Below are 51,067 nucleotides of genomic sequence, written 5' to 3'. Positions count from 1 at the left end.
TTAAAAAATAATAAAAAAAATATATATGTCACTAAAGTGACAACACAAGTCACATCACACTTTTATATCTTTAAAATATAATATAATTTTAATTAAAAGAAAATTAACAAAAAAAAAACCACTGCACACGTTTTTTACAGTTTATAATATATATATATATTTAAAGTTTGCAAAGGCAGTCTGCCAAAAAAAAAACAGTACAAAAGTAAATTCCACCGTGTCACAGTACAAACGAAAAAAAAAATAGAAAAAACAGTTTTAGGTGTAAATTTCCCAATAAATATAAGTTTTCCTTATTTAGATTATTTGATATTATCTTTGTTTTTTTTAAGGAAAATCTTTATTATATTTATTTTATTCCTATCTAATTTCTTAGTCAAGAAACAGTGTATAGATGTATGAATAAAAGTTGTCAAGGTTTTCTTATTTATATATGAAATTTTTGTTAAAAAACTGTCCAGGTTCAATGTATCTATTTGAACAGATTGACTGTCTGTTTAAACAGATTCTGACTTTCCTATTTGAAAATATTTTTTATTTATTGGCCTGATTGTTTCTTGATTCTTTCTTCATGACCTAGAAGGTTTCTAAAGTGTATAAAGACACTCCTAGGTCATTGATATTTTTTATATCTCTTTGTGTATCATTTCCCAAATTACTTTCAAAATTAGAGAAAGTTTATTTGTTATGTGAAGAACTTGAGTCCAACAAGTTCTTAGTATTTTATTATTGTATTATTCAGGATTCTTTCTTGTTGAAATTGTACAGGTTGAACACCTTGGATATCATTCATCAAGTTTCGGGAGAAGTCTTGATCATGAGACTCTTTTCGGGAGGAAAAGAGCAAGTTAAACACTCTTCGGGAGGAAGATTTTTTTTTTTATGAATCAGGAAGTTTTTTCCAAATTAACTATGATTTGTACAAACTATAAGTACCATAACCTTCATGTCATGGCCTGCATATTTCTATACAAGATTTTACAAAGAATGAAACCATTCCTCATCTTTTTGGCTAACTTTCTCTTTGCTTTACATTTTCTTTAATTCTATTGACTAACTGAGCCATATTTGGCTATTTTCCTTGCCATAAAATCTCATTTTTGGTTTTCCATAGGTTGTATACCATTCTAGTAAGACAGGCAGCCATCACTTTTTTAAAAAAATTTACTTACTTTAATCCTTTTGAATCCACCTGGTTAGTCGAGGCAATGTTGTATTAGTGACTCTCCATTGCATCCATGTTGCAATTTCAATAAGATATGCCATAGATCTGTTGCAGGAAAAAAACAAATGGTCATTTGTTTCCTCATGATTGTTGCACAGAACACAGTGGGAATCTCCAACAATGCCAAATCTATGTAGTCTTGCTTTGGTTCTCAGCTTCTCCTACATAGAAATTCATAGAATAAAACTATGTTTAGGAGTATTGAATCTTCCCCATATCTACTCACTCCACCTTTTTTTATCTTGAGCAGAGCAAAGTAATTTTTAATCTGCTGCAATTTGATATCTCTCTGCTAGGAATTATTGGGTATCAATCAGAGGCCATATCTACTTTTTTAGAGCTACTAGTTGTCTCCAATACCAGCTCCCTTGGCAAGGGATAAAGTAGCTCCACCAGTTCTCCTCTTTAAGGTAAACACTGTGTATCCATTTGACTGACAAGTTTTTTTTTTTTTTTACAATTGCCCACACGTATTTGATCATTGCAACTTGATTCCATTCCTTAACTCTCTTGAAGCCAATACCCCATGCTGCTTTAGTTTGGCAAACATTGTCCTAAGCTATAGCACCTGCCCCTTGAAACAAGTGTTGGCCTTTCCACAAGAATTCCCTACATATAGCTTCAATATCTTTGATTACTTTCTTTGGAAGGAGCATCACCTGACCCCAATATGCATGAATAGTTAGAAAAATAGAGTTAATCAAGACAACTCTGCCGGAAAATGACAAATGTCTTGAACTCCATGTTCTAATTCTTGCTGTCATCTTTTTTACTAAAGTGGCGCACTCTTTGCTCGAGATCTTCTCTGTACAAATCGGAACCCCTAGTTAGGTGAATGGTAGTTGCTGCTGAGTGAAACCAGAAGTTGCTAGTACTCGAGTTACATCTTGCCTTGGCATGTTGCTGCAATAAATTGTAGACTTAGATGCATTATGGAGAGCCTTGAAGTGTGAGAAAATAGTTTTAGGCCTTGAAGCAAGTATATCACACTTTTGTAGTCCCCATTATAGAACATTAACACATCATCAACAAAGCTGAGATGGTTTAGTTGAAGCTGATCACATCTATCATGGTAGAAAAAATCAAGTTTCATACCCACCTTCTTCATGATTCTTGTCAATTCTCCACCAGGCAGTAGGGTTCTAAAACCTTTATCATATTTATCACATGGCCTATCCAATTTACCAATTATTCTGGCTGCCACATATGAATGAGTGGCCCCAAAGTCAAAGAAAATAGAATAGTAAGAGTTATTGATTGAGAGCTGACCTGTAAAAACTGAGGGGCTAGCTTCTGTATCAGTCTGAGTAAGAGCAAACACCCTTGTTGGAGTGGGTTTTGCCTTAGACTTCTATTCTTCCTTCTTTAAATGTGGGAAGTCTCTTTTATAGTGTCTAGTTACACCGCATTGGAAACATCCTCGACCTTTACACTCACCTAGATGATGCTTCTTACAGTTAGGGCATTCTGGGCAAGTGTATCGGCTCTTAGACCCACCTTGACAGTTACCACAACCTTGGTTCCCTTGGAACCTTTTATTCTGATTCGAGCCACCAAACGTAGATGGGACTTTTCTCTTTTGATCAGTGGTTGAGTCATTACCACTCCTACCATAACTAAAGGTAGGTGGAGCAGTGGCTCCACCAACAATTTGAGTCACTCAAGACTCCAAAATGCACTTAGATGCACCCTCAGCTCGTAGTGCTTTCCCCACCATATCAGCATAAGTGGTATTTATTGTAATCATTAGGTCGTGTCTAATCTCAGGGTTCAACCCATCTAGATTCTTTTCTTTCTTACTAAAGTCAGTTGGCACTATTCTCGAGGTTAACCTAGGCAGTTTGTCAAACTGTGTCATATTTTGTAACTAACATAATTTCCTTCTGGGTCAACTGAGTGAATTCCTTTCTTTTTGCACTACGTACTGCTTGTTATAGTACTTCGCATTAAACAACTCCTAGATTTTATTCTCAAGTGATAGTGGTAACATCCTAGGTGAGAGCTACCATATCCCACCAAACTAGGGTATCTTCCTGGAACTGGAAGGTAGCACAAGTCACTTTGTCATTTCCAGTGACTCGCATAAAGTTCAGAATTTGATTGATAACAGTTAGCCACTGTTCGGCTTTTATAACATCTAGACCTCCCAGAAAAACTAGAGGCGCCTGCTTACGGAACCTTTCATGCAATGGTTCCATTCAGGTAGGAACAGGAATCGACCCCACCTACACAGCAGGGGCAGGAGCCACTTGCACCTCAAGAGCATGCATTGCAAGAGCACCCTGCTACCTGAAATGTCGAATCTCCTCATCTTCCTCATTAATTCTTGCTTACATTGCTATAAACCTATTCTCCCAATCTTGGGCAGCCTGTGGTGGGTTAATATCACCCTGACCGCGTGCCCTACCTCTTAGGCCTCTACCTCAGCCATGAATATTTGGGGGAAACTGAACTCCCTGACCACCACTAGATCCGATCGAATTACCCTAGCTTCTTGTGTTCCGCTGGCATCCATTCTAATAGAACAACTTGTGAAACAATGAGCTATCCTGGTCAGATTGCGATTAAGAACAATTTTAATTACCACTTACTTGAGATAATAAAGCATACACCTATTCAGCTATTAGGCTACTAACATGATTCCCTATAAGACTTTTCTTATAACATACTAATAAATAAACTAAGAAAGCAATAAAGGCTTACTAAATCGTGAGTCGAGCTTATCTCTGATGATGATTGTACATATTGTAACAATCTTTGGAAGACAACTTGGTGGCTCTAATATCAAATTGTAACACCCTACTAGGTCATGCGTGTTATCATGATTTAAAGCTATTTATGCCATCCAATGCTAATCAACGAGTTTGTTGAAAAATGTGTTAAATTAGAATTTTACTTAATTAACCTTTAATTGAAAATAAATAACCTTTACATAACTGGGATCCCGTAGTTAAAAATTTATAACCATATTACAAAATATTAGTTACAAAAATTTTCGCCTAGCGACTATTCAAAATACAGCCTACTATCTCGAAGATCGAACACTCCAGGTCTAACCGCCCCAATATGTACAATCTTTATCTGCTCGCACTCACTGCTACTCGGCCTTAGCTTTGCCCTTACCTACACATGAAAATAACAACTATGAGTCAACAAACTCAGTAAGAAAAGCACAATCATAACTTAAACTTAAACCAGATTATAACTAGGCGCCTATACACCCAATCATAATCCTATCATGCGTTCCACGCGTACGGAGTCTAGAACGTTTGTATGACAGTACTATTGACCATAATATCAGCCTATACTCGGTACTCTAGTCGTACTGATGTGATAATGTCAATCAATACTTATGTCAAACATACATTCATCGGTATCCAATATAAATCTATTTATATTGATACCGCTATTTCAATGTAATCTAGTAGACATTCATAAACATGGACGCTAAATATGTAATCACATATGCATATCATTATACTAATCTTACCTCGATTCAAATTTAGGTGTGCCACTCAACTTGAGTAGAACTACTGCTTGACGGTTTATAGGCCCCTAAGTCACAACATATGCAAAATTGATAAGTGATATGCTAAATCACTTTTTGAGGACTTACACTCAAAAATAAAAGTTTTCCTATCGATAAATAGCGTGACTAAAACCTAAATATCAAGAAAATTCTAAAAAATGAGGTTTCGAGAAAAGTTACCCAAAAAAAAGGTAGGCCTACCTGTAAAAACGATAGGTCATTTTTTTGGGTTTTCTTCCTGGAAAAATGGTAGGTCGTTTTCTCATAAACGGCATGTCGTTTCTATAGTAAGAAAAATTCAAAACCTCAAAACTCAACCAAATAGATTCCAAACTTTACCAAAAGCTCCAAAATACCTAATTGAGTCATAACAAGCATAATCCAAGTGAAAAATGCATCATCAACAAACTATAACAAGATCTATCATTAATGAGCAAAGCTTGAGTTCTAAAGCTCAAACTTTATCAAAACTCAACCACAAGCAACAATTCATGCTTAAAACAGCTTAAATAACTCTAAATTAACACCAAAAATTACTCTCTAACATAAACCCAACATGCAACAGCTGAAATAACAAAATAACCCCAAAACCTAGTTATATTCTTGAGAAAAAACAAAGAGAAAAGAGTGAATGAGCTTACCTCGAGATGATTTTTAAATTTCTAACTGAAATCCTTGCAAAATTGATAACCTAAGTCTGGAATTGGTGGGATTCTTCTTGGGGATTCTAGGGCCAAAAATGGGAGAGAGAGTTTGAAGAGAGAGAATGTTTTTGTTATGTAAAAATTTGATTTTCTTTTCATTATCTTATTAGTATTTAGAATATAATACATTCATAAAAGATAAAATATTGATTGATACTAGAAATCCAACTTATCCCTAAATTAATACTAAAACCAAAATGCCTTAAATAATCTTTACTTCTCTAAGAAGTAACCTTGAAACCTAGGGGTATTATGGTCCAAATCTATAACCACAAATACTCCCAATATTCTAAATATCTATCCAAAATGTCCCATTAAAACTAAGATACTAAACGTTGCCTAAGTGATTCTATAGGCCAACCGTCGTATTCCACTATTACCGGGCATAAAAATATGAAAAAAAAAACATCAAATTCATATATATTATAATTAACACACCTAGAATTCAAATATATCTTCACAATTGCATAAATAATAATTAAAAGTTTAATCTTGAATTAAACTCTAATTATTTGTTAATTCTCATACTAAAGCTAAGCGGTCATTACACATGGACTTTGAGGGTTCATGGAGTAAATACTTGCCTTTGATAGAATTTTCTTACAACAATAGCTATCAGAGTACAATAGGGATGGCTCCATATGAAATGATGTATGGTAGGAAATGTCATTCCCAAATTCATTGGGATGAGACCGAGAAAAGGAAGTATTTGGGTCTTGAGTTAGTTCAGAGAACCAACGAGGCAGTAGACGAGATCAAGGCTCAGATGCTTGCTTCACAGAGCAGGCAAAAAAGTTATTTTGATCCCAAGCGCATAGACATAGAATTTTAGGTAGGAAAACATGTTTCCTACAAGTTTCACCAATGAAAGGTATAAATTGCTATCAGAAAAGGGCAAGTTAAGCCCTATAGGTTCATAGGGCCATTCCAAATACTCAAGAAGGTTGGGCAGGTAGCATATCGGCTAGTCTTACTACCAGCACTGTCGGATATACATAATGTATTCCATATTTTAATATTGAGGAAATATGTGTCAGGCGCGACTCATATCTTGAGTTATGAAGCCCTAGAACTACAATAAGATTTGTCCTATGAGGAACAACCGGTTCAAATCCTCGATAGGAAGGAAAAGGTTCTTCAGAACAAGACCATAGCATTGGTCAAAGTACTTTGGAAGAATAGCATGGTAGAGGAAGCCACTTGGGAACTAGAGTCTGGCATGAGGACTCAATATCTGGAGTTATTCAAGTTAGATTTTGAGGATGAAATCTTTTTAACGGGGGGATAATTGTAATGATCACATGATTGAAATATGGATTAGTAAGGCAATTAGTATTGATAATTTGTATTTTATAATTTTATATGAATATATATGTTGTGGGCTATATTTATAAGAAATAGGCATTAGAGTTATAATTTCTCAATTTCTGAGATTTTAATAAACTCAAATTATATTATTTATGCTATATGTGAAATTTATAATTTTTATAATTTTTGCTTGATAACGATGGAAAATACGGCGGATAGCTATTAGAGTCACATGGGTGAGATTTGGACATTTTTTTAGTGGGACAAATATAAGTGATATTTGGAATATCAGGTTCAAGTGGGATTATGGGTTTGGACTATTTTACCCCTTAAACCTATAGATTACTAAAGTTGGAAGTAAAGGGGTAGTTATGGAATTTTTACCCTTGGTTTTAGATTTTCTTTTGTTGGTTATTATTAGACTTTTAACTCTTATTATTTTTATTATTATTATTATTAAGATAAGACTAAGTTTTAATTAATTAAGTCATTGGAAGAAAAAGTTAAGAAAAATAAATATTATCTTTTTCTCTCTCTCTCTTTTCGAACCCAAAGGAACAAGGAGGAACCAAGGGTTCCATTTCTAATTTTTCAAATGGTTTAGCTGGAATTCAAGGGGTAATTCTATAGCAATTGGAAGGAACTGACAAGGTAAACCCTAAAAATCCTATTCTTTGAGTTTTTGAAGCTTTTAGTTGGGTTATCGCATGTTATTTTTGGAATTTAGGTTCTGCATGTGTTAAGCTTTGTTTTGTTTTAATTTTTAGATTATATTTGAGTTGAATTTAACTTATTTGAGCTGGTTTTGCTAGTTTGAGGAGTGGTTGATCAAGTTGGAGTTTGAGAACTCAAACTTGGCTCAACAGTGTCACTTTTCATTTATGTGTGTGTCTGCTATTGTTATTGCTTGGAAATTATTGTTGGATGTCATTACAGGTATTTTAGAAAGTTTGGTTAAGTTTGGGAAAGTTTTGAGAGAGATTTGGGGTTTTTACAATTTTCTACAGAGTACTAATTGACCAATTTTGTAGAACCGATTAACTGTTTCTCCAGACAGGACCCTAGGAACCAGTTTGCCATTTAGAAATTCAGTTTACTGGTTTAGGGAATTTATAGAGCCTTAGTTTTTATGTTTCCTCGATATTTAGGGTTTTGCCATGCTATTTATCGATAGGAAAATTTCTAGTTTTGAGTTTAGATCCTCAAGAAAGTTTAGCGAGTTATTTACCCATTTATGTGATTGTGGCATAGGGCCTCCGTTCAGCGCTTGATTTTCCATTCAGGTCGACTGACACACTTAAATTTAGAAACGAGGTAAGATTAGTATAAAACATGTGTATGTATATGTGTATGTATGTAAATTTCATGTTGTGTATGTGATTCATATGCTACCAACACTAGTATGGTAGTGGTACTAAGTGCATTGGTACAATCTATGATGTTCGAAGGGTACGTTGCAGTGTTACCAACACTAGTATGGTTAAGTACGTAGTGCATGTGGTACAACACTCAGGGGTACTCGAGGTACGGTTCAAACCTCCCAACACTAGTGCAATAGTTGTACTTATTGCATATGGTACAGAGGTCATACTTTTATTAAGAACGTTCTTAATCATCTGTTAAGTCTTGTGGATAGATGTATGGATTGCCTAAATACAAGTCGGTCATATACTTTGTGTTATATGATTATTTTACTGAGTTTGTTGACTAACGAATATTGTTTACATGGGTAGGTAAAGGAAAGGCTAAGGCTGAGGAATAGTGAATCCAGAGCTCAGGGATGATTGTACATGTCAAGATGGTAAGACTTGGGCTTTATTTTATAGTCGTTGTGCGACATATTTATAAAATGTATTTTGAACATGAATATAAATTTTAAAAGCGAGATCTCGACCTTCTGTATGGATATATGTATATAGTTATAAAGGTTTACAGTTTAAATTTGACACGTTATTGAGAAACCCTTTGTTAGCAATGTGCACAGTAATTAGAATGTAACCGTAGCATGTCTAAGCAGTAGGGCGTTACAATTGCGGAGTGGGTTACGATTCTAGTTTCTTTGCAATCAAAATAGGGTGAGTTGTGAGATGGACTGCAACTTTGGTTTCTCTGCAACCAAAGTGGTGTGAGTTGCAGGGTGCATTGCAATTCTGGTTTCTCCACAACTAAGGCATTGTGAGTTACAAGGTACGATGCAATTATCATTTCTCACAACCAAAACGATGTGAGATTTAGGGTGGGCTACAATGCTCGTATCTCTGCAATCAATTTGGTGAGATGCGTTGACCGACGCAAAAAGTACTTTTTGTAGTAGTGTGAAGGGTAGATTATGACAATGGTCTCCCTAATGCTAGAGTCCTATGAGTTGTGAGATGGGTTGTAATTTTAAATTGTCAACATGGGAATAGTATGAGTTGTGGGGAGGGTTACGATTATGATTTCTCTTAAATGGTAGCAGTGACAATTGTGTGGTCTCGAACTCTCCAAGGTCGAGTGGTTGACGAAGAGAAAAGAATAGTAACAATCATGATTTGATGAATAAATTGTATATTATTAGAAATTTGAAAATAATAATAATAAAAAATCGTATAATAGAAAAAGACTATAAAATTGAAAAGATAAATTTAAATAATAATTTTTTTTTCCAAATTGTAGTATATGTGGTTATTTTATAAATATATAATTACAGCATCTCTAATAGAGTGTTAAATAAGTCATGTATTATATTTTTTAGAACTTTTCAATAAATTTTTTTCAAATAGTATACTATAAGCTATTTTAAATTTGACTCATGCGAAAAATTAAGTAAAATTTAATACAAAATATAGCATTATACCAAAATTTGACACACAATAAGTACTATTTTTATTTTTATATTTGTCTTTAATCATTAATGACATACTTTAATACACTAAGTTGATGTTACGTGCAAAATGCACGTATAATTAATTTTCTTTTTAATTAGGTTGAATAAGGTGATATTAAGTGCAATACATGTATGTTTAATTTTTTTTAATTAGGTATTGTATTTTTTTTTTTTAATTTTTGGAATAGAGCTTGAGATTTTGATCTTTAAGAATTTTTTTTTAGTTATTGCTACATTAGTGTGTCATTTGAATGTGATTATATATATATACGTATTTTTTAAATTTTAAATTTTTTTTAATTAGGTAATGTATCTGATAATGCATATATTGTAATTTACTTATTCTTAACCAAAACTTACATAATCAAATTTGAGTGTGTCTATATATAAATTGAATTCGTAAATTTGATATAAAGGTTTTTTATTTGCAAACTTTATGAAAAATATGGTGTGTGAAGTCAATTTAAAATATAAAATAAATAATAATATAGTTAAAAATATGGTTAAAAATATTTATAATATTTTAAATTTAAATTTTTTTATATAAAATATTTACGTAGTTTTTCATTTTAATTTAATTTAAAGTTAAATCAATAAATTTAAAAATAAGATTAAAAATATCAATAATATTTTAAGTATTTTAGATTAAAATAAAAATTAAAAATATCTATAATATTTTAATTATTTTAAATTAAAATATTTATATAATTTTTATTTTTAAATATATATAATAATATTATAAAATTAATAAAGAATATTTTGTTAAGTAAAAAGATATTCTGTTAAAGTTAGCTTAGAAACCAAAAAAATATCGTTAAATCAAAAATTCTGTTACATAGCCACACTTTATAAAGAATAGATATATTTCATTTAGAATATTGTCATTAATAATTTTTTAAATATTTAATTTATTAATTATTATTATTGATTATTTATTTTTATATCGATTTACCTTTTAAAATATTATGATGTCTTAGAATTCAATTATAAATGTTATGTTAAATATAATATTTATTTATTTTTTTACTAAATTTAATATATACTTAAATGTTCTTTCATCAAATGATTGAATTTCTTGGATACATCGATCTTCATCATAAAAGACACAATGTATACATGTTGAGTGTTACATTCAATGAATGAAAATACAAAGTGTCAAACAATATGTTGAAAAATATCATGCACATTTTTTTTAACCAAAGTCAAGCAACTACATGCAGTTCTTCAATATTCTTTTCTAATTAAATAAAATAAAATTTGAACTCTAGTACTTGAAACGAAATTAATGGAGAAAACATTTAAAACTTGAATTTTGTTTTTATAATGTTAAAACAACAAACATTTCACCAAAAATAATTAATTAATTATATAAATATGTGTAAAATTTCTGTGCTTATCCATATGGAAAATGATATAGGTGAGATTCTTGTAATAGTCTAACTTGACCGATGTGGAATTATTTTTTCTTTTTAAAGTTAATTAGGATTTTTTTTCCGAACTTTAATATGTACTAAATTATACTTTTGAATTTTTTTTACCGTTAAAAATTCTTCCTCAACTATTGAGATTGTTAGATTTAAGAATTTTTATCTAATTTCATTTAATTTTACTGTTTCAGTGATTGTTTATGTACTAAACCATGCTCCCCAGACTTTGATATCTACCAAATCATGTCCCTCAATTTGATATGTACTAAATCATGGCTCCTGAACTTTCATTCATGTTAGAATTTTTTTACTAAAATTGGACAAAAGTCCTTAACTCTAACAATCTCAATAGTTTAGAGAGAATTTTTAACATGTAAAAAAATTCAAGATGCATGACTTGGTACATGTCAAAATTCAGGAGGAAAAAATCTTAATTAGCTTTTTTTTATTATTTATTTATTTCTTATTCAGATTTCATTTCCTTGGCTGCTCTATATTTTATTTTTTATTTTATTTTTATTTGAAATTATATAAAATATGATTTTTTTTTTCTAACTTTATAAATTTTTTTATAGGGATTTAACTTTTCCTCTTTATTTATAGTTTTTTATACTTAAAAATTAATGATATATGATTATTTACTTATAAATTTATAAAAAGAAATATAATGATGCCATATTTTTAGTAATAGCTATAATATTTAGGGAATTTTAAGAGTTATTTTACAATTTTATTAACTTTTTCAAATTAGTTTATTATTTTAATTTTTTTAGTTGAGAAAATTACATATTTTCACATATATTTATAAATTTTATTATTACATAATTATTCTAATATATTGTCATCATTTATTATTATTTTTAATTATTTTATTTTTTTTTCAACGTATATGTTTTGTTCTACATTAAGAGTCTGTTTGAAAACAACTGTGTAATTACTATGCAGTGTAATTACTAGGGTAGTAATTTCACTGTATAGTAATTACATTGTATTTTAAAATACAAGGTGTGTTTCGATGTCAAGTGGTAATTACATGTGAATTCCTAATATCATGTTTGGCATGATAGTTAGTAATTACACAGTAAATTAATATTATAATATTTAAAAATAAATTTCATCAATTAATAATATATAAATAAATAATAATCTCTTCATAAAATAAAATCAAAACTATACCAATTTAGTAGTAAATATTTAAAATAATTTTTTTAAGACTATCTAATTGCTCTTGTGTTCCATATATTTTGAGCTACTATATCTTTAAAATTAAACATATATTGTTTGTCATCATCTGTTGGCCCGTCACCAAGTTCTTCATCTGAATCTGAATCAAAATCAATATTGTTCAAATTTTCACAATTTCCTATTTCATTTTCCATGTCCTCTTCGAAAAATTTATCATCCCAATTCCATTTGCGAATAAAGTTGTGAAGTACACAACATGCTAATACAATCCAACCTTGTTTTTTGATCATTCATAGAAAAAGGGAAAGTCAATACATTAAAAATAATTAAAATATCATATCAATTAATTAAAATAATTTGAATTTGTTTTTGGTATGTAATTACACAGTGTAATTACACCCAATTCTCATGGGGGGTATGAGAATTGGAGAGAGTAATTGAGGCCTCCCAATTACCTCTAATTACACAGTTACCATGTAATTACGTGGCCACACAAACACGTCAAACTGTGTAATTACCTCCAATTATATCCAATTCTAATTTCTAGGTGGCTTTCCAAATGCGCCCTAAGAAACCACTGTCATATTTATGTAATTTGGTTCAGCAAAAAGTACATAGACAACTATTCACCATCTTACACTTAAATATGTCATTTTTATGTTTATTTAATGATATTTTTTCTCAAACTAAAAGTTAGTGTACCATATATTCATATGCAAGAATAATATATATATATATATATACTAGCAAAAAGTTACATGCAAGGCACGTACACTAAATTTTATGCTAGTTTTTTTTCTATATTATTTGAAAGTGATACAATTAAAAATTAAAGAAAAAATATTATTAGTTATTAGGTAAGATTATTATTATGTGTATAAGAAGAAATCACAAATTGATTAATCTTATAATCTTAACTTTAATCAAATAGGGTTTTAGATATATGAACAATAAATAATCACGTAAAAATCAAAAATAATTATTTGAATAAAGAATTCAATATACACAGTTATATATATGAATCTTATTAATCAAAAATAATTATTCAATATATGAACAATAATTTGTTACGCTACATGTTTCCCAATAAAGAAATCTACCTCCTCATAGTCAAAAATAAATAATATATGTAATACAGATCTTTGTAATAGAGTACCTAAAAGAAACAAAACTTCAGTTACCATAATCGGAAAAGGTTTAAGTGAACTAAATAATGACTAAGAAGATCAAATTATAAAATGAAAATAACATATGTCTATATGAGTATGATTTTTTTGCTATATGAGCATGATTTATCTAAGAGAAAATAAATAAACCTATAAACATATAAATATACTTAATATTAATTTTGACAAAGAAACAATTCAATTATAAACAATTCTAAATATCAGCTTGACACTTTCAACACACTAATTACTCATTAAATAACCATAATGTATACATCATGATAATTTTATTTTATTTGATATCAAATGATAGAGATTATTGAGGTTTTCAGCCATGAAAAACACACTATGATCAAAAAGTAATGCTCAGTAATTGTATATTTCAAAGAAACCCAAATTTCCATGAATGTCCTTAATAAGATATAAACAATAAAGTTGTAAATTAAAAAAAAAAAAAGTAGCAAAATTTCAGTCAATATAAGAAATAGAACAAATTGAAGATTTATACAATACTGGAATTTGAACTCTTATAGGCCATTAGCGAAGGGGCGAAACTCGTTAGATTCCCTAGTAGAACACTACCTTAATGGTCTGAACACAAAAATTGTAGAAATCAAAATATGAATAAATTAGCATCATCAACAAAAGAAAAATGAAAGGGAAAAGACTTAATATTTACGTGACAAATAATTATTAATTGAATTAAAAAGTTAAGATTATAAGATTAATTCAAATTATTGTTCATATATTGAATTATTTTTTATTACTGGGATTAATCAATATATGAACAATAATTTGAATTAATCTTATAATCTTAACTTTCAAATAGGGTTTATAAAAGAGGCATAAATAATCAAATAGGGTTAGAAATACGGTAATTAAAGAAAATCTAGAACCTTTTTTTTTTTTGATTTGATGGGATTTATTTTATTTTTATCTTATTATATATAAATAAAAAGTGGCCCATGAATTTCTCATAAATCATTTTATTTTTAATATAAATAAAAAGTCACCCATAAGTTTCTCATAAATCAAGAATTATGTTATATAGGCACACTTTATATAGAATAATATAGAATAGATATATATATTTCTATTTTTTTTTTTTTTTGAGCAAATTACATCAAATATGGGATTTCAAAAAAAAAAAAAAATTGAAAAATATGGTTGTTTTTTATTAGGCCACATTTTATGGCATTTTTTGCTTTTTGAACTTTTTTATGGGAATGCCATTTTCATATATTTGCAAAAGAAAAACAGAAAGCCCATATTTCTATTTTTTTTTTTTTTGGTAGAAGAGGTATTGTATCGCTAATACAATCCCTCTAACCTTTGAACGAGAACCAGAGAAAGGTTAAGACGATGAGCATCATCTATGGTGAAACGATAGCGTTTGACAAGATTGATTGGAGGGTCACAACGACGCCATTCGATGGTGTGATTAATCACAGGCAATGAAGTTTGAGAGGGGATTCGATGGAAAAGGTGGTGGTGGGTTTAACTGTAATTGTTGATGTGAACCGTTATTGATTTGAATCTCGTAGTTGTTTTTTTGTTCGATTATCGTTTGTGCCAATCGTCTCTCTATATTGATTAGAATTTTTTTCATTGAAATGTATTTTGATTTTGCTTCCTATGTAATTTGTTTTCATTTTTAATTTTAGTACGCTTTTTCATTTCTTTGATTTCCAAGAATAGTTTATCATTTACAATTCTTTTTTACTTTAGTTACAGTTCTTTTGATCATTATGAGCATATTTCAAAGTCTTTTTATACTGCTTTGAATTTTTGTTTGTCTTGATGTATTCTTCTAAAATTAAAGACATTCTATTTTTATGTTATGATAGTTTTAACATTAAAATTTCTTTTAATTGAAGCAGAAAGGGAAGGAAAAAAAGTTGTAGCTTTGTTATTATGGTTTTAATTTTTACATTTCAAGCCAAAGCTTGATAAGGATATGAACGAGTGATGAACATGAAGATGAGATTCTTTTGTATTGAATTATAATGTGTGGATTTTAGCTCTCTCTTAATAAGTTTAGACTCTTTTCTTTCATGTTAGTTACTAGTAAATTTAGACTTAGGTTCTGTTATGTAAATTTTTTATTTTTCCTAATTATTGAGAACTTTCATTTGATAAGTTAATATTTAAAGGGTGTTAGAAATACTGTTTGTTAACTGGTTTTGGTTTCGGTATCTAATGGTTGGTTTTGTTGTTTTGGGTTCAAAGTTTACATTTTTGTTTTATTTATTTTTGTCAATTAATTTTTAATTTATTTGTTTTTTTATAACCGGTTTCGTTATATTAGATTTTTGCTCAATTATTTTGTTGTAATTATTTTTTGTGTTCCAATCAATCTTTTGATTGTTTTAGCTATTTTATGTATTTGTTTATTTTCTTAGTTAATTATAATAGTAAACTAGTTTTTGTGGTTAATTATTAGCTATGTTGTTTTACGTAATTGGATTCTAAATTTCAGCTTTTGATTTAGTTTTTCAAGTAATTGGTTTTTATTTGGTTGATTTTTGTCACTGGTTTCTTTATGTTAAATTTTGAAACATTATGTTAGAGAAAAAGTTTTATATTGTTTCAAGTAATTGGTTATCATGTGTAAGTTCTTAATTTGTTTATTTTATGAAACTAATTTTTTTATTTTAGATTTTTAATTAGTTGTTTAATGTAATGTAAGTTTTTACAATTTATTTTTATCCAACTGATTTTTAATTAGATTTTTAAAAGTTTTGTTATAATTGTGTATGAGTTCTACAAGTTTTGTTATGGTTACACAGATTTTGTTATTATTTTTCTATGATTTTTTATATGGTCGAAACATGTTTAATAGGTTTTATAGGTTTGAACTTGTTTCACAGGGTTTACAGGTTCAGAACTAGTTTCAAAGGTTAGATACTTGTTTCACAGGTTCAAAATTGGTTTCATAGGTTTTAAGGGTTTTGTCATGGGGCTGCTCCATTTTATGATGTTATTGTATATTCTTTATTTTAAGTTTCTTTTTTTTATTATTATTTTGTTTCTAAGTTCAAAACTGGTTTAGATTATATTTGTGATTAGTATTTTGTTATGCATTGTGTGTTGTTTTGATTATATTTGTGATTAGTATTTTTTTTTTGTATTTTTGTGTTTGTGTGTGTGCTTCTTTTTTTATTTGGTTGATTGATGAAACTAGTTTCAGCCAACTTTATTGTTCATCATTTCTATTTTGTTATGATTTTTATAGGGTCGAGAAACTGGTTTCACAATGTTCACATGTTTGAAACTGGTTTCACAGATTTGAGGGTTTTGTAATGGGGTTGCTCCATATTATGATATTAGTATATATTTTTTATTTTAAGTTTCTTTGTATTTTTTTTGTTTTTAAGTACGAAACAGGTTTTTATGTATTTTTAATTGGTCATTTAATATAGTTAGTCTCTATGATTTAATTTTAGGCTTATTAGTAATTTTTTCCCTTAAACTTTGACATGTAGTAAATCGTGCCCCCTGAAATTTTTTGGCCGTTAAAAATTCCCCCTGAACTATTGAGATTGTTAAATTTAAGGACTTTTGTCTAATTTCATTCAATTTACTGTTTCAGTGATTGTTTATGTACTAAACCATACTCCCCAGACTTTGATATCTACCAAATCATGCCCCTAAAACTTTGATATATACTAAATCATGCCCCTTAAAATTTCATGTATGTTAGAATTTTTTTACTAAAATTAGACAAAAGTCCTTAAATTTAACAATCTCAATAGTTCGGCGGGAATTTTTAACGGGCAAAAAAGTTCAGGAGGCACGATTTAGTACATGTCAAAGTTCAGGGGGAAAATTACTAATTAATCTTTATATTATTGAACCAACTACTCGCTGCTCTAGTCAGTGAGGTGGGGAATAAAATACAACATTAATTATTCGAGATATTACTGGCTCGCATTATGGTATTGAAATTGTTGAGGTGAGCAACTGGGTCCGAAGTCCCAATCGTATTGTGAGATGTGAGGGTTTTTAAATCCCTGGGGAAATTTAGAGTTCATAATGTCAGAATGGAAAGGCTCGGGTTCCTCATCCGAGTCATAACCAGTTTCTCATATTCCCCATCTTGGTATCTCCTAAATTTATCTTCCAACTCATTGATTCACAATTGGATTGGATCCTCTTCCTTTCGATTAGCATTGAGTTGTTGTCGTAAATCAGGTGCATTCTGATTTAAGCGCTCGCATAAATTGGAATGTCTTCGATTCAAACATTCACGAAAATCTGGCTGTCTTCGATCATAGTTGCTCGTGGACCTTGCAGCTGAGTAACTCTCAGATTGATAGCTCCCTGTAGTGCTCATACTTTCTCGATCATCATCACGGCGAGGTCTATCTCCTCCTCACGTGTGCCTTTCTGACTAATTGTGTTCTCAGGATCTCGAACGTCCCGAGCTAGAACTTGCCTCGTCATGCACAGGCCTTCTCCTTCGAGAAAGGTTAGATACATGCCCCTACTGGGGTATGTGTATGCCTCTTCCCTATCAGTTCGAGAAGGACGTTGAGGGTTTCTCGGTGGTAACCCACTTGTCCTAGGTTTAGTCCTAAGATTTCTCTCGTTATCACGAGGGATCTCCTATTCCCTAGTTTTGGGCTGCCTTATGTTCTCGTTTCTACGAGAAGACTCTGGCAAGTCATTATTTTCATTCCCTTGATTCGTAAATCCATGGGGTCTTTGAGGTACTTTTCGATGAGGCGCTTGATCGTTCTGTTGTTCGCTTTCTGGAGCATCCCTAGTTTCCCTAGGTTGCTCCTCCTGGGTGTTCTGGGGATTTTCCTGATTTGTCTCCTGCCTCCTGGTTCTCGAACCTCGAGGTCTACCTCGTGGCCTTCTTACTCCAGGTTCAAGTTAGTTATGTGCATTATTTTCTTGAGTTGCTCTGGCTGCGGCTACCTCTCTTTCCAACTCAGCGTTTTATTGGTTAAACTCGGCCAGATATTGCCAAAGTTGGCAATTTTCCAATTCAACTAACGGTACATACCTAGTGGGATCATAGGCATCCTCACTTCTAGGTACATAACTAGTGTTAGCATTGGCTTCCTCATTGCTAATTTTTGGGTTTTGATCATGACCACGTTGGTTTCTTCTTGAACGTGTTGTTCTTGAAGTGGGTGGTGTTACGAAAATTATAAACACTACGCAAGTATACGCAATCAAGTAGTAGCTCACGCAAGTGAGGTCGAACCACAGGGAATTGGATTAATTACTACTAAACTATACCTATAATTCTATTTGGCAAATCAAAAGTATTTATGATTTAAAAGAATTAAAGTAATTCAGAAAACTTATAACACAATTAAAGTTAAGCAAGATGAGATGATAGGGAGGAGAATCATGTTGTTGTTTACCCAAATCGTTAATGCCTAATTGCTATCCTATTCTTGAAGTGAATGACAGATTATAAAGTAACCTAGCTCTTTTCAGATCTTCTACGTTCTAAATCACATGTTATCTAATTAATTCCTTAATTAAACTAACATGAAATCAGCATTAGGTAATAATCTACTCGTCACATAAGTCATGTGAATACTCTTGTTTCACATAAAACATCGATTATCCAAATTTTAGCATTCTCAATTCTCACTTTTCAGATTTCGAATTGAGATCATAAAGCATGCACAAGGTGATCAATCTTAAACATGAAAGTAAGAACAAATTAAGATAATTTCACAAACAAGAATGAAGGAATGGCAATTAAACATTAACTAGGGAAAACATTAAACAACAATCATCATCCTCCCTAAATGGGAAATTTAGTTCAGAAATAAATCCATAACCGTTCCTATAACAATATTCAACATAAATAAATTAAAGAGGAATAAAGAAAGAAATTGTTGGTGGATGAATTCTGGATCTTCACTTGAATCACTATGCTCTTCCTGCCGCTCTCTGCTGTGTTTTAGGGTTCCCAATCGCCTCCCCTGACTTCCAATCGCAGTTTTCTATTTATAACTAATTTTTAGGGTTCGATGGACAAAAATACCCCTGGGCCGTACGGGATCTCGCCGCGGCTAAGTGTGGTCTCGCCGCGGCCAGATAAGTGCCTAAAATACACAGTTCTGTAAGTCTCAAATGGTCGCGGCGAGGGTGTATCTCGCCGCAGCGACTGTAGCCTCAAAACCCTTCTTCCCTGCTTCGTGATCTAGCCGCGGCCAAGCTGTATCTAGCCGCGGCCAGATATACATCTTTCCTCCAAAAAGTGTTTTTCTTGGCTCAGCTCGTCTTTCATTGGGCTTTTTCATCCCGAGACCTCGATTATTCCAAAGAGCCTGAAAACATAGAAAACAAGCGTAATTCTGTCCCAACACAGTGAAAAGCGCACATAAAATCGATCCAAAATATAGGCTAAAAATAGCCTAACAAACTCCCCCAAACTGAATCTTTACTCGCCCCCGAGTAAAACTAAGACTCAAACTAAAAACAAACAACACATTAGATAACCAAACTTTCCAACGATTGAACTGCTACCACCACCTGCACAACTTCAAGCCATCATTAAGTGGAATCTCAACTCGCTAACTCTAAGAACTAATTTGGATGTACAATTTAGAAGTAAGCAATTCATACAAACACAAAACATCGCATTTGACGTTCATATCACAACCATTCTACACTTCCCGACATTCCACTAACACATGATCAATAAGTTTGGATGACATACCTCTCTCCACTAATGTTGACAAATTTCTCTTTGGAATCAATAGGTCTTTTTCGGTTATCACAACGTGACTTAGGTACATGGGTAGGTGACAAGTCATTTAAGCTACGTTATACCATAAGCACAATTAACCAAGCAAGCACCCACATTTATCTTTTTTTCATATATATCCCAAAGAAAATAGTAAGAGATTGCATATTCTTTCCCTATGTGCCTACCTCATATTTTTTTCATAATTTTTTCAAGAAGACATTATCACATATTTTCTTTCTTTTTTTTTTCTTCTTCTATTTTTTTTTTCACTAGAGGCACAACACACAATACTTTATCATATATTTTCTCTTTTTCAATCTCTTACTAATACACTTTATTTCCCCCACTTACAACAATTTATTTCCCCCCCCCCCCCCCCAAACTTGCTTAAAGGCTCATGGCATAATAAGGTATGTTTAGAGTAAAGAATTAAAGATAATGAGTTCAGCTTAGGTAAGTGGTGAGAAATTTTTAGAATAGGTTAAGGCTCAACTTTGGGTATACTAGGGTAAAATTTTTGGGTAGGCTCGAAAGGCTCAATTGATCCAAAGAAAACTTGCCTAAATCATTTTCCAAACAAAAATCATCAAGGATTTCGCTTCAAGAGAGTATGTCAAACAAATTCTATTTCATGTCAAGTCAATCATTCCACAATCCAAATAGAACATAAGTGATATGCGTCAAAAACAAATATTTTATATCTACATGAACAACCTTCTAATACACATCCACCTTAATTCAAATAGTTGCAAGTCAAGCACACAGTTAAGATTCCAATCTATTGTACTAGTAAACAACAGTAGTTCAATCAATCTTCCAGCTCAGATATCAACACATGACACTAACAATAACAAAGACTAACTAAAAAACGAAAAAAATTGAACCAAAAAACTAAAAAATTTAAATCTCTCCCCCCAAACTAAAGATGCACATTGTCCCCAATGTGTTAAAATAAAATTGTGGTTGAGAGAGACTTACCTGAGCCCCATCAGCAGGGGTTTGGTGGACCCTTTTCATCCAAAAGAGCCCTCGTACTAAATGAAGAAAATTTACCACCAATAGTGTTAATTTTAGAGTTTTGAACAAGAGTAAGCTCACCTTCAGAACTACGACACATCAATCTTTTCCAACGATGCTGAATCGTTCGAAGTCGCTCTTTAGGCTTTGCTATCTTCTTCTCAGTTTTAACAAAAGAACCCTTCACCATCTCAATCTTGCAACAGGTAGGAATGTCGGTTGGGGCAAAAACATTAAAATTGACCTCTTCATCTTGGACTCGCAACTTTAACTTCCCCTTTTGAACATCTATTAATGCTCGACCCGTGGCTAAGAATGGTCTTCCCAAAATAATGGGAATAGTTGAATCTTCCTCCATATCAAGAATTAAGAAATCAGCAGGTAAGATAAACTTACCAACCTTCACCAGTACATCTTCAATTATCCCACGAGGATGATTCAGAGAACGATTCGCTAGTTGTAGAGTCACTGTTGTGGGCTTTGCTTTTCCCAATCCTAGCCTTTTGAAAACAGACAAAGGCATTAGGTTAATGCTTGCTCCTAAATCACGTAGAGCTTTAGTTTCCACCGAACCCCCTATAGAGCATGGAATATTGAAACTACCCGGATCTTTAAGCTTGGGCGGTAGTTTCTTTTGCAAAATGGCGCTACACTCCTCAGTTAATGCCACTGTTTCATAGTCCTCCATTTTTCTCTTCTTAGACAATATCTCCTTCATGAACTTCACATAACGGGGCATTTGTTCCAAGGCTTTAGCAAAAGGAATGTTGATGAGTAGTCTTTTGAAGACCTCTAGAAATTTTGTAAACTGCTTGTCTAGATTGGTCTTTCGGAGTCTCTGAGGATAAGGTATCTTCACATGATGATCAATACTGATTGGTGGAGATTGTTGTGGTGGTGCAGGGCTATCAGTAGCCTTCTTTTCCTTTGGTTCCTGTGTCTGTGCCTGTTGATCCTGAACCCCATCTTCAACTGGTTGCTTGCCACTAGGTCCTTCATAACTCTTTCCACTCCTCAAGGAAATTGCTTTACATTGCTCTTTTCCTTTTGCCTCACTAGTGCTAGGTGAATTTTCTTGAGCTTGTTTTGCCACTTGAGTAGCCAATTGTTCCATCTGAGTTTCTAGAGTTTTAATAGAGGCTCTAGTCTCCATCATGAATTGGAGCAATAAATCAGCTTGGATATTGGAGCCTCCACTAGGACTTTGTTGTTGGTTTTGTTGGGGCTGATTTCTCTGCTGGTAGAACCCCTATTGGTTGTGCCCATAATTATTATTTTGGGAGTAGTTCCCAATGGCTTTTGCTTGATCCATTGGCAAATTATCCACATCTGCCTGACACTCAGAAAAGTGATGGGGACCTTCACATATCTCACAAACAACTTGGGCTTGTTTAGCTTGCCCGCGATTAGCTTTGTTAAAGCCTCAACCTGAGTTGTCAGCTTTGTAATGGCATCAACCTCTAGCACACCAGCGACCTTCTTAGTTTGACTTCTTTCAGTTGGCCACTGCTGATTGTTTAGGGCCATCTCTTCCAACAGATCATAGGCCTCATTTGCACTCTTTCTCATAAATGCTCCACCAGCTGCGGCATCTATAAGAGTTCTAGTGTTACCAACCAGCCCGTTGTAGAAATTGTGAACCAGCATCCACTTCTCTATACCATGATGAGGGTATTTTCTGATCAGATCCTTAAACCTCTCCCAAGACTCATGGAGAGATTCATTATCTTGTTGACAGAAGTTGTTGATTTCCCCTCGCAGCTTAGCAGACTTTGCTGGAGGGAAGAATTTAGACAGAAATTTTGTTGCTAAGTCTGTCCATGTTGCTATAGAATTTGGTGGCAAGGAGATCAACCAACTCTTGGCTCGCTCTCTCAGTGAGAATGGAAACAGTCTCAAACGGATGGCGTCATCACTAACCCCATTGACTTTGAAAGTCTGACATAACTCCATGAAGTTCGATAGATGCAGATTGGGGTCTTCAGAAGGGAGTCCACCAAACTGGACTGAAGACTGCACCATTTGTAGTACGGCAGGCTCGATTTCGAAGTTGTTAGCATCCACTGCCGGTGGCCTAATGCATGACTGAACCCCCGTAAGAGTTGGGAGGATATAATCTCTCAAGCTGCGGCCATTAGCTTGATCTTCAACGACACCTCCATTATTACCGTTGTTGCCTCCATTATTCGCAGCATTAGTGTTGTCAGCCATGATTTCTGGTGTTTCAGCAGGTGCTGAAACTCTCTCTTGCCTTTTGTTCCTCCTGTTTCTCCACAAGTTTTCTCGATTTCAGGGTCGACGGGTAATACAACTGCTTGCCCTTGGCGGCGCATGCACTCAAGATACCTGAAATAGATAAAAGCAGCTTTGCAAGAGACAAGTTAGAAATTCAGCAAGAGAAATAAACCAAAGTAGAAGTTAGTATAATTTTGTGTAATATCAATCTTTATACAATTCCCCGGCAATGGCGCCAAAAACTTATTACGAAAATTATAAACACTACGCAAGTATACGCAATCAAGTAGTAGCTCACGCAAGTGAGGTCGAACCACAGGGAATTGGATTAATTACTACTACTAAACTATACCTATAATTCTATTTGGCAAATCAATAGTATTTATGATTTAAAAGAATTAAAGTAATTCAGAAAACTTATAACACAGTTAAAGTTAAGCAAGATGAGATGATAGGGAGGAGAATCCTGTTGTTGTTTACCCAAATCGTTAATGCCTAATTACTATCCTATTCTTGAAGTGAATGACAGATTATAATGTAACCTAGCTCTTTTCAGATCTTCTAGGTTCTAAATCGCATGTTATCTAATTAATTCCTTAATTAAACTAACATGAAATCAGCATTAGGTAAAAATCTACTCGTCACATAAGTCATGTGAATACTCTCGTTTCACATAGAACATCGATTATCCAAATTTTAGCATTATCAATTCTCACTTTTCAGATTTCGAATTGAGATCATAAAGCATGCACAAGGTGATCAATCTTAAACATGAAAGTAAGAACAAATTAAGATAATTTCACAAACAAGAATGAAGGAATGGCAATTAAACATTAACTAGGCAAAACATTAAACAACAATCATCATCCTCCCTAAATGGGAAATTTAGTTCAGAAATAAATCCATAACCATTCCTATAACAATATTCAACATAAATAAATTAAAGAGGAATAAAGAAAGAAACGGTTGGTGGATGAATTCTGGATCTTCACTTGAATCACTATGCTCTTCCTGTCGCTCTCTGTTGTGTTTTAGGGTTCCAAATCGCCTCCCCTGACTTCCAATCGCAGCTTTCTATTTATAACTAATTTTTAGGGTTCGATGGACAAAAATACCCCTGGGCCGTACGAGATCTTACCGCGGCCAAATAAGTGCCTAAAATACACGGTTCTGTAAGTCTCAAATGGCCGCGGCGAGGGTGTATCTCGCCGCAGCGACTGTAGCCTCAATAACCTGCTTCCCTGCTTCGTGATCTAGCCGCGGCCAAGCTATATCTAGCCGCGGCCAGATATGCATCTTTCCTCCAAAAAGTGTTTTTCTTGGCTCAGCTCGTCTTTTATTGGACTTTTTCATCTCGAGACCTCTATTATTCCAAAGAACCTGAAAACATAGAAAACAAGCGTAATTCTGTCCCAACACAGTGAAAAGTGCACATAAAATCGATCCAAAATATAAGCTTAAAATAGCCTAACAGGTGGCCTCGTGAACCCATGGGTTCTTTCCCACGACGATGATTAGTCTCTTTAGGACGACTGTTATCGTTTTGATCGTGATCAGCCATGGAGGAAATATTTGGTTGGTTAGGAGGGATTTTTTGAGTTTTGTTAGGCTCTTAATGAAAGCACCAAACTGTTAATGGAAATTTTTGTTAACGATTAATGAGCATATTTTGTAATAAATTCAACACAAATATAAGAAAATTAATAAAGATAATAATAACAACACCAACCTTTTTACGTGGTTTTGCAGTTAACTTTGCATAGTCCACGAGTCTATCTTATTCAAGATATTTTTGGATATTGAGTATTACAATTTGGGATCTCTCTCTCTAAGATTTTTTCGTTCCTTTTTCTGTATAAGTTGCTTCTATTTATAGTAACATACGTTGGCAGTTATTTACATTTAAATTTGAATTACATAACAGTTTTTCATAAATTCATGGGCTTTGATCACATCCCACGTAAACACGTGTAATTAATACTGAAAAATTGCATAACCGTTTATCCTTCTTATCTTCAAAGCGGTTGATGCTTACGTGAGTAGAGACATCTCGCTCTGTACATAGATTAGAGGTATCTCGCTTTATACATGGATGACCAATGTGACCTGCTTTTTTCATATGCCTTCCACCAATGGCATGAGCACTAGTTTACTGAGCAAACTTAAGAACTTCTCTTTGACCATAAGGCTTCGCAGACTGGACAATCATGTCCTTTATGTTCTCAAGTTGTTATACTTAGTTATTATAATGTGGAAAATACGCTAAGTGTTTCAAGGGCCGACCCACCTCGTCATCACTTCCTTATATGTAGCGAGGTGGATGTCTTGCTATACCCTATCCGTAGTCTCTTCGGAATTTTGCCCTCCGAGATTAGATGGTCTCTCGTCAATACAGAAATTGATAGTTTGTGTATCCTTGTCTCGCTTAAGACTTTACAGTCAGCGAGTTATGAATATAGTCTATTAATTCTATATTTAATGAGTTATTCCATTTTGCATTAACTGATATAATCATTATTATATCTGGTGGTTCATATTCCGCTTGTTTGACACATGTCACTCTCTGTAGTACAGCCAAATTTCGAGTATAACACCTATAAAGAACTTTTGGTATGCAACCAAATAGGTTATAAGGAATTTATGAAGAACAAAATACTATATGTTCACTTATCAGAAATTAGAAAACAAAAAAAATTTGGAGATCATTCAGAATTCTGATTCTGATCTTATAAAGATTTTAATTGTGAAATTTTTTATCACATATGACTATAAAATTAGGAATGGTATTAAAAACTATTAAAGATATATGTTGTGACAATAAATCAATCAGGTTATATTTTTAGTAACAACATGAGCTTTACAAGGTCAAATGCACATTGACTTCAAGCTAATTGTTATTAAAATAAAGTTCAAAATAATAAGGTCTCTATAGAATATATAAGGACAAACTTTATATTTTCTGATCTAGATCATTAAGGATATACCACTTAAGGCTTTTCAAGAGCTTGTTTCTCATATATGGATGTGATATTTTTAAAATTGTATTGGTTTAGTGGGAGTTTGTATTTGGAATGTTCTATCAAGTTGACACATATTTATGGTTTGATTCTGCAGATAAAGTATGGATTTAAGTTTTGAGTACTCTGAATGTATTCTTTCTATTGAGGTTTAATTATAAAGTTAGTAAGAATAAAGAATTGATCTCAATTAAGGAAGACCAATTGGAGATAGACATGCTAAGATCACATTTGCATGTAATTTCTATGCTATACATCCATGATTGATCTATGTCATTTGGTTGTATTGATATATGTGACCTTTGATGGGTTTAGCCACGCTAAATGTTGCGAAAGTCGTTTTGATCCTATGTTAGTATAATAATTGGATGAGATTGTTTTGAAATACCTATAATTATGATAGCAAAAGTTAGGCGCTTATAAGGTTCACACTATCTGAAAAATATATGTAGCCCAAGTGGGAGATTGTTGGATTAAAATCCTCAATATGAGCTCACATGTATATTAGTGTATTGATATTTGAAATTTGACCCAAAATAAAGTGATCATTTTAGTAATTGTGGGTTATTGGGTATTAAAGTGTTATGGGCTAAATGTGTAGATACCTTAAGAGATATTTTTAATTTATTGAGGGGCTAAATTAGAAATACTTAAAATTATAACCTATGGGGTAATATATTGGTAGTGGTCTCCAAGAAACAAGAGCCACTCTACTCTCATTTTCCCCCATCAAGAGTGAAAACTAAAGAACTTAACTAAGTCTTGTATTCTTGAAAGATCATTACCCAAAATCACAACAAAAATTATTTCTACAAGATGGATTAGATCATCAGTATTTATGGATTAAGGTACGCTTTCACTATTTGCGTTCTTCTCTTTGAATCAACAAAGATATTCTATAGATTATATTTATACACTTATAATAATATATAATATGTTTATCTATGGAAATAATTCTTGTTATTGCATATTTTATGAGTGATAAAAAATTCTAACATGTACTTATATTTTTGGGTAACTAGGTACATTTTTTTAAAAAAAATAACTAGGTACTATTTAGGATAACCAATTACTTATATTTTGAGTAACTGGGTATTTATACTTTGGGTAACTAGGTACTTATATTTTGGGCAACTAAGTACTTTTATTTTAGGTAACTAGGTACTCATAGTTTGGATAATAAAATACTTATATTTTGGATAATTATACTAACTTAAGTAACCAATTACTTATATTTTGGATAGCCATGTACTTATTGTTGGAAATATTTTATCAGGATCTTAGATTTACTAACAAGTATGTTGTTTAACATCCTAAATATAAACTTCTAAAACGATATGAAATAAACACATATAAAGTGTGAGAAACCTTACAGTGGTTGCAGCGGAATACAATGTCTCCTTCCACTCAGATCTCTAACCCTTGTATCCTTTCTGTCACAAAGTATCACCAAGATTTGAGCCCAAATGTCCTTCTCTTGAATCTGGATTCTTCACAATCTTCTACACTATGATTGAGGTACCACTTGATGTGTGTGGGAACTCACTCTATCACTCAAGGGTTCAGTTTTCAGAAGTGAAGAAGAGGAAGAGAGAGAGTGGCGGCTAGGTTTAGGAAGAAGGCACTCAGTTTTCTCTAAAAGGAATAAGATGCATCCTCTTTTTCCTGAAGCCATCACTACCTATTTATAGTCTACCACTTAGGGTTAGGTTAGATTTATTTGACATTAAAATAATAAAAAAAATAAATGATAAATACCTACATAAGTGGTCGGCCAAGGTATAGGATAATGGGCCCCACTTTTGCAATTTTGCTGTTTTATCATTTCTACATCTCATTTTCTCAAAAATGCCAATTTTCTAATTTAACCATTTAAATGTCAATTCCAATTATTTAATAACTAAAAATTAATTATTAAATAATATTGTCATTTAATATATTTATTAATTAGACTAACCAAAGTCTCTTAATTAACAAATGCACCCTAGAAACTCTTTCTTCACAATTTCGCCCTTGCTTAGTGAAAATTCACAAACTAGACATAGTCTTATTTTAGAATTATAATTGATTAATCAAAATCAATTAACTGAGTCTTACAAGTAGTATTGTCTCAACTAGTATGGGGACCATGGGCCTATATATCCGAGCTTCCAATAAGCAGACCAAGAACTTACCAAGTAAATTCACTGACTTATTAATTCCTTGTTGCATCCACGCATAGAACTTGGAATCGCACTCTCAGCTATATAGAACGCTCTATATGTTCCACCATATAGATACGCTATCAATTATCCATCGTTATAATCCCAATAATCAATGATCCTTGATAGATGATTTACATTGTGTAGGGATTAAATTACCGTTACACCCTTCAATGTATTTTATCCTTAAAACACTTAGCCCCGTATAAATGATATTTCAGCGAACTAAGATGAGTACTCAACCATTTATATATCTCTGTTTAGCCAAGCTCAAAGGAAATTATCATTTCACTTCTATTTGCTAGATAGAAGCTATAGATTCCATATCTATGTTTAGCGCTCCCACTCAAGTGCACTACCATGTTCCCAAAATGTAGGTATCACCCTGACCCAAAAGTAGGCTTAACTAACAAATCAAAGAACATGTGTAATACTCCCGAGATTGAACCTAACCATATCAGGATTAAGATCATTTGATCTAGGATCAACTAGGTGATATTGAATTGAATAGATATTACGGTAAGTTTAATATATCTGATTCAAAGTTCAATATCGGTCCCTTCCGATGCATACACCATGCATCCAACCCAAGCTTTACTTTAACCAATGCCCTGGAAAGAACATAGCACTTATTCAAGGTGCAAGTAAACTATGTTGTAGATTCACATATCAGTTAAACCATGTGTACTGATAAATCTATGAATATATATTTAATCACATAATCTTGATTACTTTCTACTGTGATGACAACACAATAAACAAGTATATAAATGTGAAATGAGTTTGGATGAATTTATAAATCAATTAAACATGATAACATGAACCAAATGACACACAAAATGATGAAAAATACTTTTATTTCATTATTGATATTTAAAGGATAAAGATTACATTGAAATTGGAGTTTTACTGGGTGCGTTTGGAAAGCCACATTGTAATTGGATTTGTGTGTAATTTGAGGTAATTACACAATTTGACATGTTTGTTTGACCATGTAATTACACTGTAACTGTGTAATTGGAAGTAATTGAGGGGTTCCAATTACACTCTCCAATTCTCATGGCCCCCCATGAGAATTGAATGTAATTACGCTGTGTAATTACTAAAAACTTTCCATATTAAACATTAGCTACTAAAAAAAAATATTATTTTCCCATGTAATTACTAACTATTTTGCCAAACAAGATATTAGGAATTCATATGTAATTACCACCTCATATCCAAACACACCTTGCATTTTAACATATAGTGTAATTACTAAACTCTGTAATTACCACCCTAGTAATTACCCTGCCTAGTAATTACACGGTTACTTCCAAATACACATAAAACCCAACACTAATATTTTAGGTAACTAGGTACTTATATTTTGGATAACAAGATACTTATATTTTAGGTGATTATAATATCTTAAGTAATTGATTACTTATATTTTGGGTAACCATCTACTTTTATTGGATAATGAAGCTCTCATGATGAATGGATCTTAAGAATAGTCACAAAGGCACTCCCAATTAAAATTGAGTAAAAATTAAAGAGGGTAGAAGATTAACAACAATAACAAAAAACTGAAAAATATAAAAGAAGAGAAAAAATAAAAGGAAAAGAATAAAAATTATGAAGCAACAATAAAAAAAAAATAGGGATAATTACACCACATACTGAAATTTCTAATTTTTTTACCTTTTTACTGAGGGGCAGAATTTTTTTCAAAAATACTGTGTACTGTATTAAGTTTTCACTTTTGTTTTTTAGTTATTCCACTATTATTTTTAGTTGTTCTGTTTTGTGTTCTGTTGTTTTATAACAACACAATATTTTTGAAAAGATTTCCGTGTGACAGTATTTTTGTAAAAGTTAATCCAAATTTCAGTATTTTTGTAAGTTTTCCAAAAAATAAATAAAAAAAAAATGAGAAAGTAAATGAGAGAAAAAAAAAATAACAAAGCAAAAAAATATATTAAAAATATATATGTATAAAAAAGAAAGATAAATAATAACTAGAAAAAAGAAAAAGAAAATAAGAAAGAAATATATAAAGAAAAAATAAAGTAAATATTGAGAAAAAAAAAGTAAATAAAAAAGAAACAAGAAACAAGAAAAAAAAAGATAGGAGAGAAATAAAAAATTAATATATAAAGAAATAATAAATAGAAGAAAAAATTAATTGAAATTAAATTACTTTTTTTTTTTTTTAAAAAAAAAAGAACTAAATTACTTCTAGGAAAAGAAAATTCCATAAAAAAAAAAATTAACTTTCAAATAAAAAAAACCATAGAAAAAAGAAAAAGTTAGAGGTTGTTTGGTTTTACAGTTTAAAAACTGTATTCTGTTTTTTTAAAATTGAAAACAGTTTTTAAAAACTAATAGGGGTCGTTTGGCAAAATTTCTAAAAAACAGAAAACATCAAAATATTGTTTTCAATTTTCAAAAATAATTTTTTTTTTGTCTAACATATTATATTTTGTATTTTGCTCACATACTCAAATCCTAGACCCGAAACCATACACAAACTTGGACCCAGTTGGTTTAGTGTCATGGTATGGTGTTAAAATATTGATTTTTTTTCCTAAGAAAAAAAGCTAAAAATAGTTTTTAAAAATTTATGCCAAACACTATTAAATTTTTAAAATGACAAAAAACTGTTTTCTATTCTCACTTTTAAAAACTGAAAACACAGCCAAACAAGCTTTTAAACTCCCAAATTTTTGTAAACTATTAGTATAAAAGTCATATTTTTAAAAAAAAATCTGGAAATGGTTTTTCAAAATGGATATTACGGTTGATGGACTTCTAGAAAATGAGTTTGTTCCAAAGCCCAACTTTTCAAAAACACCATGTTTTTCACTTAAATAGGAAAATAAGCATCTTTTGAGAGAATTAATGGATTGGGCCTAATTAAGCACATAAAATTGGGAAATTTACATAGGGTCTGTTCGGCAATCATTTTGCTTTTTGTTTTTTTTTTTTAAAAAAAAATTTTACTTAACAAAATCTTGTAGTTTCTTCGTGGTTTTTGATTAATTAATCAAAAAATTGATTTTTTTAATGATTACCGAACAATACTATAGTATACTAACTTTTGTCATTTTTTTACAAAAATACTGCCATGCAGTATTTTTTACTTTTTTACTGTATTTTTTATAAGTTTCATACTGCAGTATACTGTATTAAGTTTTCACTGTTGTTCTACTGGTATTTTTTAGTTGTTCTATTGTTGTTTTAAGTTGTTCTATTTTGTGTTTTACTGGTGTTTTATAAAAACACAGTATTTCTAAAAAGATTTTCGTGTGACAGTATTTTTATAAAAGTTAACCTAAATTCCAGTATTTTTGTAAGTTTCTCCATAAATTTTAGGGATAATTACATCACATATTGAAATTTCCAATTTTTTTACTTTTATACTATGGAGCGGAATTTATTCAAAACTACAATATTTTCTTTTCAAAAATACTGTATAAGTTTTATACTGTGTACTGTGGTAAGTTTTCACTATTGTTCTATAGTTAATTTTTAGTTGTTCCACTGTTGTTTTTAGCTGTTCTGTTTTGTGTTCTACTGTTATCTTAGAACATCAGTATTTTTGAAAAGATTTTTATGTGAGTATTTTTGTAAAAATTAATCTAAATTTCAGTATTTTTATAATTTTCCCAAATTTTATTAAGACCCTCAAGTCTTGGGCCTTGGGCCTTGGGCTAGTTTTTTGTTGTATTAAGAGGAAAGGAAGAACAAGGGTGTTATCTAGTAATTGTACTATCTGCTGCAATTTTGGATTCATTCCACTTCGAGATGAGCAAAACTCATTTCCTGACTTCATCCTACTCCTCTTCTTCTTCTTCTTCTGTAAGTTTTTGTAACTAATTATCTCATCTCAACCCTTTTTCCATTTCTTTCTCTCATTTTCTTTCCCTTTTCTTTATTTTTTTTCTTGCTGAGAAATAAGTGTTTATTATTGTTATTTCATTTAGTGAGCTGTGGATAGGAGGCAGCCATGGCGACTGAATCCCAGTCTCCTCCTCCTTCGACCCCTGCTGATCAAAGTTCCCAGAAACCAGGTTTTTTTTTTATTCCTTTGATTCTTTCGAATTTTGTTTTTGTTCTCCTTTTGCGTTTTTTATTTTTTTTAGTTTTCAATTTTATTTAACTCAATAGTTTATGTATGTGAAAATTTCTTAGAAATATGTGAATTATGGTCTATAAGTTGTCTTCAATCAAATGGGTATGCTGGCAATTATTTTTGAAAATTAGTTGCAATCCAACCTGATATTTTGTAGTACTTGCTAGCTCTGTAGCAATTCTTTATGTTATAATCGATCTTGAAGGTTTTGTATGTTCTTATGGATTCATGAGTGATTCTGTTTGGTTTGAATTTGATGCTTATGGGAAATATACACGATCATTATCTTTGGTACATTCAAGTTGTTCACTTTGCTAAGTATTAGTAATTAGTTCCTTTGTAGTTTTTCAATTGTGTGTAAAGATTTGTCTATTATTAGGCTTTACATGGCAGTTTCAAAATAATTTTATTGCGTATTAAATTACTATGGAGTCAAAGTTTTATTACCACGTAATTGTGGTTTCTACAAAGAAAAGAATCTGAAAAATAAGCTGATATGCACCATGTACTGTCCAGAACTGATCATTCAATAGTCATACATATTTTATGGTGTGTGTTCTCATTGTATGATATATTTTGTAAAGATTATGCTTTTGCATATATTGCTCGAGCCACCATTACTCTCTATGTTGAATATAACAGTGTTGTTTCTTCACTTAAACAGCTGGTGTCATGCAACCAAGTCTAACAACTGAGAATCAGCAAAATGTCCAGGCGGAAGCTGCTAAGGAAAATGCTTCAACATCGGTGTTTGTGAATTCGGAACCAATGCGAGAGGATCAAGTACAGAATGCAGTGAAATTCCTCTCACACCCTAAAGTTAGGGGCTCTCCAGTATTGTATAGGCGATCTTTTCTTGAGAAGAAGGGCCTCACAAAAGAGGAGATAGATGAAGCTTTTCGACGAGTCCCTGTAAGAAAGCTTTTATTTTGTAAAGTATACAATTTCCTACAAAGTATGTTATATTGCCTTATCATTTTCGAATATTCATGTTGTTAAGAGAAGCACTTTCACAAATTACAGGACCCACCTCCAAGTGTACAAACTGCTGGTGTGAATCAAGGTAGTTTTTTCATACGGGTTTATAGATTTGACCAAAGTTTCACTATTTATAACACAACTTATGTTTGCTGTTGTGGGGATTTTTTCTCCTTGACGCAGATGGACAGACCACATCATCTAGTGTTCAGCCACAAACATCTGCACCTGCTGCTCCTACAAATGCTGTTTCCCAAGTGGCTTCCATAACACGTTCACGGTTTCATTGGTCTCATGCTGTTCTTGCTGTAGGATTGTTGGCTGCTTCAGGAGCTGGAACAGCCATCATATTTAAGGTATTGAGATTTGACCTGCGTACTTAACCATCCAACAAGTGGGATATGTTAATGGTCATTATCTTGATTCTTGTCCTTAAGATCGAGTGCTATAATCTTGTTAGTACATACATTATAATGCTTCTTGTTCTGAAATTCAGTTTCAGCTGGCTAACCCTATTCTTATACTGTTTTACCTTGTAACACTTTTCCTGTTTTAGAATGCTGTTATTCCTAGATTAAAGTCATGGGTACGCAAGGTTATGTCAGAAGAAGAAAATAACTCTCTTGAGAAAAAAGATCCTAAACCAAGTGTAGCAGAAGAAGCTGCAGCTGCTGCAAAAGCTGCCGCAGCTGCAGCAGCTGATGTGGCAAAAGCAAGCCAGGAAATGATGAGTTCGAAAAATGATGGTGGGGTGTTTTATCCTACTTTATCTTGCATGATGATCTGTAATAAGTCTTCAATTTTAATTTGTTGTTTCCTTTTTCTTACCATTTGATGAGTGATTAACCTAACTTTATTTGTTTTTGCTTCAGAGAGGAAATACTTTGGGGAGCTTTTGAATGTGTTAGACATGCAAGTGCAAGAAATGAAGTCAATGGGTAATTCCATAAAAAGATTGGAAGGTACATAGAAATTACTTTACGATCAAAGTAGTAGATATGAATCAGAGGACCAGTGTTGTGCTCATGAATATTTGCTATTACGGCTGTACATAAATCTGAAGATATATTGGTTTCTGCTTTGGTGTAGGAATTTATATTTCAATATTTTTTACCCCAGATAAGAATTTATTAAGATGCTATTCAATCGCTCTTTTTTGCCTATTCATCAGGTGAAACAAGTGCACTTAGGAGAAATTCTGGCAGCGATTATGAAAATCATCAAATGAATGTCGTAAACTCAAGGGTTAGTTTTATTTAAGCACAAGTTAAATGTAAATGCTGAATTATCTGGAAAGCAATAACAATCTCTTTTGCTCAAGCGTTGGTTCTAACTAACTCTCCTTTTTGTACAGAAACCATATGGTAATGGCAGGGCAGATTATGACTCACACTCAGGTTGTTGTTACACTTCTAAGTTTACTGTTTCTTACAATTCTAACTGTTTCTTACTAGATTTAAAATCTTACAATTGCCCGTACAGTTAGATCTGCCTCACCTCCTGCATCTGCTGAGCTATCATTTGCACCTCCACCTCATCCAAAGTCTTATATGGACGTAAGTTGTTTTCTACATCTTTTTTGGCCTAAAAAACGCTCTTAAATCTTAATAGTTGATGTTTAGTTATCAACCGAAATTTTGTATGAAAGTAAGTTGTTTTCTAGATCTTTTTCAAAAATGTTCTTTTAAACAACTTTTTTTAGTGTTTTAAAGACCTTTTTCCTTGAGGTTATTTAGCTAGTCTTTAGAAATACAAATATTTTGAGGAGCATGTTAGTGTTGGATTTATTATCCTGTTGCTGCAGTATCTGTAAGGATCTTGTTTTTACACTAAACTGATGAAGTGTGACTCAAATACTTCTGGTGTGTTTTCTCATATCTAACTTTTCTGATCAGCTGGTTAATTTCAATAAACTATGCTCGGGTCTTCAAACGTAATAACACATATCAATGTCATATGTGTCTATCTCCTTTGGATGATATCTAATATTATCTTTGTTGCTCCAACTAGAAATGAGTTTATTATTTGTAATGGTCAAAGTGTTTGATGTTCTTAATTAGAAATTTATTGATAGAAATGTGTTTATCACCGGCTGACATTAATTATATGTATGTTGCAGGTTATGGCCATGGTACAAAGAGGGGAAAAACCTCCTAATGTCAGGGTAATCCACTACTTCAAATAGAGATCAGTTTAGTTCTAATGTAGATCAGTTTAGTTTTATTTTATATTTATTTTTTATTTTTCTGGATTTGTTGGCAGGAGATCAACGATTCACCTCCAAACCCTAATCAACAACCATCAAATCCTCGTTTAGCACCAAGATCTAAGGTTAGCTTGTAATGCATCATTTTTCCACTTCAAATTCTTGTTTCATTTGTATGCCTAAAGAGCAGAAAAAATTCCTAGATAGAAATTTCCAAGTCTTTTCAGTAGTTGCGCCAAATTAAACTGAATAATGATGTATTTCCTTGAGTAGCCTTGGGAGGCTAGTCAAACCCAGTACTACCAAAGCCAGGTAATTCAATCTCAAGGGAGCGGTGAAGGATTTACTTCCAATCCACAAGACAATGGGCCGAACTATTCATCAAATGGAGATGGTCCAGTGCCTTGGTGGCAACAAAAAAATCCAAGAATCACTGAAGTTGAAAGTGAAGATGAATTGAAGACTAGGTCTTATGGACCGCCAACCACTGAACAACCAATTAGGCGTTCATGGGTTCCACCTCAGCCTCCACCAGTTGCAATGCCAGAAGCAGCTGAAGCCATCCGAAGGCCGAAATCTTTATCACAGAAGGAGCTTTCAGCTGATGATCAGTCAGAGACACGTTCATCAGATGTAACTGATGAGTTGCAGAGGATTACAAAAATATCTGAATCTGGAGGCCCGGTTGAAAGTTATAGCGAGAGCTCATTGATGAACTCAAGCGAGATACAAGAAGCTAAAGATGAAATTTATGGGTGATACCAGCTTCAATCTGAGGTATACATATACTCCACCTACATTAGTAATGCTGCCATGAATGGTATTAGCAATTAAAACTGCTAATATATTTTAGAATCTCAAGCTACCATTGGTATAAGATCCCTAAGATTTAGTACCAAAACAGAACTCTCCACCCTACCCTTAATGTGTGTGTGTGTACTTATATAATCCTTTGATCTTTAGATAATAGAAAGGATAATGCACAACCCTGCATACCCAAGTCCATGGTATTAGGCAACCAAGCATGTTTTCTTTCATTCGGAAATTAGTACATGTCATGTCACATGCCTTTTTCCTTTCTACTGAAATTAATATAATAATAAATAGTAATTAGTGATGCACTAAACCAATTCAACTAATAGTGTCTTGCCAGCATTGTACTCTGCTTTTTTTTTTCTCACATAGACTTCTAGTCTACTGAAGTGGGGTTTATGGAGTGGACACTCTCTTCTCACCCACCATCGGTCTTTAGAGTGCATGAGATTTAAAAGCGTACACGTTTAACTTCCCACTTTCTTAGTTACCTGTTTTTGTGGTAATTACTACTTGTTTGATACTTTACAGTCATTTATAATATAAGTTGACTTTTTCTGTAAACTGTTTCTGGTTAGGTTTTGGAAACCATGATGGATACCAGAATTGTTTATCTCAATAATTCACAGCTTTTGGATCTTTTGGACATGGAAGCATTATCAGACAACATATTAGTATATCAGTTCATTATACGCATCAAATTTGATGTTGAAGTCAGTCTGTTATGAGGGGTCTCAACCCTTATAATTTGTGCAACAGAGTTTGTATCTTTAAATGAGGATTGCTATTTGTTTTAGTTTGTAAGACTGCATATAATAAGAAATAATGGAAAATTATAGCTTCCTTTTAGGTAAACATCAATGATAATAATAATATAATATCAATTTTAATAAGAGGTGGTATATTGTTATTGGTGCAATTCAATATTGGTTCTAAATAGCAATGCGCATTTATGTATTCTCAACTGGAAGATTTTGACACGACGAGGCATACTATGTTCAAGTTTCCATTTGTTCTAGAAGCACAAGCATTAAAAACTCTTCCAAATTTCTTGCCATAACGTGAATTTTGTTACCCTCTAGACTAGAAGGCCCTAAGTCCTAACTTTCATTAGTTTGGTAAGTTAGCCCCTTTCACAATGACAATTGTGACATCATAATTTTAAAAAATGGCTTTATTTTTTGGTACCAATTAGGTCATTTTGAAGTATTGCAGTATAAGTTTAAGGCTACTTTTAATTAAGTATCTCATCACAAACCAGGCCAAGCTATTGGTTCATTGCGATGAAAGAGGATCTATGAAATCACAAAGATTAGATACTTTTAAATAAAAAAGTAAATAAGTATTGTTCAAAAATATAAATAAATAAAATAGTCCAAAGTGACCGTCACTCGGAATTGATTATGCTATTATATTATAAAATGAGATAATGCCATCTTTTACTTTATCTTAAATTGATAAGCATATAACTGTTTTTGTCTATACTGACCCACTAATCACTACAATTTGCTTCTTTATTTATTGCTTAATAGTTGTTAATATTAGTATTGATTAGATGGCCCCAAAAATATGAACAATAGGATATTTTGGTATTGAGCAAGAAAAGATTCCAAAAGCGAAATGTGCTATGCTTGTTTTGAAAAATGTCGTTTTTTAGTGGTGGGTAGTTTATTTGACAAATGAAATTGTTGAAAGGACATTTGTGTCTTTATCATTACAATTTTCACTCATGATCTCATTGATTTTAACATTTTTTATTTTTTTTTTCTAACAGAATGTTTCATGTTTTTGGTTGTAATAATGTGTTTTTCTTGCTAATAAAAACAGGATACTATCAAATCTTTGTGACAAGAATACTAAATATTTTGTAATAGTTGCACTTAAATTCTCAATTTATTTCTTTTTTAGGGCAATAATATCAAACCTTTATTAATAATGTTATTATTATTGACAATGGTAAAGAGGAATTTGAATATCAAATCTTTAATAGTAGATGTATTTATGTACCATGTTTATTTTAATGGGAGAAGTTGAAAGAATATTTTTTTTATATATATATATATATTAATTAAATTTATTTTCAAATAAAATTTAGGGATTATTTCACAAATACACAAAAATAATAAAAAAAAATTATAAAAATACGGTTTCACGGAATTTTAAATATTTTTACGATTTTTTTGATTTTATTTACAGAAAATACGGTGTTTTTATGTTGTACTCTTGTTAATTTGCTGTTGATTTTTTGTTATTTGTATGTTATTTTTTGTTGTTGTTTTGATGTTATTTAGATGTTATTTCATGTTACTTTTATGTAATTTTTTTGTTGTTTTCGTGTTGTTTTTATAAAAAATTATAAAAATGTAAGAAAAATTTTGTAAACGTAAAAAATGTAATTTTTTTTTACAAAAAAAAGTGCTTTATGTAATTATTTCTAAAATTTAATTCAAATATATATTTTTTATAAGTATTGTACCTAAATTATTCTCACACATACACATAATTAAGACATAATTTCAAACATAATAGATTTATGTTCTTTGGAGCTGGATGTGAAGGTTTATGAGAAAATTGAAACAAAATTTCGATTATAAAAAATGGAGACTATAGTGAAGTGATAGGGTTAAAATTGGTAGAATGATTGAAAAAAGAGATAATCATGATAGATTTTGAAAGATGAGGTAAAAATCAAAAGCATCAATTTAAAAAATGTATGTAGTGTAATTTCCTCTAAAAATTTAATTTAAAATAGAAATAATTATATAAGACACCATTTTTTATAAAATAATTACATTTTTACGTTTAAAGAATTTTTTTTTTTTACATTTTTACGGTTTTCCAAAAAATAACACGGAAACAACATAAAATCAACAAGAAAACTACATGAAAATAGCATTAAAATAACAACAAAAAATAACATACATATAACAAAAAATCAACAATAAATTAACAATATTACAACATAAAAAGACCGTATTTTCTGTAAATAAAATGAAAAAAAATCGTAAAAATATTTAAAATTCCGTAAAACCGTATTTTTGTAATTTTTTTGTTATTTTTATGTTTTTGTGAAATAATCCCTTTAAAATATACTATAAAATTATATTTGGTCTAATTATCAAATTTGTGCTCCAATGCACAAGATAGAAATTAGCTATATAAAATATAATATTATGATTAATATTCATTAAAAATATATAAATAATTAATTTTATTTATATTATTTTAATATCTTATAAATAAAATTTGAAAATTAATGGATAGTATTAATATATGGTAAAAAGGTAATTAGAAAATGTAATATTTATTGTGGGCTAAAATTTACGTGATGCTATTTTTTATAATTTATATTTTTATTGGAGTTAAAATTTAACAAAATGTTTTAAAAAAAGTGACAATATACCATATTTATAGTTCTCCATTAAAGATGTTGTGATGACAACATGTTGTGAACATTTTCCCACATAGAATAAATGGTAGAGAATTGAGTCACATGGGCTACTCCACTCATTGCCCAATTAATTTTGAGATGGAACCCCATGATTCTCAACACAACAAAATTACATATTTTTTTCCAAAATAAACAACATAAACGACATGTCGTATTGAAAACCATTGTATTATGGGGTTGTTAGTTTCGAGGCCTGTCATCTCTTCGGTTTCGTCGTTAATGACAGTGTAGCCCCCGCCATACATTATTTTGCCAGAATTCCACCGTTTCAAACCCACACAGAGCACCAATAAAATAGGTTGTTAGAGATATTTTCCCTTTTTGGGTATAAAAAGATAACTTAAAGAACATAATCAAGTCTTTGTGCAATTCAAAGACACCCCAGATTGAAATAAAAGTTGGGTATTTTCAGTTTTCTCTGTGAGAACCAAAACGGTTAAAAAGGAGAAATCTTTTGACGGGTACAGTTTGAATGGCTCTGAACTTGTTATCCCCAGCTGAAGTGAAGGCTCTATCCTTTTTGGACTCCACCAAGTCCACCCGCTTCCCTAAGCTGTGTCCAGGTTTTACTTCCAATCTTGATATTCTCCGTTTGGTTACCCAGAAAGTGGGAGGGAGATTACATAAAATCAAAGGAGTTTTTTTAGTGGGGAAGCTTTAAGTTATGAGCTCAGCTCAATTGGGTTGAGTGGTTTTGTTAATGTCTTTTGAAATATGACTGAGAAATGGTAAAAAGGTCAACTTTTGTGTTTTTGTTAGTTTAGAGATATCACTTCTTGCTTATGCTAAAGAATTCTTGTCCTAACAAATTATACTGTGTTTAGTATAGATTTTGATTCTTATGTTGCTTTAAACACGTAATTGAGAGTCATTCATAAAATGCTTATGGAAGATGCCTATAACTAATTGATTATTACCAGCATAATTTTGGGTTTCAACTCCAATGAGGGTATTATTTATGGTGTTCTGATGTATTTGATACCTTAAGATTGTCACTTTTTGTTTATGCTGCTCCCAGAGATCTGTGTATTGAGACTGTGAAAGCTTGAGTTTATGATATTGTTTTATTCGTTTTCTTTAGGTGGAATTACTTTGCATAGAAAGGATTGCAGAGTACCACTTAGAAGAAGAGTTCATTGTTCGTTGCAGCAACCTCCTCCAGCTTGGCCAGGAAGAGCTATTCCAGAGCAAGATCTTTGTAATTGGAATGTCCCAAAGCCTATATCTATTATTGGCTCTACTGGCTCTATAGGAACTCAGGTACAAAATAAAACCAAAAGATTAAGGAAAGAAAAAGAGAGAATTTTGTCTATGTTGAAAAAGTAATCGCCAAAACAATTTGTAAAGATTTTCAAGTTGTAAATAAAAAGGTGGGTCATTTCCTTCCCCCAATCATTATTACAGAGTTACTTGTGTAAATATTTTGTAAGCGACAAATGAAACAACTTTTCTTAGCCAGGTTTCTGTAACTTTGGAAACTAAGATCTCGACTTCAGTCAGAGCTAGCTATTTTAAGGCTAGCTTAGTGGTGAGGGAGGGATGGGATAAAGAGAGAGGGCATGGGTTCGAACCCAAGACCCTTAAGTTATTAGTTGATTGTAATACCATTACGCTACACTCATGAAAAAAAAATAACAATACATGGTTTCTTGCCTTCTTATTATTGTCTCTTCATACTTCCCTTGTAACTAGAGTATGTTGATTTTCAGACACTGGACATTGTGGCAGAGAATCCAGATAAATTCAGAATAGTGGGACTTGCAGCTGGTTCGAATGTGACACTTCTTGCAGACCAGGTATTCTGTTAACCTGAACTAGTTCACTTTATAAAATCACAGATCATAACTATGATCGTTTTTATATAAAGGTTTAAAAGTTCAAAAGCTTTCCATTCATACATTAGTTTTATCATTTTGACAGGTGAAGAGATTCAAGCCTCAAATAGTTGCTATTAGAAATGAATCATTAATTGGTGAACTGAAAGAGGCCTTAGCTGATGTGGAAGAAATGCCCGAAATTATTCCTGGGGAACAAGGAGTAATTGAGGTGACCTTGTCTTTAACTTACTGTCTGATGATAAAATATATCTCTTCTTCTAAAATTTTTTTATTATTAATTCCTTTCCATCAGAAAAGTTGAACATTAATATTTCTGTGTTTAGGTTGCCCGGCACCCAGATGCAGTCACAGTGGTTACAGGAATAGTAGGTTGTGCTGGATTACAGGTAAGCCCATAAAGGTTTTATATGCACACTATTTTTGTATTATGAAACTGTATATATGTAGAATCAACTGAAGTTTTCTTCCTATTAGCTTTATAATTTTTTACTTTTTTTGAGGAGGTTAATTCAAAATGTGGCGAAACATATCTCTGGTATTACTATCAGTTGAAGTATATTTTCTGTTTCTTTTTTTTCCTTAGCCTACAGTTGCTGCAATTGAGGCAGGTAAACACATAGCTTTAGCCAATAAAGAGACCCTGATTGCTGGAGGTCCATTCATCCTTCCTCTAGCTCACAAGCATAACATAAAAATTCTTCCTGCCGATTCAGAACATTCGGCAATATTCCAGGTACATATACAAACAAATTTCAATGGATCTTGTCTATCATATTGATTATTTCTATCACATTTGTTAGACCATCTTGTCATTATGTGAAGCATTGGTTAAATACCAGGACCAATACTTTTATGGCATTGTCATCATTGTGCCACATATTTTCACTATGGTTCACTAGAAGTGAAGGTTAAAGAAATCTGTTTTCTTCAGTGTATCCAGGGCTTGCCTGATGGTGCACTACGGCGTATCATTTTGACAGCATCTGGGGGAGCTTTCAGGTGTGAAATAAGTACTTTGGATCGAATTTTTTAGGGAATAGATTGTTTAAGCTCATTGATAGGACATGAACTTTGTATTACTGCATAAGTATTTAATTTATTTATTATTTTGGTACTCTAATTTACATTATGAACTAAAAAGACTTGCGTAAATTATTTCTTTAGAATTATGCTTTGTAGATTGTTGGATTTTCTCTGAAAAAGAAAGTTAAAATCCCATAGTTTCTCCTGTATAAGATCTATACGTCTTATCCTTTCAAAATTCCTTGGATATGAGTAGTCACTAATTACTATCTATCTAGTCTGACTGCCAATTTTGGTGTTTTTTTTTTTTTTCAACCCAAGCTCTTTTGTTAAGATTCTGTTATAGCATTATATTAAAACTCCTTTATGACAGAGATTGGCCGGTTGAAAAGCTAAAAGATGTTAAGGTTGCTGATGCTCTGAAACATCCAAACTGGAGTATGGGAAAGAAAATCACTGTTGATTCTGCTACCCTTTTCAATAAGGTTTGATACTTGGTTTTTTTTTTATTGTTTTCTGATGTATTTTCTCATACATTTTCAACTGCCAGCAGTAATAAAAATGATGTCTTTGTTTTTCCTTTTTCTTAATTCTGAAACAGGGTTTAGAAGTCATTGAAGCCCATTATCTATTTGGAGCAGACTATGACAATATTGACATTGTAATTCATCCACAATCTATAATACATTCTATGATTGAAACACAGGTATAAAGCCAAAACTAGTAGTCTTGGTTCTTCTTTTGCTAGTTTGTAATAGGACTGTAAATTACAAAATGGAGAGTCTATAATACAAAATTATGGTTTCTTCAATTTGTCTTCCAGGATTCTTCTGTTCTGGCTCAGTTGGGGTGGCCTGACATGCGAATTCCGATTCTCTATACCATGTCATGGCCAGACAGAATATACTGTTCTGAAGTAACTTGGCCTCGACTTGATCTTTGCAAGTAATTCACTTTTCCCATAATCTTTTTCCACATGTTTTATCAAATGATATGCCTACACAATAAGCCAAACTTCAGCTTTTACATGTAATTTATGACTTTCAGAACCAATGTGAACTCACACGTTTCCCCCCTTTCTTGACATCCATAAACTATTCAATAAATTAGCATATTTTTTAGGCTTTTATTTATTTATTTTTAAAAGATAAAAATCTAAAGTGAAAAGTCATGTTTATTCTAGGTAGATGTCTTTTTCATTTTTATATATTTTTAGTTCTTTTCCTGCTTTTTTGTTTTTTGGCCCGAGTGCATAAGTGGAATTTGACATTGATACAGGCTTGGTTCGCTGACTTTTAAGAGTCCTGACAACAAGAAGTACCCATCCATGAATCTTGCCTATTCTGCCGGACGTGCTGGGGGCACCATGACCGGAGTTCTTAGTGCAGCCAATGAGAAAGCTGTAGAGATGTTTATTGATGAGAAGTAGGTTTTCTATTTCATCATCATCATCAGCTTTCATTGATAAGATTGTGTCACTTCAAATCTTAACTTTGCATTATCTATCACTACATTTTGTTATGTGTTCTACCTTCCTCATTCCAAATTATATTCCATCCATGTTTTCAGGATAAGTTATCTTGAAATCTTCAAAGTTGTTGAGCTAACATGCGACAAGCATCGATCAGAGATGGTGACTTCACCTTCTCTTGATGAAATTATCCACTATGACTCGTGGGCACGAGAGTATGCAACTACTAGTTTGAAGAGTTCTTCCAGTCCAAGACCTGTTACAGCATGAGAGGAGACAACTTTGCCATTGTTGACCAGGGTGGCAAAATTTTATAGGATTTGAATTTATGCTGAGATATTATGGTTTCCCTCTAATAGTGGCAAATAAAAGTAGAGGGATTGTGTTGGGGTTTGGTTGAGTTAAAAAAAATGTGTCTTCATATGCATGTAAATAATATTCATCCAAAATGTTCCTCCCCAATAGAGAAAAAACAAGGTAGTTGAAATGCTTAAAAGCATATTCCCTGGTCTCAAAAGAGAATGAAACAATTAGTGCAAATCAATTTTTGTGATTGCATGATGTGATTCCATTTCCTTCTTATTCAGGTTTCATATTGTGGATTGCACAAGTAAAATTGCCTCATGTTTTTGACTTTGATTCTAGTTGGGCAATTTGCCTAATGTTTGACTGAATTTTATTTTATTTGTGGTATGTTTGACTTTTCATTGTGGTTGGGCAATTTGCCTAATGTTTGAGTTTGACACTGATTTGGGCTGTAGTGAGATTCACCCTCTTCTACTGGAATGGTCCAAAACAGTTGGGCCTGCGCATAATTTATTGTAAGTTGGAACCAGATAGGTATTTAAAGAATTTATAATAGTCAACTTACATTTATATATTGAGAAATGGTAAAGGCAATAGTGGTGATTTACACCTTCTTACATGTCAATATCGCTATTGGTTCAACTAAGTATCAGGTACTATATAATTTAATATAATAACTTTTAGAGAGTATCGCTAGCCAATTGCAACGCGACATGTCGAGAAGGTGTTAGACACCACTAGTGCCTAATAAGAATGCTTTTATATATATTGGGCAAGACTATTATAAGCTATTTTAGCCGTTGAGTGGAAACTTTTTTAGCTGTTGAGTTTGGATCATGTGGTAATTGGTAATTATGATGTTGGGTGTACATTTTTATTGTATTCCATTTAAGTTTTATATATTATTATAATAATATTTAATTATGTAAATAACATATTATTTAAATAAAATAATATTAATTAATCAAAAATACCAAGCCTTATATCTCTCTCTTGGTTCAGAAAAACAAAATTAGCACAAATTAATAAAATAATTACTTTTGAATATCATTTAAACAAAAGTAATGAAATATTCATCTAAAGTGGTCAACAATCAAAAATTACTATTATAAAATATAAATTAAAATTAATTTAATCTAATCTAATATTTTCATAAAATAAATGTAATATATTTTTATTTAAAGATAAATCTATAGTACACTCCTAAAGTGTTGTTTTGGTAGACCTTCTATCTGTTTCGGTATATAAGAGAATTTTTTAGCCTATTTTTTTTTTCTTCATAATCGTGTATATTATAGTTACTTTAGACCTCTTATAATTTTTTAGAAAATTTTAAATTTAAAATGTCGAAAATAAAATTTATATAATTTGTTACACACGCAACTGTTTTTCTTATACGCGTGGTAATAAAGGAGTTGTTTAAATATTATTTTCGACACTGTAAACTATTTAGAATTTTTTAAAAATTTACAAGTGGTTTTAAATAGCTACAACGTATACGATCATGAAAGAAATTAGACTAAAAAATAATTTTAGATGCCAAAATAGATAGAAGGCAGAGTTGGCCCTAGGCATAGGCGGGCTAGGCCCGCGCCTAGGGCCCACTCATTTAAGGGGCCCAAATAAAAAAAATATCTTTTAAAAGATATACATATTTTTTAATAGTTTTTAAAAATACCATTTGTCTTTCCCGTCCATGTCTCCTAAGTTGAGGTACCCCTCGAGCATGGTTGTCTCCTCTCGCCCGTTTGAGGGGGCTGAGGCAAGTCTTGACTTGCAAGGCAACTGGGAGGTGCCTCCCTTTGTCGTGACCTCTCTCTGGGTTGGTTGATGTGGTGCTGGTGCATTAGTACGTGGAGGCTCAAGATGCCTTATTGGTTGTGGGAGAACCTAATTAGTGGAGGAGGGTCTCGAGCATGGTCTCTTCCCCCCTCATCAACACCAATATCCCTAGGAGCTGGAGATGGTTGAGATGGCGAGACTCCATTATTGTGTGTTGTGCCCATCTCCTCACGGGAGCCTCCTCGTGGGGGATGTGTAGCATTATCTTGTGGGACAGTAGGTCCTTGTGCGTCCCTCTTAGTTTGTTGCTGTGTAGGAGGGGGTGCATCGTTCCTCCTATTCTCACGACCCGAGGTTGTTACTCGTTGTCGTTGTTGTGATGGAGGACGCTCACTCCTCCTGTCATGGTTGTCATTCTCACGAGAAGGTCGTTATGGTATGGCATTACGATTAGCATCACGACTTTGGGTTGTTTGTGACCTAAATCTCTCCTCACCTTCGAGAGGGTAACATGTTGAACAACTCCCATGGGGTCGTTCCCTTCTTGCCGTACTGGAACGCTCGCGGGTTCCTCTTCGTTGTGGCCTTGTGGCCTATTGGGCTCCATACCTCTCTTGCCACTCTCTGTTGAGCCTGAGAGTTTCATATAAACGTTGGCGAAATGCCTCGTTTTCCATGAACACCTGATGGACATTAGTAGTCCGTCGTACACCATGTGATGGTGATGATGAGCTTCTCGCATCTTGAACTCGACCTTCGTCGTCAGGCATAGGTTGTTTGCCTGGACGTCGAGAGGTTCCTTCACCAGTGGGCTCAGCAGGTTGATACTCTTCATGGTGTTCCATGGTGTTTTCTTCATTCATGGGGTCATTATGGTCTTCCTCCTCATAGTTCGTCCGTCTTGTACTCACCATGATGGTAAGGGGTGATTAACACTTGTGTTCACTGCTCTCAATGAAAGCACTTAACTGTTGATGTTGTTTTTCGTCAACGGATCTAAGAAGATCGTAAAACGAGCAAGATGAACACAAGCAATAGTTAATCAAAGTAAACCGGTTTACAAAAGTAAATTCACCAAAGACGAACACAAGAATTTTATAGTGGTTCACTCCCTTTTAACGGTAATAGGCTAGTCCACTTGGAGTGTTATTGATCACAATACTTGAGGAGAGTTCTCCAGAGTTATGTTCTCCAAGAGTTCACTCCTCAAGTGAGTTTTTAGAATTTGAGAGTGGGAGCTCAAGAGTATGATTTCGTGAGTATTAAGTTGAGGGTCCCTTTACAAGTGATTTCACCCCCTTATATAGATTTTCATCAAGGATTTAAAATCCCTTATTCATAGGTGCACATTCCCGTAACTATAGTTGGGTTAGGTTCAAGATACAAAATAATAATAAAATAATCATTCAAAAATAAATATCTCTTCACTTATCATTTTTTGACTATATTTTCGGGATAACTTTAAGAGTATGTGTCTTTCGCATTTAGCGGACCCGGATGGTCATGGGCACACGAGAGGAGCCAATTGGTTCGGTTCGTGCCAATCAGGTCCTTGAGGTAATTTGGTAGCTGAGGAGCTCTTTGCGCCTTAGCAACTGACGGAGTTGGGAGCTCCTTTTTCCCAAAGTGTTCCCTTTTGGCCAAAGTGCTCCTTTTTTCCAAAGTGCTCCCTTTTGGCCAAAGTGCTCCCTTTTTGGCGAAAGTTTTCCTTTTTGGCCAAAGTGTTCTTTTTCGGCCAAAGTGCACCCTTTTGCTCAAAGTGCTTCCTTTTTGGCCAAAGTGCTCCTTTTGTTGGACTTCCATATGTAGAAGAAAAATTCATGCACAATTATATATCTTGGATTTTTTGAGAGATAACAAGTTTAATATAATAACTTTTAGTCAATCGCAAAGCGATACATCTAGAAGGTGTCAGACGTCACTAATACCCAATAACATTGCTCTATTTAAAATTAGGAAACTAATCTGCGCTTCGCGCGGTGTTAGACAATATTTGTCATTCATTCAAGTTTCTAATTTTTTTGTACTAAATTAGTGATATAATATAAAATATGCTATGTATTGTGAAGATTATTAATTTTATTTTTATATTTATATATTTAAATGTGCATAATTTTAGCAATAAATTTAGTATTTTTAATATTATTTTCTATTCTTTTTACATTAAAAAAATATTATTATGTCAACATTTCACACAATTTCAATACATTTTAAATTATATATATATTTAATAATTTATTTATTTATTTTTATTATTATGAATGAAATTTGCAATCACAAACCTATTTTATCAAATTTAGAAATGTTATTCTTTTTTTCATTTATTTTATTAAAAAAACACATGTAATTTCTTTTTTAGTTCCACAGTTTTTAATATTTGCCACAAATTGTCATCTTTCTATATATATCATAAAAATAAAAAATTATGTGTCTAATTTCAATACTATTACTTTGTTTGTAATACATACATCAAAATGTTATATTTTAGATTATATCACTTAATAAATACAAAAAATATGTAAATAAAAGATTAGAAAAGTTAGATAACACCGCGCGAAGTGCGGCTTAGTTTTCTAGTTATTAATATTGTTAATAGTTGTTAAGGGATGTGCCAGTTAGCTTTTTACAGTTAGTTAGTTGAGTTTGTTAATTTCTGTTATGAGTTGTTTGTGGCTTATAACTCTTGTGTCAACATCAATAACAGACTTTCAATTCATTTTAATCTTTGTCTCTTTCCTTCTCCCGTTCTCTCTCTCTCTCTCTCTCTCTCTCTCTCTCTCTCTCTCTCTCTCTCTCTCTCTCTCTCTCTCTCTCTCTCTCTCTCTCTCTCTCTCTCTCTCTCTCTCTCTACATCTATGAAACATAACATGGTATCAGAGCTATGAATCGCTCAACAATGGAAGCTTCAGCAACCGGTAATGGAGGAGCATCAAGATCGAACCATGACTACCTCCCTCGTTCCAATCCTGTTTCGTTCTCACATTCTTTGTCAATCAAACTTGACGAACACAATTACTTACCGTGGAAACATCAAGTTCTCGCATCAATTAAAGGAAGTCGTTTGCAAATGTTCTTGGACGCCACAAGAATCCCCCTCGAATTTCTCAGTTCTGATGATGAAATCAACAACAATGTCAACTCCGCTTACGAAGACTGGGGGCAACAAGATAACTTACTGGTTTCTTGGTTACTCTCTTCTATGTCGGAGAAGAGAACCAATCGTATGATCGGTTGTGAAACCACTGCGCAAATCTGGGAAGCCCTGAGTGAGTATTACACTGCCCTGAATTCTGCTAATATTGGTCTTTACAAGACTCAACTCAGGAATACCAAGATGACCGGTTCTTTAAATGATTATCTGTTGAAGATCAAAGGCATAATTGATCTTCTTGCCACCATCGGTCATAAACAATCTTCCCAAGATCACATCGAAGCTATCTTTAATGGTTTACCCCCAGAATACGATGTGTTTGTTACCTCTGTAACAACAAGAAAGGAGTCCTACTCAGTTGCTGAAATAGAGGCTCTACTAATGGTACAATCGATTCGCATAGAGAAGAACACCAAAGCCCTGGATATCAACAAGAGTGAAGCCAATTTAGCCCACACAAAATCAGCTCAAGGGAATTTTGCCAACAGAAACTATCTTTCCAACTCTCAGATGCCATCTGGTTACAGTCGTGGAACACCTTACAGGTATAATGAACCACCTCCTCATATGCAATCTATGCCTAAAAATAATTATAATAATGGTTGTTGCTAAAAATTATTAATTACTACGCAAGTGCACGCAATCAAGTAGTATACTCACGCAAGTGAGGTCGAACCACAGGGAATTGGATTAATTACTACTAAACTATACTTATAATTCTATTTGGCAAATCAAAAGTATTTATGATTTAAAAAAGAATGAAAGTAATTTAGAAAACTTAAATAACATAATTGAAAGTTTAGCAAGATGAGATAATAGGGAGGAGAATCCTGTTGTATGTTTACCTAAATTGTTAATGCCTAATTGCTATCCTATTCTTGAAGTGAATGACATATTATAAAGTAACCTAGCTCTTTTCAGATCTTCTAGATTCTAAATCTCATGTTCTCTAATTAATCTCTTAATTAAACTAACATGAAATCAGCATTAAGCAATAATCTACTTGTCACATAAGTCATGTGAATACTCTCGTTTCACATAGAACATCGATTATCCAATTTTAGCATTCTCAATTCTCACTTTTCAGATTTCGAATTGAGATCATAAAGCATGCACAAGGTGATCAATCTTAAACATGGAATTAAGCACAAATAAAGATAATTTCACAAACAAGAATGAAGGAATGGCAATTAAACATTAACTAGGCAAAACATTAAACAACAATCATCATCCTCCCTAAATGGGAAATTTAGTTCAGAAATAAATCCATAACCATTCCTATAACACTATTCAACATAAAGAAATTAAAGAGGAATAAAGAAAGAAA

The 51,067-nt window shown here is 32.4% G+C and overlaps 2 protein-coding genes and 1 non-coding gene across 4 annotated transcripts; all 3 read left to right on the top strand.

Moving 5' to 3' along the window:
• The first annotated feature begins 22,808 nt into the window (after nucleotides 1–22,808).
• Nucleotides 22,809–22,915, top strand: LOC115703346 (small nucleolar RNA R71). The gene has a single exon (XR_004009118.2). It is a non-coding gene; the product is annotated as a small nucleolar RNA R71 (small nucleolar RNA).
• Nucleotides 22,916–32,297: 9,382 nt separating this feature from the next.
• Nucleotides 32,298–37,609, top strand: LOC115708937 (peroxisomal membrane protein PEX14). Of its 2 annotated transcripts, XM_061112013.1 has the most exons (14): nucleotides 32,371–32,445; nucleotides 32,574–32,659; nucleotides 33,386–33,633; nucleotides 33,745–33,784; nucleotides 33,883–34,055; nucleotides 34,256–34,445; nucleotides 34,572–34,661; nucleotides 34,871–34,944; nucleotides 35,054–35,096; nucleotides 35,182–35,255; nucleotides 35,819–35,863; nucleotides 35,962–36,030; nucleotides 36,179–36,682; nucleotides 37,297–37,609. In XM_061112013.1, exons 2-13 carry the CDS (start codon nucleotides 32,596–32,598, stop codon nucleotides 36,662–36,664), a joined length of 1,596 nt encoding a protein of 531 aa, XP_060967996.1. In that variant the 5' UTR covers nucleotides 32,371–32,445; nucleotides 32,574–32,595; the 3' UTR covers nucleotides 36,665–36,682; nucleotides 37,297–37,609. The 2 variants fall into 2 exon arrangements, with proteins under 2 accessions (XP_060967995.1, XP_060967996.1); XM_061112012.1 differs by having other exon boundaries at nucleotides 32,298–32,447; nucleotides 32,573–32,659; nucleotides 36,179–37,609.
• Nucleotides 37,610–40,317: 2,708 nt separating this feature from the next.
• LOC115709372 (1-deoxy-D-xylulose 5-phosphate reductoisomerase, chloroplastic) lies at nucleotides 40,318–45,194 on the top strand. The gene is made up of 12 exons (XM_030637459.2): nucleotides 40,318–40,732; nucleotides 41,251–41,429; nucleotides 41,879–41,965; nucleotides 42,090–42,215; nucleotides 42,331–42,393; nucleotides 42,591–42,740; nucleotides 42,939–43,006; nucleotides 43,404–43,515; nucleotides 43,632–43,736; nucleotides 43,854–43,975; nucleotides 44,309–44,455; nucleotides 44,600–45,194. The coding sequence occupies exons 1-12, from the start codon at nucleotides 40,642–40,644 to the stop codon at nucleotides 44,769–44,771; spliced, it is 1,422 nt and encodes a 473-aa protein (XP_030493319.2). The 5' UTR covers nucleotides 40,318–40,641; the 3' UTR covers nucleotides 44,772–45,194.
• Nucleotides 45,195–51,067: the final 5,873 nt, after the last annotated feature.

Source organism: Cannabis sativa, chromosome 3 (genome assembly GCF_029168945.1).
Source record: "Cannabis sativa cultivar Pink pepper isolate KNU-18-1 chromosome 3, ASM2916894v1, whole genome shotgun sequence".
In the NCBI taxonomy this organism is placed as follows: Eukaryota; Viridiplantae; Streptophyta; class Magnoliopsida; order Rosales; family Cannabaceae; genus Cannabis; species Cannabis sativa.
This window is presented reverse-complemented; position numbering and strand designations above follow the sequence as displayed.

What these genes read in the sequence shown, in the direction of transcription:
- LOC115708937 (XM_061112012.1), top strand. Translation starts at nt 32,596, where the DNA reads ATGGCGACTGAATCCCAGTCTCCTCCTCCTTCGACCCCTGCTGATCAA. An exon ending in TTCCATAAAAAGATTGGAAG is followed by an intron (nt 34,662 to 34,870) that starts GTACATAGAAAT and finishes CCTATTCATCAG; the next exon opens with GTGAAACAAGTGCACTTAGG. An exon ending in TGAATGTCGTAAACTCAAGG is followed by an intron (nt 34,945 to 35,053) that starts GTTAGTTTTATT and finishes CTTTTTGTACAG; the next exon opens with AAACCATATGGTAATGGCAG.
- LOC115709372 (XM_030637459.2), top strand. Translation starts at nt 40,642, where the DNA reads ATGGCTCTGAACTTGTTATCCCCAGCTGAAGTGAAGGCTCTATCCTTT. An exon ending in CTTCCCTAAGCTGTGTCCAG is followed by an intron (nt 40,733 to 41,250) that starts GTTTTACTTCCA and finishes CGTTTTCTTTAG; the next exon opens with GTGGAATTACTTTGCATAGA. An exon ending in CCTCGACTTGATCTTTGCAA is followed by an intron (nt 43,976 to 44,308) that starts GTAATTCACTTT and finishes ACATTGATACAG; the next exon opens with GCTTGGTTCGCTGACTTTTA.